This window comes from Akebia trifoliata, chromosome 12 (genome assembly GCF_017979445.1).
Source record: "Akebia trifoliata isolate Shusen 1 chromosome 12, ASM1797944v1, whole genome shotgun sequence".
In the NCBI taxonomy this organism is placed as follows: domain Eukaryota; kingdom Viridiplantae; phylum Streptophyta; class Magnoliopsida; order Ranunculales; family Lardizabalaceae; genus Akebia; species Akebia trifoliata.
The window spans coordinates 2,425,430-2,490,359 of NC_141386.1; the positions used below are offsets into that span (position 1 = coordinate 2,425,430).

At 35.6% G+C, this 64,930-nt stretch overlaps 3 protein-coding genes across 19 annotated transcripts; 1 reads left to right on the top strand and 2 right to left on the bottom strand.

Moving 5' to 3' along the window:
* Nucleotides 1-1,990: 1,990 nt before the first annotated feature.
* On the top strand, nucleotides 1,991-18,400 carry LOC147388578 (uncharacterized). Its single transcript, XM_086418311.1, has 15 exons — nucleotides 1,991-2,566; nucleotides 5,427-5,766; nucleotides 5,859-5,949; nucleotides 6,090-6,840; nucleotides 6,929-7,018; nucleotides 8,959-9,087; nucleotides 9,172-9,354; nucleotides 9,451-9,543; nucleotides 9,635-9,736; nucleotides 10,163-10,270; nucleotides 10,397-10,768; nucleotides 10,858-11,151; nucleotides 14,781-15,173; nucleotides 15,930-16,173; nucleotides 17,070-18,400. The coding sequence occupies exons 1-15, from the start codon at nucleotides 2,491-2,493 to the stop codon at nucleotides 17,716-17,718; spliced, it is 3,915 nt and encodes a 1,304-aa protein (XP_086274437.1). The 5' UTR covers nucleotides 1,991-2,490; the 3' UTR covers nucleotides 17,719-18,400.
* A 281-nt stretch (nucleotides 18,401-18,681) lies between these two features.
* LOC147388579 (protein ROOT HAIR DEFECTIVE 3 homolog 1-like) lies at nucleotides 18,682-43,474 on the bottom strand. Of its 17 annotated transcripts, none has more exons than XR_015170461.1 (22): nucleotides 43,185-43,468; nucleotides 40,528-40,677; nucleotides 39,357-39,423; nucleotides 39,149-39,251; nucleotides 38,567-38,637; nucleotides 38,376-38,439; nucleotides 37,825-37,890; nucleotides 37,677-37,724; nucleotides 37,536-37,598; nucleotides 37,378-37,434; nucleotides 36,580-36,738; nucleotides 36,417-36,485; nucleotides 36,239-36,330; nucleotides 34,965-35,043; nucleotides 33,843-34,008; nucleotides 32,220-32,344; nucleotides 30,771-31,130; nucleotides 20,346-20,492; nucleotides 19,290-19,394; nucleotides 18,997-19,119; nucleotides 18,812-18,908; nucleotides 18,682-18,715 (listed from the first exon to the last, which is right to left on the bottom strand). XR_015170461.1 is itself a non-coding variant. In XM_086417769.1 (21 exons), exons 1-20 carry the CDS (start codon nucleotides 43,186-43,188, stop codon nucleotides 19,012-19,014), a joined length of 2,103 nt encoding a protein of 700 aa, XP_086273895.1. In that variant the 5' UTR covers nucleotides 43,189-43,468; the 3' UTR covers nucleotides 18,738-18,908; nucleotides 18,997-19,011. The 17 variants fall into 17 exon arrangements, 9 of the variants coding, with proteins under 9 accessions (XP_086273895.1, XP_086273897.1, XP_086273896.1 ...); XR_015170462.1 differs by having other exon boundaries at nucleotides 18,683-18,715; nucleotides 18,817-18,908; XR_015170460.1 differs by lacking the exons at nucleotides 18,682-18,715; nucleotides 18,812-18,908; nucleotides 18,997-19,119; nucleotides 19,290-19,394; nucleotides 20,346-20,492 and adding exons at nucleotides 27,365-28,569; nucleotides 28,672-28,722; nucleotides 28,842-28,974; nucleotides 29,146-29,250; nucleotides 30,195-30,341 and having other exon boundaries at nucleotides 43,185-43,466.
* Nucleotides 43,475-45,339: 1,865 nt separating this feature from the next.
* On the bottom strand, nucleotides 45,340-58,107 carry LOC147388580 (protein ROOT HAIR DEFECTIVE 3-like). Its single transcript, XM_086417871.1, has 23 exons — nucleotides 57,901-58,107; nucleotides 56,453-56,602; nucleotides 55,948-56,014; nucleotides 55,754-55,856; nucleotides 54,997-55,067; nucleotides 54,820-54,883; nucleotides 54,668-54,733; nucleotides 54,508-54,555; nucleotides 54,367-54,429; nucleotides 54,204-54,260; nucleotides 53,488-53,646; nucleotides 53,332-53,400; nucleotides 53,123-53,214; nucleotides 52,186-52,264; nucleotides 51,259-51,424; nucleotides 49,174-49,298; nucleotides 48,752-49,014; nucleotides 48,094-48,190; nucleotides 47,847-48,008; nucleotides 46,688-46,792; nucleotides 46,351-46,445; nucleotides 46,145-46,241; nucleotides 45,340-45,912 (listed from the first exon to the last, which is right to left on the bottom strand). Exons 1-23 carry the CDS (start codon nucleotides 57,902-57,904, stop codon nucleotides 45,691-45,693), a joined length of 2,424 nt encoding a protein of 807 aa, XP_086273997.1. The 5' UTR covers nucleotides 57,905-58,107; the 3' UTR covers nucleotides 45,340-45,690.
* Nucleotides 58,108-64,930: the final 6,823 nt, after the last annotated feature.

Here is a 64,930-nt window from a genome sequence, read left to right on the forward strand (position 1 = left end):
ACCATACAGACATTAATTGAAAAATAAACCCACTTTTAGGTTTAATAAGTGGGCTCCAATCTTGCCTTACCCTCCTTTACAAACCCATTTATGAAATATTTTTGAATATGTGCTTCCCTCCAATCACTTGCCGACATTTCATTTCAGTTTGTATTTATGAGGCTTAGTTGTTTGTTGAGGAATAATAATGTCTTTCTACCATCAAATGGTACAAAATGCACTCTATCACATACCATTGTTTGGGTTTAATGATAAAATCCCACGATGTGGATAATTTCAAGGTTCTCCACTCAGGTTAATTTCTCGAATAGTGTATGAGTAGATAAGACTAAGAGAGTTGACGATTGGGGCATGGCTCTGGGATGTGATGAAAGGGAACTTTAGTTTAAAAAAAATGGAATTTTCTTTGAACTTGGATTTATACTTAACTAAACAATAAATTGATTTGGACATTGAAATGAAATTTGCAAATATCCTGTCAAAATTCATTAGAAATATTGGAAAAGACAAGTAAAAGGTTCTCATCATTCATATTTCATACTATATACTTCAAGGTGTATTGCATCCCCATTCTAAGTAATCAAATTAAATAAGGAAAATTATTTAATAAATCCCGATGGAATTTTTTTTCCTAATTAATTCCTAAGTTTTAGGACTTCTCTTAATAGTCCATTTAGTAAAACCTTTATTTCTACTTAGTCCCTGAAGGCCACTCCACACGTCTCTTATTATTCAAATGTCGAAATTGCTCCTACCATTTGAACTCACAATTTTCATCTAAAAAAATTGATTTTTTGTCATCCTAGTCAAGTTTCGGAGACTCCATTCCTATGGAAAGGATTTGAGAAGGAAGAATAAATCATTTTCAAGGGTTTTTAAAGTATTTTGAAGATGTATGTAAAAAGTTAGGATTTTTTTTAATTCGTTATTAGATGAAAATCGATCAAGGATGGTTCTTTTGGATTGAAATCATCTACACAAGTCGTTATGTCAAGTTTTTAGTCCATGTTTACATATATTTTAGGCAAAAAAACCTAGAAAAACCAAAATGGGTGGATTTTACCAGTGTCGAGCTCACCACTTTTATTTTTTGATTCAACATTTTTTTTAATTGCTAAACTCAACAATAAAACGTGGTGAGCTCAATAATAAATAAAATTGGTGAGTTCAACAATAAATAAAAATTGGTGAGTTCGACAGTAAAAATATTGGACTTAATAATAAATAAAAAAGTGGTGAACTCGAAACTATAATTTTAGTTTTTATTTTTTATTTTTTTAAATCATTGAAATAGATAATAAAAAAATTACTTAAATATTCAAAATTAGAAGTATATCATTTTCATTTGTCATTCATGATATAAAAAAATTGTCGAAAATGATTAGAATTACATTTGGAAAACCTATGTATGTGAAGAAGATGAAAAAGGGGTAGTTTAATTATTCAAAAATATTATAACTTAAGATGAGGTTGAGGGACCATTAAGAAATTTTTTTTTTACTAAATGGACTATCAAGTAACCCATCCAAAATCAAGGATTAATTAGAAAGAAATCACCCTGTCACGGTGTTTTAAGTAATTTTTTCCATTAAATAAATTGATAGATCACATGGATACTTGACAAATCAAATAAGTAATTAATCACACTATTGACAAGTGGTCCATGAAAATATTTAGATAATGGAAGAACTACCAATTGAAAGTGAAGCTTTTTTTTAGGGTAGACCCAACAAAAATTAGGCCCCACTCCCTTGAATGCATGTCATAGTGCTATTGGAGGGAGGGCAGGGACCTATGGGCCCTCCAACCAAGTATCTTAGATTTTCTAAATCTAAATGTTTAAAAAAATTATAACCTTTAATTTTGTAAGGAAAAGTATACATTGTTTTCAAGGCCATTTGACCCTTGTCACACCTCTTAATATTTTAATGACATTAAAGAGATCAAGAAGAACATAAGTCAAGCAATCCCATTATACAAATCCAAAAAAATTCAACTTTTTTAACATTTAATCCTATCTCCCCACTGTAAATAATACACTTGGAGAATCTTCTCCTTCTCTCTTCCTCTCAAAAACTGAGAGAATATTCTCTCTTTCTCTCTCTACAGCAGTGTGAGTGTTTTCTCTTTAACATTTCTTCAGTTTCAATCGTATTCAATAACTCGTGACAACACACAGGAGAAACGTTTTCTCGTATCTTCTTCATGGCAATCTCAAACTCAAGCAAATTCCAGAGCTTTATCTCAAAAACCCAAACTTTAGATTCTTCTCTCACAACCCTTTTCTGGGTTTTAATTAAACCACCTTCTCATTGCTTTTCACTCACTATATGTGGGTCTCTCTAGTTTAACCTCCCTTTTGTTCTTCCTTGAAGATTACCCATCTTTGTTTCAGTTTGGTCGATCCATTTTAATTATTTTTCTCATCCTTTGAAGTGAGTGGGTGGGTGATTTGGAGATTGGATCTCCTCTTTTTACTTCAGGAGAAAGATGGGGATGCAATTATTTCTTCTGGTGCTTAAACTATGTATCCTTGTAGTTTCTTCGGTTGTTCATGGATCTACAGGTATGAGGTTTTAGTTTTTGATGTTTTTAGTTGGTTATAGATTGAATTCGAGTTTATGCCTTTGATAATTTGATATATTCCTTATTGGATTTGATGATCTTTGTGTTTGTAAACTAATTCGAGCATATGGATTGGTTTGATAATCATTTATAAGTTTGAATTAGTAACGGATGTTAATTTATTTGGGGTTTAGTATTTGGTGTTTTTGTTTGGTTATAGATTGAATTCAAGTTGATCTATTTGATAATTTGATATATTCCTTATTGGATTTGATGATCCTTGTGTTTTTAGACTAATTCAAAGATATGGTTTGGTTCGATAATCATTTATAAGTTTGAACTAGTAATGGGTGTTAATTTATTTGGATTTAGTTTTTGATGTTTTTATTTGATAATAGATAGAACTCAAGTTAACCCATTTGATAATTTGATATATTCCTTATTGGAGTTGATGATCTTTGTGTTTTTAGACTAATTCGAGAATATGGGTCGGTTCGATAATCATTTATAAGTTTGAATAAGTAATGGGTCCTAATTTATTTGGGGTTTAGTGTTTTTTTTTTTTGGTTATTGATTGAATTCGAGTTGATCGATTTGATAATTTGATATATTTCTTATTGGATTTGATGATCTTTGTGTTTTTAGACTGATTCGAGGATATGGGTCGGTTCGATAATCATTTATAAGTTTGAATTAGTAATGGGTGTTAGTTATTTGGGGTTTAGTTTTTTATATTTTTATTTGGTAATAGATTGAATAAGAGTTGAACCATTTGATGATTTGACATATTCCTTTTAGGATTTGGTGATCTTTGAATTTGTAAATTAATTCAAGGATATGGGTCAGTTTGATAATCACCTATAAGTTTGAATTAGTAGTGGGTGTTAATTTATTTGGGGTTTAGTCTTTGATGTTTTTATTTGGTAATAGATTGAATAAGAGTTGATCCATCTGATAATTTGATATATGCCTTGTAGGATTTGATGATCTTTGTGTTTTAGACAAATTCGAGGTTATGGGTGATTTGATAAGCATTTATAAGTTTATCAAGTTTGAATTAGTAATGGGTTTTACTTGATTTTTTCCAATCTATTGAAAACAATTCAGTGATTCAATTGATATGAGCTTGGCTGGAAACTCAGTTGGTTTGAAAAGGCTGATCTGAACTTAACCACAAAAGAGAGAAAAATCAAGAAGAGCGATCCCTTGCTTTAGAGGTTGGAAATAGGATTCCTGATTCAGGGTGTATAGATACTCTAGTAGCTCATTTCCTTGTAATCTTCGTCTGTTTGTTGGGGCTATTCTAAGGGGAGATATTTTTATTTTTTTAAGACCGTTGTTGGTTCAGAATAATTTATTAGCTTTATCCAAGTAACAAGAAGAATAGGTGGAGCCCCTGCAATCATTTCTATTTAGCATGATCGATGGGTAGGTCGGTAGTGGTAGTAGTGTTCTCAGAAGTAGTAATTCACTTTCATTGGTACAAGATATCTTCTGTTTCTTTCAACGAAGAGCATTTGTTGCAGGTATGTTATATCCTGGGGAGACAAGTTTGATATCCTGATTGTAATTTCCTAGATTTCCACATCACTTCCATTGGTGATTGCAATCTTCCCAATAATCACTGTTTTATCTGATCAGTGATAAATATCAAATACTAGAGTTTGCATCATCCTCTTTGGGGTTAAGGGGGTAATAGAGGAAAGAGAATAAAGTTATAGGGGTATTATTGGTAAAGGGGTAGAAGAGGTAAGAGAATAAAGTTTGAGGGGTATTATTGGAAAGGGGGTAGAAGAGAAAAGGAAATAAAATTAAAAGTTGCAATCCGGACTGGTGTCATGTTCCTATAGCAACATATAGTGTCTATGTGGCACGTTTTGGTTGGAGATTAAACACATCGGGCCACGTGCTTTATATAAAACGGTTTTATTGGAAGCCCAACGCATTTTAAACTCCTATCAAAACATGCCACGTAGACAGTGTTCTTATTCTATCGGAACAGAACACCATTCTGGATCTTGATTCTAAAGTTGAAGGGGTATTCTTGGAAAGGGATGAGAGAAAAGGAATAAAATTGAAATTTTTCCTCGAGATTTGTGGGGAGATTAAATCCCAACCCCTACTTTTGTGGGGGATAAACATTGGGAAGAGAACAGTTGTGTTTTATCATATAGATTTGTGCCTTAGAGGTTGGGTATGATATTTCTATGTTAGAGATTAGCCAATTATTTATAAGTTATTTGCACGCCTACTAGTCTAAAGTTCTCCAAAACTAAGTCCTTGATAACTTACAACCGTCATTTTTTGTTTAAAATAAATATAATCGTTGACCCACTTAACTTTATAAAAGGTAGTTGGAAATTCATAAATTCCAATAGTACTCTGGTAGGCCGATTGTGTTCAACGTCTCATTTTCATTAGATTTCCTTGTTAGTACTGCAATTTGTTCAATTTTTCGCATTTGTGGTATACTTTCCAAAAAGAATCTCATGGCTGTGAGGATGAGGTAAGTGTAATAACTGATTAGAGAAACAAACAATCTCTTGGATCCTCTCCTTTTTGTTTTTTCTAGAAACCATTTGTAGGATTGATCTCATCAAGTAAGCTCAACTCCTCAAATTTAGTTGAGAAATTAAAGCATGAAGAACTATTAGAATCTATGCTTGATAAGTGAAGGAAAAAAAATTAGGGGAGAGAAATCCCTGTATACTAAGAGACCATATGTACACCGTACATGCCAGAACATCATGCCACTCATTGATTTTGAAGAATATGTGTGTACTGTATACAAAAGTTTGAACATGTAATTTCTCGCACAGTTAGTGCTAAACTGAGAACCTCATACTTGTAGTCTCATGCAGGGTACAGTATATCACCATCGCAAGCTATTTTTTCCTCACTCCCTCCCGTTGAAGACCTTGGCCATCATGAAAAGTCGCTGAGAACCAACACACCGAGTGCATCACTTGTGCCCAATGCACGATCTTTTTTACATTCTCCGATGGTATCACCACCCTATAAGCCTACACCTGTGCCCCAAACCATCAAAGGGTCACCTAGTCCTCCGATAGTAGAGCCATCACATAAGTCAGCACCTGTGCTGCAAACCATGCCAGGACTTGTGCCATCTATGCCACCAAGTCCTCTAATAGTAGTCCCATCACATAAGCTTGCACCTGGCCCCAAACCATCCCAGGGTTAGTACCATCCGTGCCACCAAGTCCTCCACTAGTAGAGCCATCACATAAGTCGGCACCCGTGCCGCAAACCATGCCAGGATTCATGCCGCCAAGTCCTTTAATAGTAGTCCCATCACATAAGCCTGCATCTGTGCCCCAAACCATCCAAGGTTTAGTACCATCCATTCAATCAAGTCCTCCAAAGGTAGAGCCATCACATAAGTCAACACCTCTGCCCCACACCATTCCAAGGATTGTGCCATCCGTGTCACCAAGTCCTCCGATAGTAGATCCGTCACAGTCATCACCATTTTCCCAAACCATGCCAGGGTTTGCTCCGTCTAGGCCACCAAGTTCTCCAATAGTATCTGTGAACCAAACCATTCGGAGATAGTACCATCCATGCCACCAAGGTCTTCAATAGTAGAACCATCCAATAAATCAACACCTCTTCCCCCAACCATGGAAGGACTTGTACCACCAATGCCACCAAGTGTTCCTTTATTAGCGCCATCATTTAGCTCAGCACCAATACCATCTATACCACCAAGTCCTCCAATAATAGTGCCATCACGTAAGTTGGCACCACTGCCCCAAACCATGCCACCAAGTTCTCCAATACCAGTGCCATTGCAAAAGCCGGCACCTCCGCCTCAAACTATGCCAGGGCTTGTACCATCCATGCCACCTAGTCCTTCAATTGTAATTCCATCACATAAATCAGCACCACGGCCCCAAACCATGCCACCAAGTTCTCCAATAACAGTGCCATTGCATAAGCTTGCACCTCTGTCCCAAACCATGCCAGGTCTTGTGCCATCTATGCCACCAAGTCCTCCAATAGTTTTTCCATCACATAAGTCAGCGCCACTGCCCCAAACTATGCCACCAAGCCCTCCAATAGTTGTGCCATCACATAAGATGGCACCAGTGCCCCAAACCATGCCACCGACTTCTCCAATAGCAATGCCATTGCATAAGCTGGGACCTCTACCCCAAACCATGCCAAGGCTTGTACCATCAATGCCACCAAGAGCTTCTTTGCATAGAAGAGCACCAGGCATTAAGCTCCCAATCACTGCGCCACATGCCCCAGGTACTTAATTTATTCAATTTTCTGCGTCACCACTTAACTGCTAGTTGCAATAGGTCCTTAAGTAGATTTGGTTGTTTTAACAACACAGTACCAGTTGCAGCAGCACCAAGGCAATCCCCACTGAAGCCATCAGCTATGCACCCAACCATGCCAGGAGTAGCACCATCTTTGTTGTCAGGTACTTCTTATGAGACTTTCCATCGATTCGAGGAGCAATCATGTTACTTTATAAATTACTTGCTCCTAGGATTAATTGACACATACTGACTACTTGATACCTATATATATATATATATATAGGGCAAGGATCAGGGGACAACTATTTGTTACAACTTTTTTTACACCACCACCCGGATGCTGTCCATTTTTTCAATGTTTTCTACAACACCTCCAGCTGCCGTTGAATCTTGTAAAATGGATGGCATCCGAGCAATGTACAAAAAATTGTAACAAATAGTTGTCCCCTGATCCCGAATATATATATATATATATATATATATATAGGATTAGGATCCGTGCACACACATATCTACTCATAAATCTACAACGTGTTTTGTCCTATGTGGGTTAAAAGTTTCTGATTGAGCTGATTTTTGGTGAGGATGATCTCTATGACATTCTAAAAGTTCTAACCTCATATTTATGAGTTGAAGAATAGTGGACCGTCCATTTTTTGTAAATCACTTTTGACAAGGTTAAAATTTTCAGTTTGAGCTGATTTTTGGTGAGGATGATCTCCTCATCATAGAGATCATCCTCACCAAAAATCAGTTCAATCCAAAACTTTTAGCCACTAGGATAAAACACGTTGTAGATATATGAGTAGATATGTGTGTACACGGAACCCGACCCATATATATATATGTATGTATAGAACAATGTTTGGCAGCCAACTATTTGGCCAACGTGTAGAGATCATCCTCACCAACCCATTCCAAAACTTCTAAACTATACAGGACAAAACATGTTGGCCAAATAGTTGGCTGCCGAACGGGACCCATATATATATATGGGTCAGGTTCCGTAGAAAACATGTTTTGTCCTATATGGGCAAAAAGTTTCGGAATGGGCTGATTTTTTGTGAGGATGATCTGATTTTGTGAGGATGATCTCTATGGTGAGGGGATCATCCTCACAAAAAATCAGTCCATTCTGACATTGCTAGAACCAATTTACAAGTTGAAGAATCGTGGACCGTTCATTTTTAACGTTAGTTTGTAACCATTTTTCATGGGGTTAGAAGTTTTAGAATCGACTAATTTTTGTGAGGATGATCTCCTCACCATAGAGACCATCCTTACAAAAAATCAGCTCATTCCGAAACTGTTTTGCCATATAAGACAAAACATTGTCTAGAACGTTGTCTAGAATGTTGTCCATGGAACGTTGTCCTATATATATATATAGATGGGTAGTGTTCAATAGCCAAAGTGTTTTTTCTTATATGGGTTAGCAGTTTCAGAATGGGCTGATTTTATGTGAGGATGATCTCTATGGTGAGAAGATCATCCTCCAAAAATCAGCCCATTCCAAAACTTCTAACCCCACGTTTACAAGTTGAAGAATCGTAGACCGTCTATTTTTCGTAAATCACTTTTGATTGGGTTAGAAGTTTCGGATTGGGATGATTTTTGGTGAGGATGATCTCCTCGCCACAGAAAATCAGCCTATTCCCAAACTTTTAGCCCATATAAGACAAAAACTTTGGCCTTGAACCCAACCCTATATATATTAATAAAGAAAAAGATTCAGTGGCCAAGGTAAATACCACACACGAGAAGCCACAAAACAAACAAAACCCACAAACTCAGTCTACAAGCACAAGATCCTAATATTGATCCTCTAAATCCCTCCGGGATACCAATATTGAGACAACGGAACATGGATATTGTATGAGCTGGGATCTGTAAGGACATGCTTGATCCTTACCAAATATTTTATAATAAAAAAACTTTAAAGTTGGTAAAAATAATTAAATTATAACTCAATTAAGTATACTAATCCTGCACCCTGGATTAGAAGTTTGACCAACTCCATCACATGTATACTTTTGTATCACATGTATACTTTTGTAGTTAATGATTGGATTTGTCCTAAACTCCCAATAAAATGTTACAGACCCTGCTATTCCTCCAACATCCAGTCCTCTCACCAGCATCAGTAGGAAGAGATATGGAATGCCTGTTGCTGCACCCCCAAAGGAAACGTTCTCCCATTTGTCGCCCATGAAACATTCCCCCAGTAAAGGTAATTTAGCACATTGAGTTGAGCTTCTATCGACAATGTTATGGATTAGAGTGAGAAGCCGATAGCTATCAATATTGTCCGCAGGTTCTTTTCCCGTTGTAGCTCCGACACCGCATGAAGCCACAAGGCCCTTGAAGTGGGTTCACAGTCCTGCATCTTCACCCTTAGTATCACCTTATAAGTATCATCATGCCAGGAAAAGAGCCCCCAGCAGCTCTGCTCCTGCACCATCACATTTGTTTCCTCCTCCGACTTCCCACGACCAAGGTTCGATATTTTTAACTGAAAATAGTTTCAACCTATTAAATATTGATAGAAAATGATATGTTCTCATTTTCTTCCTCTCTTTTTTCTCGGTTGCAGGTTCCATCATCCCACCTACTCCTTCACATCCTCCAACAGCACTCCCAAAGAAAAGTAGGCAATGGCACCATCATCTTCCACCCCTGAATCGTGGTACTAGAATAGTTCAAAAGTTCACTTATACCCAAGTATCTCTGATGTAAATGGATCTGATTGATTTATTTCTAATATTTTTGCATGGCAGACCCTTCTGTCTCCCCAGTCCAACCTCCCTATTCTTCAACTGTCAGCCGGGGTTCACTTGCACCTTTGCCATCATCAACAGTTCCATCTGGCCAAACCAAAGGTATGGGAAAACTGCAGTTTATGTTTTATTATTAATAATAATATTAGAGAGCTTCTTCTATTGCCACAACAACTTTTACTAACGACTCGTCAAGTGTGTGCTAATTCTTTGGTGATTTAATATGAATTGAGGCGGCATTAGCAAAAGTTGGTGTAGCAATAGAGTCGTCCTAGGGTGACTGCGCAAGACACTGCGTTTGACACTGAGCTGACGTTGAGGTGTGCACACATCCGTAGATGCTTTTCACTCGTATCTCAGGGAAAAGCATCAATGGTTCTGTGCACACTTCCATGTCAGCTTAATGTCAAATGTAGTGTCCTGCACAATCACTTTAGCATTTTCCTTATTATTATTGTTGTGGACTTGGTTTTCATTTAGGTAAGGATTAATGAATTATGTTCCATAATTGTGTTTTTTGTCTGCAAGCGCCTGTTCTTTCTCCAACTATTTCTCCTTCGGGGTCTTTGCCAAGGAAGCCAAAGACATTGCTACCATCACCAATTCATGCACTACCACCTCCACCACCTAATCAAGGTACTTAAAAAACTTGACCACGATTACTATAATCTATCTATTATTTCTATTGTATATGGGTTTCCTACTTCATTCTTCATCCATTACGAGATTGGAAAGTGAAAATTAGCTTTATCGTACTTGTAGATTGTATATCATTGACGTGCAATGAGCCGTTAACAAATAGCCCTCCTGGCTCACCGTGTGCATGTGTGAGTCCAATGCAAGTTGGACTAAGTCTTAGTGTTGCGCTATACACATTCTTCCCTTTAGTGTCAGAGTTGGCGGGAGAAATAGCTTCCGGGGTTTTCATGAAACAAAGTCAAGTTCGCATTATGGGAGCAAATGCAGCGAGCCAGCAACTTGATAAGACCATTGTCCTCATTGATTTGGTACCACTTGGAGAAAGTTTTGATTACACTACAGCGTTCTTGACTTATGAAAAGTTTTGGAAGAAACAGGTTGCCATAAATACATCCTTCTTTGGTGACTATGAAGTATTATATGTTCACTATCCAGGTGTATATACAACCCTCGGCTTCTCCACTATTTTCTTAGCTTTGTATCTTTGATATTGTTGCGTACTTACAACTCTTGCATCTCTTCAGGTCTTCCTCCCTCACCACCTTTGCCACCCTCAAGTACTAGCATGATAGATGAAGTACCCTACACTAGCCATGGAAATAATGCAAGAACAATACATCCTCTTGGGGTTGATGTGAGGAGAAAGCAAAAAGGAGGACTTGGAGGTAGCACGATTGCTATCTTAGTTCTCTCATCTTTTGTAGCCATGGTTTTATGTATTGGAGCTACTTGGTTTTTGGTGTTGAATTGTGAGCATCGTACTCGTCTACCTACAACAACTCCACGGGCCCTCATGCCCTCTTTTGCAAAGCAAACAGGTACAACTCTGGCAATATTATTATCACGGTTCATTTCCGGTGCTTTTCTTTACATATTTTTTTTTCCTTTTATGGATCATCTTCTACACCTTATCCCAAATATTAAGCTCGGCAACTCAGGGATGGAACTACACAGGGACAAGGGGGCCATGCCCACCCCCCCCCCAAAAAAAAATATATATATATATATATATATATATATATATCACAAACAAAAGCTGAAGCAGCTCAACTAGGTGTAGGTGGTGTGTGGCCCCCAAAAAATATTTTATACACAAAATAGTGAGATAAAAAACTCTTCCACACTTGCAGGCTGAGCTAAAGGTGGACGTCTGTGATCCCCACAAAACACTTTTAGAGAGATTACCAGATAGACCTATCTTTTACAATTTATCAAGTTTGTTACTTAACCAACCTTAACTTATAAACCCTACTAACCTGACTAAGTTAGTCAAATTTCCAGTCTTACTAAGGGTTGTTGGCCCACGTGGATTATCATATTGGCAATCAAGCACCACATACTTCTAAATTTCAGCAAAAACTCAGATTCAGAAAAGTAGAATTTAAAAATAATAATAAAAAAAAGATCTCTTTCAAGCTTGATCAGCGATGTTGGAAATAGACGACAACCAAAGTCTTAAAATTCAACGGTGAAGATTAATGTTATTTGAAATAAAAATCTGAAAGTTATTAGAATTTTTTCATCTACAACCCTGTGACATCGGATCATGTTTTTGGAGTACCAATTTAAGAGCAACTCCAAGGGGGTACTCCATTTTGACATTCCATAATGGAATATGTGAGTATTTTGGACCATCATTTTAGATATTCAAGGTGTTTGAACTCCAACCATGTCTTCCAAAATGGTGATCCCTAAATGTTTTAATTTTTTTTATTCAATCCAAAATGAATATGAAATTCACAACGTTTGAAAAAAATTGGAGCCAAAAAAGTGGAGTTGTACATGTCTTCCATTTTGGAGTTTGAAAACTTGAAATTTCAAAATGAAAGAGGCTTTGGAAGATTGCGTTGGAGACCCCTCTAGTGGATTCTGTACTCCAAAACAACAATCGAAGGAAATGGAAGAGGTTTTGGAAGACACGTGGGAGTTGCTCTAACTTGTAAGGAAACTTTCCTTACTAAGTAATGAAAGTGTTTTTCTAAAAAAATCTTGGAGTGGGACCCACATCTCTTTAAAAAGATTAAATACCTATAATACCCTCAATTTTTTCAATTAAATACTTATTATATCATGGTTATGTTTTCCTAGAGAATACGTTCAACTGAGGGTAATATAGGTACTTAAACATTTACCATGACGTGGTCCTACTAAGATTTGATGAGTAACAAATTTAATTAAGTAGGAATTTTTTTAATAAAAATACAACCAATAGTTCTGTCTTGTAAATCTTTTTTTTTTTTAACAGAGAAACACTTTCCTTACTATCTTAGTAAGAAAGGCTGATTCAACACAAATGGATTACCAAATTGGCATTCCAATATCACATCTCTCTAGATTTCACAAAAAAACTCTATCCCAAAACAATTAAATTCAAGAGAATATTTATTTCAGGGCTTTATCCAAAGGTTTTAAAAATGGACTACTATACTTAACTCCCAAATTTAAAATTAAAATTTAATAGTGAAAAATAACCTTTTTTTTTTTTAAAGCTCATAAAATTTTGTCCTCTACATCCTGTGGCATCGGATCATATTTTAAGATGCCACAAGTTGAAATGTGACTAAATTAATTAGTAGGGCTAGACTTAATCTCTTATATAGAAAATATTGGGAAAGAAAAATTCTTTCGCAGTTTCACTATTCTGCTATAAGCTTCAACAAATCTTAATTTTAAAACTTATCGAATCAAGACGGCTTTACTCAAAAAATTTGAGGGTTTTTTCAGAGTAAATGTTCCTTTTGTCAAAATGGCACAAGACTAATTGTTAGAGTTTGTATTTAGTTTGTCTTTCCCACTTCTTCACTCCGAGAGTATGAGTTGCAAGGAGCCAATAAATCATTCTTTCTCCAATTTTTATTTTTAAGATTTTTCTTCTAAATCTTCTTACTTTCTATAGAAATTGATTTTCTACAATCTACTTATTATTTATAACTTTCTAATTTCATCCTCATACAATTAGTTCAGCCCCTCCAAGTGAAATTCTCTGGGTCCATCCTGTCAGCAAACAAGAATCCAATCTCATCATTCCATGCAATTTTGAGTCATCAGTCAAAGCAAGTATCTATGCATCTTTTCTTACTACCTCCATTCACGTCGTTTTTGGCCTTCCTTTTGTCCTTTCAGAGCCTCTGACTTGCACTAAAGCGTCCATTCTCATTGATATTGTAATTGGTCTTCTTTGTATATGCTCAAATCAGCTAGAAAAGTTTCATTTATTTCATGACCTTTTTTAAATTTTCTTGAATATACTCATTTCTAATTTTTTCTTTCATGGTCTTACCACTCATCTCAATATTCAACTCCGTAAGGTATAGATGGTCTAATTGTTGTCTGGTAATTTTTTTTTCCCTTTAGTGTGATTGGTACAAGTTGATCATCACCACCCACTATTCAAACATTAGTAATGACTAACAATACCAACGTCATATCCTCAGTAACATTGGTGGACTTGTTCTGAACTCTATTTTTTCATCCAAGTATTAGTCACAAGCACGCATTTTTTAATTGGATAAATAATTACATACAATAAATAATTAAATAAATAAAACTTTCAATAATTGAAACCAAGCAAAATCTCTACAAAAAAGTTATCAGAATTCAGAATTTCACTTGCCAAAGTTTATATATAAGCTCATCAAATCCAAACTAAAATTGTAACGCATCCATAGCTTCATCCTTCCAATGTTCCAAATTTTAATCCCTAACAAAGGCAATATTTATAGCATAACAACCACTCTAACTAAAAAAATTATAACACCACTTTAAGGCTTGAAGAACTGGAGTAAGTTCCCACAGAGAGAGATAAGCATAGAAAAGAAACAAAAAAACATCGGAAGAAGAATAACCTGAGATTGTTTGAGTTGTAAATTCAGTAAGGCTTGTAGAGGAGAGGGGCAAAAGAAAATATGTTATAGCATGAACGACTTTCTAATTAAGGACTATTATGTAGTGATACTGCAGAACAATAAGGGAAACAGGGTGTTCAATAGTAAGAGGAGAAGCTCTCATGGCGGTTTCTTGGAGATCTTGGGCCTTCTGTACCTTTGGTCAAAGCAAAATATAGAGTTTGCGGGGATTACCTTTGATGACTTTCTTTTTAGATGGAATTCTTTATGTAACCACTAATGTTCTAGTTTCTTTTATTTAGCTGCTGTTTGAGAGGCTCTCTCGGCCTCCTTGTACTTTGTTTCCCCTCTCTCCTTCAATATATTATACTTATCAAAAAAAAACAATGAGGGAAAAAGCAATACAATACATCCCCTCAAGGCATTTTCCTTGGTCAAAAGAGATAAATAGGGCAAGCATTTCTTCTAAAGTGTGACATTTTTCAACCTCTCTTTGACAAGGCCTAAGCCTTTGATGGAAAAGAGCTTTAGATATTGTTAAACCCTTAACATGGATCCAAACTCTTCTATTTTTGGATAACTAACGAAAATTCTAAATTTAGTAGGTGCTGCAGGTTCTCTGGCTTTGGGAAGTGGGCTCAGTTCTGCATCGCTGTCCTTCGGCTCTAGCATCACCTATGCAGGATCTGCTAGGACTTTTAGTGCAGATGAGGTCGAAAGAGCCACCAATAACTTTGATGATTTGAGAATACTTGGTGAAGGTGGCTTTGGGCGTGTGTACGAAGGTATCTTGGACGATGGAACAAAGATGGCTGTAAAGGTTCTTAAGAGAGATGATCAGCAAGGTGGGCGGGAATTCTTGGCTGAGGTTGAGATGCTTAGCCGTCTACATCACAGAAACTTGGTCAAGTTGATTGGCATATGCATAGAAGACCATACCCGGTGCCTGATCTATGAATTGATTCCGAACGGCAGTGTGGAGTCCCATTTACATGGTAGTATTGAGTACAAGCGACCTTACTTTCTTGGCTATTTGCATGGTCCCTGCTAACGTGCTATATGTTTACAGTAGGGGTGCAACTTGGTCTGGTTCAAACCGAGAACCAAACCAAACCGATAGCTTTGGGGTGGTTTGGTTCGGGTTGGAACAAGTTACGGTCAGTTCTGGGTTAAGAAAATGGAGAAGCAGTCAATTTGGTTTGGTTCTCGGGGCTTGTGAAGAACCAAACTGAGAACCGAACCCTTACATAATATACATATATGTATATATTTATGGGTCGGGTTCACCTGCCAAATCGCCAGCCACAATCCTGGACATATATATCTATATATATTTATATATAGATAAATTTTATGAATTATTTTAAGAGTTGGGACATAAATTAATCATTTTTTATGGAAAATTAATGACTTTATGGATAGATTAATGATTTATTGTATGAAATTTTATGTTTATTATATATTTGTTTTTTTATTGAAAAATTTTACTTCCAAATTATAGATTATTGGCAACCCATAGAGCCGAACCAAACCAACCTTGGTTTTTTTTGATAGATTAAGCCGACCTTAGTTTGGTTTGGTTCTATTGGCATTTTTGGTTCAGTTCTGGTTCTTATTTAGTGGAGCCGAGTTATGTCTCTTCGGTTCCAATTTGGCCCCAAACCGAACCAAGTTGCACCCCTAGTTTACAGGTCTTTTGTCTATTATATAGAGTAATGGTTTTGATTGTGTTCTTTCTTTTATGCTCTTAGGAGTGGACAAGGTAACTGCTCCACTTGATTGGGGAGCTCGAATGAAGATAGCACTCGGTTCAGCTCGAGGTCTCGCTTATCTGCATGAAGACTCGAGCCCCCATGTTATTCACCGGGATTTCAAGTCAAGCAACATCTTGTTGGAACACGATTTTACTCCCAAAGTGTCTGATTTCGGCTTGGCTAGAACTGCTTTAGATGAGGGAAACAAACACATCTCGACACGCGTTATGGGAACTTTTGGGTATGAACCTTATCTTTTCTCATTATACTTGAATCCTAAAGCAATCTTGGGTGCATGCATTGATGATCCTCCATAATACAGATATGGGTACGGAATTCATGTTGAATATGGCTCCCTCATACTTGAATTTTGACATCTAACTAATTCAAAAGGACAAAAACTGCTTTAAGAAAAGATATTAAGTAATTTACACTAAATATAGTTATACGATTTTTACCAAAAGTGTGCATGATTGAGTCAGGTCAGTGATTCCTAGCCGCTTGAGTAGTGTTCTTTATCAAGGTTTATGAAAGGCTGACTAGTGAAAAGCATTGGGTCCAGGCCCATGATTAAAGAAAAAAGGTTCAAATCTAATGGCGCTAGCAATCACCGATCAGGCTGATTTTGGGGTGTTGGTTGGGTGAGTCAAAAAATGAGGGTCTCAGCGGACCCAGATAGTGTGCCATGTGACAAGCTTTGGCATCACAAATCTTCCTTACATGTATTCTCATGACCAACACCTCAGGTTTGGTCATATTAGTTTGTGTTCCTTATCTAAGTTTTGCAGGGTTAAACAAGTAAATTCGTTGCCCAGGTCAATACCCATATCGGCATCCAGGTGACATTGGCTCATTATGTGCTGTATGGGCAATTTTAAAAGCCTTTAAATAATTGTTGATATTTGAGATACCTCCTATGTTTCATGATTTAAAACGACACATTAATGACACAATAACTAAACGGGTTAGGTCAGTTGATATCCCTGACCTGTTTAATAATCGTGTCGCTTTCGAGTCGTGTCCGTGGGTTGTGTTAAGATTGCCACCCCTACCACCCAGATCGGCATCCAGGTGACATAGGATTGTTATGTGTTATATGAGTGCTTTTATATTGTTCTAATAATTCTTGTTTCTCAGATACGTAGCGCCAGAATACGCAATGACGGGGCATCTTCTCGTAAAGAGTGACGTTTACAGCTATGGTGTAGTCCTTCTCGAGCTACTAACAGGAAGAAAACCCATCGACATGTCACAGCCACCAGGGCAAGAGAACTTGGTTGCTTGGGCTCGTCCACTACTCACAAATAAGGATGGGTTAGAGATGATCATCGACCCATCTCTAGGATCTAATTTTCCCTTTGATAGTGTGGCCAAGGTGGCAGCTATAGCTTCAATGTGTGTGCAACCAGAAGTCTCACACCGACCCTTTATGGGTGAGGTTGTACAAGCCTTAAAGCTTGTTTGTAGCGAGTGTGACGATACAAAAGAAGCAGGTTTGGAAAGTTGTGTTCAAGAGGACTCGTCTATTGTCGATATTGATGTTAGGAGTAGTACGTGTTCAGGTCAGCTTGATGAACCTTCGAGTGCCCATTACCCAAACTATGATTCTAGTCTCGAAACTGGTAGGGCATTTTCTGCATCGGAAATATTTAGTTCATCGTCGAGATTTGGGCAACAGAGTTCAGGGTCTCTTAGGAGGAACTTAAGTCTGGGACCGACAAGAACAGAGAGGAGTAGACGGTTCTGGCAGAGAGTAAGAGGTCTGTCTCGAGGCATCGACAGCTAGCATGGAAGAACTGCATTCGGGTTTGAAGTTCACATTTGAGCAACTTAAGACGAACATGGATCAATATGAAATAAGGATATGTTCAAGGTCCGGAAGGGTTGGGTCATTATGGCATGTAGAGTTCTTCAATAATGGTTCTTGGGATCACTCGAAACTATTAAAGAAGCAAAGTTTGTCATAGTTGTCAAGCGGGTTCCAGTGAACTTCAATAAACGTTCCACGTGAGGTGATCTAGTTCTAAGACAACAACGTCCATCGTCTTGTTTGAAATCAATCCGTGGGTCAACTGTATCAACATTCTGACTTGTAGTTGCTTTTGATTGGGAGAGCAGATTTTGTGTGGGTTACCGTTGCATTGTAGTTCATTTGAGATAAGGGAGGGCTGACCCATAAAAGCTCGTTGCCTGGGTCGATAAGGGTTTAACAAATGAATCGAACTGTAATTTCAGAAGATGTTGTACTATTGATTAAATTAAAATATTTATCCCAATTGTATTTTAGAATCATGCCAATCAGAAGTAATTTTCAACTGATACTATTCCAAATAAATGATATGCTGTCCACTCTACAATGAAAAGTGGAAACTGGTACAAATGTCTACTTCCATCAACACTAAGGGGTGTCAAAAGGTCCCATACCAAGAATCTAAACCTACTATATACAATGGTTCTAGTTTCCTACACTCCAATTTTGAAACGGAAAAAGGTTCTAAAGGAAATATGACAAAAAAACCCTCTTGTAATAGTACATTATTTGGTTTAGATTCAAATCATTTCAATTTTAACGTGGGTTTGTCGTCAAGTTCTCAACCCATTTTCCAAATATATTATATCAGAAGATGCACTTGATGTCAAATGACTATGAGTGTGTAGACCATTCCCTGCACTTGGCGGGCCAGCTGCCACGGGCTTTTGGCCTTCCTCTCGCTAGTCTTTTGAGAAGGTTCATCACAGTTGGAACAAACTTGATAGACATGGAAAGAATCCCTGGCTGGAAGCTGCAAGTGGGCACAGATCAAGAATAAGGCCAGCATAAATTCTTGAAGAAAAAAAAATATATTTTAGCTTAATAAATGGTGATGATTTACACTCACGGCACCATTGCATAATTTGCGCGAGATGTCTAAGTGGATCCACGGAGCTTTGACCAGTAGAAACGCAACAAATATGACACCAAGATATTAAAGATTCCTATCAAGTAAAATCGCCAAAGTAGACAAACAATGGGTATGAGGAAGGCAGATCTTCAAAGCTGATGAACCAACCTACACTCAATTACATTGCTAATCGGTGATCAATCAAAGCAATCACGTAAACAATTGAGTGCCAAGACAATCAAGGCAACAATTGCCCATGGAGGTGGTAACTGGTTTTTCTGACGCTTATTACGCTTGTTGGCTTCCTGAAATGTCAAAAAAAGAGAAATGAAATTCAATCAGACATCATTCAAAACAATAGTTTTTGTACTTTTTCATATTGATGATCACCTAAACCATTACTCCATTTATTATGAATGTAGTTTATATCTTTCAAAATAATAATGTTCAAATCATAGTATGTTCGAGAGCGTGCCTGAGCAGCAATGGCTTGAATAATAGTGTACTCCGTCTTCACCATGAATTGCTTCCACAAAGATTTGCATTGGACAGGTGTAATCAAAGTTTTAGTTGAGGGAACCTGGATGATAACATAAGTTATAAACCTAAATGAATGCACGCCACCATATCTCAAGCATATTATATGATTTCCTCTGTTATAGACCACGAACACATGCTGACATAATAAACATGTTTGAGGCTAAAACAAATACATAGTAGTTGCTATAGACTTAAGTTGATTTATCTACTCATATACTACAAGATTACGGATGTATAGAAAGTATGGTTCAAGTAATGACTCGGGAAACCAAAGAAGCTAATAACAAACTTGATGCGATTGGAGATCAGAGAACAAAACAAAAGACAAATTAAAATAACTATAATATCAAATCTTCATCCAAAGAGGATGGTACAATGGACCATAGGTCTGATAATACAACCTGTTCAAAACAAAATTCAGAAATTTTCTAATGGATTGGACTCTCCCCCACACCCTAAGCTCCTCATATAGATTTTTCGCAAATTCCCACCATTAACACCAAACCCAAGATAATGGATTTTTCCTACACTTTCTTGAAAAGGGAACAGACACCTAAGACTTTGACTAAAACACTAGATAATTAAATGCTTGGTCCAAGCCCAAATTGTTCTCGGCTCTTAAGCCCAAATAATTTTGGCCCTTCCGCTCTACATCATAACTGAGGTAATCAAGGACAAGATGACCCATAAAGATTTCTAGAATTTTATAAAACTTCCTTTCGCTCCAAGGAATGGAGTATCCCTTTCCCAACTTCAATATTGCACTTAGGAAAAACTTCCTAGGCATCGAGTTAGAACCAGGTGCAAATGATGCTTCTTTAGCTGTTTTGGATCATAAGAGAAGTTTCTAGCCCCCACCCCAAAATATATATATATATAAGGTCCCATCCATTATTTGTTAATAAAATTTATACAACTAAAGAGCAGCAGGATTCAACCATACTATCAAAGTGCAGCAAGAACGAATTTCAACAGAAACAGATGGTCACACCTCTTCCCAGGTAGTTGAGGCCAGTGGATCGGATGTAGTAACACCATTATTAGCAGAACCCAATAGAGCAAGTGAGAGAGTATTCTCTATATTGTCAGCATTGTCGTCCAACCGGATAGCAGCCATAACAGAGAGCAACTTCAAGGACTGAAACACAAGAATTAGTAGGATCTTCAGTACTCCATGGGTCAATAGAGAAAAATGTAGAGAGCATCTATTGACACCCCAACTTTTACTTATTACACCCCAACTTTTACTTATTACACCCCAATTAAAAATAAAGAAAGTAACTGAATGGTTGAGAAAAAGTAAACTGGGGAGCCAATAGAAGCTCTCTCTTTTTTCTTGTTCTTTTTTGCGAGATTTCTATTTTGGGTCTACTAAAATTATTTGTACAAGCGTTATAATGTTTTGTAATGTTGATAATATAATTTGAGCCAAACCTTTGTAATGTTTGAAGAGTGTGTTTTAATCTTAATCTTTAATTGCGGTGTGATAAATAATTTAAGAATTTGGGGTGTAATAAGAAAAAGTTGGGTTCCAATAACAGCTCTCAAACTTTAAGATTCAACAACTGAAATGATAAGTTGTGACATACTGCAGACCGAGCAGCTTTTGTGATTTTCTGGATATTTTCCTTTCCCGTCCAAACCCTTGGCATTAAGTCAGAATCATGGGTAAACAATGTTGAAAACCTGCCCTTCATACGGATCAGGACCAAACTAGCTTCTTTTCTTGCCTTCACTTCTACCACACTTCTTCCATGGCCCTCTAGTCTTCCTACCATTTCATCCTTGTTAATGTCAAAATCAACGAGTGCACAAGAGAGGCCAGTGATGGCGGAATCTGTTTCACGTCGAAGAAGGTTTCTTATGAATGGCCAGGTGTCACTGTCAGCTTTATCTAGAAGAGATCCCACCGGTTCTGATAGTGCCTCGTCCAGCTTTCCCTGCACACATAACAAAGATAATCTCCATTGATTCAGCGTTCATTGGGGGTGCAACTTGGTCCTGTTCAAACCGAGAAACAAACCAAACCGACAGCTTTGGGGTGGTTTGGTTTGGTTTCAAACAATTTGTGGTTCGGTTCCAAATTAAGAAAATGGAGAACCAATCAATTTGGTTCGGTTATCGGATCAAGCTTGTATAGAACTGAACCAAACCAAGAACCCTCATGTAATAAATGTATATATATAATTATGAATTATTTTAGGAGTTAGGATGGGACATAGATTAATGATTTTTTATGGATTAATTAATTACTTTTTATCAATAAATTAATGATTTATCGTATGAAATATTTTATGTTTATTACAAGTTTGTTTTTTCATTAAAAAAAAAAAAAATTTAACTTTCAATATATAGAATTTAGCAACCCATAGAACCGAACCAAACCGACCTTTAGTTTAGTTTGGCTCCAATGGCATATTGGTTAGGTTTTGGTTCTTATTTAGTGAAACCAACTTATGTCGGTTCAGTTCCAATTTAGCCTCAAACCAAACCAAGTTAAAACTCTAGTGTTCATAATGAAAATTTAAGAAAGCTCCTATTGGCACTCCAACTTTTGCTTAACACTCCCCTATTTTTAAAATTATTTATCACTCACCAATTAAAGATTGATCACACTCTTCAAACCTTACCAAGGTTTGGCTCTAATTATAATCTCAACATTATAACATTCATTCAAACAATTTCTTTAGTTGTTTACGATTATGACTAGGCTCATATAAAATCCTAAACCCAAAAAATAGAAATCTAGCACACACGGAAAAAAAAAAAAAAAGCAACAGAGCTTCTAGTGGCACCCCAACTTTTTCTTATTCTCAACCATTCACTTGATTTTTTTTTTTTTAATTTTTAATTGGGGTGTGATAAGTAAAAGTTGGAGAGCTAATAGCAGTTCTCAGATTTAATATGCAAGTAACAAATACAATCTGCACGTAAATATTACTTCAACCCAGTACAAATAAATATCTACAACTCGAAAACTCGTGAAAAAATGTTACCAGCTAGAGGAGACTGGATTCCATTTTCCCATACCTCATATAAGGAGAGAAATTCGGACAGTTTGGCGGTACGGACTGAATCAATATGTGCAAGTATATCACGCTGAAGCTTATCCCGAACTTTGGATGGGCCCCAGTTTGCTTGTTCGATTTGCGCATCTGTAACCTCAATAAGATCAGTACACTACAGAATTGTAAGGTAAAAAATTGCAGTCCAAGGGGTCAGAGGGGAATTCACTTATAAATTCTATAAGAACAAAATGCTCTTAAGGCAATTACTTGCAGCAATTTCGCTTCTAACTGATTGCGATTTGCAGTCCTGACACCTTCATCAAAGTAAATAACTGCCGTATCATACCTGCAAGAGAAGAACAAACTCAGTAATTCAAAAATTCGCAATGGATATATCAATATCGTTCAGAAGAGATACTCTTATGAACTTGCAAAACATGTTTCGATAATTAAAATATTAGTTACAAATTTAAAAAAAAAATTATAAAAATTCCAAAGTTGTACTACAATGACTCAGTTACATGAGCTCACAACATGGCATGCTGTGAAGAAAGGTCCATTTTCTCTGCACTAGAATCAATAAGCAAAGAACAAACTAGAAGCCTTCAACAATGAGATCATCAATTTAATTAAGTCTCACATACCAGGTTACTGAGAAAATACATAATTACATAAATAGTTTATTTATATATATAACACAACGGTGGGTCCCATTCGAGTTACAATTTTGTGGGTTATTAATGCCCCCCTACAACTACAATGGAGTGGGGTCTACACTACCCCACTTTATTGCCTTTCCTCTTCACCCCCTTCAACTTTATTGTCTTTCCTCCCCTCCCCCTTCCCTCTTCCCTCTTTCAATAATATCCCTCCAATTTTACTATCTTTCCTCTTTTATCCCATTTTTCAATAACACCCCACCCCTCTAACTTTACTCTCTCTTTTACCCTTTAACCCCAAAAGATGATGCTTGCGCCATAGGCATGGGGCCAACTCTAGTTTATATACAACTAATAGAAGGTAATGCTAACTAATAAATACGACAACTATTTGGTGAACGAACACAGCACCAGATCACCGGAACTCGGCACCCAAAAGAAACAAGAAGCCTTAGTTGTCAATTAGCTCTTACATAAATAAATGAACAAAAGTATGACGAATTAATTGTAACAATTTAACTCGAGTAAACTAAGTTGGAGAATCATTTACATATATGTCATAAACAGTTTTTCTAGATGCTTAAAGGAAGCAACCAGACCGCTAGACATGAACCTTGTTCCAATATGCCCAACAATTCTATAAGGCATTCAACATATATTTTCATTGTTGCCTAGGTGGGATCCGGTACTTTTTGAGTCCTTAAGCAAGGAATTATAAAAGTAAATACAGCTAAATTATTATAAGGTGCAGTAAAGATCAGCATTATGGATATTGTGCAAATAAATCTATTTCCGATGCTAAATCACAAAATTAAAATAAATAAATAAATAATCACCCTGATAGACATGTCTCGAGGATAAAGCTCAGTTTCTTCCCAAACCCCGAAACTGGAGCAGACTGCACAGCCTCTTCCAGCAGACACCAGTCCTGTAACAGTTTCAAGGAAAATATGAAGACCAATAATCTATTTTTCACAAATATATTGAAAATATTGGACAATGGACACTAAATACCTCACTCTTCGTTAAACAAGCAAACTTTTCATTGGCTATTTCTTCAAAGTAGATCTTATGAAAGCATACGACACTGTGGACTGGGGAGCTGTCCATGCTTGCCTCTCGGCTTTCAAGTTCCCACAGAGATACATCGATTGGGTCCTCAAGTGTGTGACTACTGTTTCTTACACAATCTCTTTCATTGGCTCATTTGTTGGGTGGTTCGAAGGGAAAAGAGGACTTAGGCAAGGGGATCCGCTATCACCGTACCTCTTTGTACTCATCATGGAAACTCTCAACCCCTTGTTCCAAAAGAAAGTTCAGGCAGGGCTGTTGGATTACCACCCGAGATGTAATAAGCACAACATAACCCATTTGTGTTTTGCGGATGATCTTCTCATATTCTCCAAAGCCAACCGTAAAAGTGCTAGAGCCATTCTTGATGTGCTAAATCAGTTCAAGGACCTCACTGGTTTGGAAGTGAACCACAACAAGAGCTCAATCTTTCTGGCCGGAAGAGATAGAGGATTGGAAGATGAGATTGCCACCATTTTAGGAGTTCGGAAAGGTAAGCTTCCAGTTAAATACTTGGGACTCCCCTTGCTTTCAACTAGGCTCTCGCCTAGGCACTGTCAACCCCTTGTAGAACAAATGACCAAGAGGATCTCTTCTTGGAAGGGGAGATTTCTCTCATATGCTGGCAGGTTAGAGCTTGTCAAATCGGTGCTCCTTAGCATCAAAGTCTACTGGTGCAACTGCTTTATTCTTCCATCCAAGGCTGTGAAGGAGTTGGAAAGGATTTGTGCTCGGTTCCTATGGTCTGGGCCTGACAAGCAGAAATCAAATAGCGCAGTCAGTTGGAAAGAGATCTGCAAGCCGTATCTCGAGGGTGGGTTAGGTATCATTAGCATAACGGATTGGAACCATGCTGCCATAACCAAGTATGCCTGGATGATAGCAGCCAACAAAGACTCCTTATGGCTCAGATGGGTAAGAACACACCTTCTAAAGGGCAAGAACTTTTGGACCTTCAATATGCCAAGAGAGGCTTCTTGGAGTTGGAGGAAAATTCTCAAAGCGAGGGAGAAAGCTGGCCCTCTAATCTCTCACCTCATAGGCAATGGCCATGATACTAAGCTATGGGAGGACCCTTGGCACCCCTTAGGCATTCTAAAAGTCGAGTACTTGGCTGATTTTGAAAACGACTCCAGAGTTGGTCCTCATGCGAAAGTCTCTGCCATCATTAGGAATGGCAATTGGAGAATTCCAGCAGGTAGAGAAGCTTCATTCCAAGAGATCGCCCATTATCTTAATGAAGTTCCCATCCATCATGGCATAGAAGATATTGTAGTTTGGAAAGGAAAGTCCAATGGCACTTTCTCGATTAATTCAGCTGTTAAAAACTACATGACTCACTCTATCTCGCCCATTTGGGCCCATCTTGTTTGGAGCAAAGTTAGAATTCCAAGACATAGCTTCATAGCATGGCTTGCGCTTAAAGGAAGGCTAAAAACATTGAGAAAACTTAAAGATTGGGGGTTAAGAGTTGAGGCTTCTTGCAAACTCTGTGGCAACCATGAAGAAGACACGAACCACTTATTTTATGACTGCTCCTATTCTAGGCAACTATGGAATGAAATCCTTAAGAGATGTATGCACAATCGTACCTCGGGCAATTGGGAAGAAGAGGTGATGTGGGCCGCATCTAAATTCAAGGGCAACTCAACCATTCAAGATATCAAAAGAGTTATCTTCTGTGCCTTCATCTATCATTTGTGGAGAGAGAGGTGCAACAGGATATTTCATAACAAATTCAATAGTCACAACACTATTGTCTCTATGATCCAAGAAGAAATTCGGTTAAAGTTTGAAGACTCCTTGATAGAGATTGAGGATACAGACTACAATAGGCACTTCCTTCAAGCCTGGGAATTTAATGCGACCTTCTCTCAGCCGAGGAGAGTTTATTGCTCATGGCCAAAACCAGACATTGGCACGTGGGCACTCAACACTGATGGCTCATACTCAGAATCTCGAGGTGGTCTTAGAGCTATCATTCAAGACCATGAAGGTATGATAATTGCTACTATTGCTCGCCGAGTGAACCCAGTCTCAATCATTTATCACGAAATACAAGCTATTCTTGAAGGGCTCAAGTTGTGTATCGCAAAAGGTTGCCTCAACATTCGGGTTCAAGCAGACTCATTATTGGCTGTCAATATTCTTAACAACCGATGGAGTATTCCATGGAGTGTTATACACTTGGTCATTGCCATTAGAAGGCTCCTTCCTAGTTTCCACAGGTACTCCTTCTTCCATGTTTTCAGGGAAGCTAACCAAGCAGCGGATTATCTTGCTTCCTCCCAAGACTCTATGGATTGTTCTGAAATAGATAGTGGAGTTCTCCCTTGTAACCTCGGTTCTATCATTGATAAGGATCGTAGGGGTTTTCCGTTCTTAAGGTTGTAGTTGGTCTGGGTCTGCCTTAACCCTGTTGACCTTTCAAAAAAAAAAAAAAAAAAAAAAACTATAAATAAGAATGACAAGTTATGGGTTAAGCAAGTAAATTCGTTGCCCAGGTCAATACCCAGATCGGCATCCAGGTGACATTGGCTCGTTATGTGCTGTATGGGCAATTTTAAAAGCCCTTAAATAATTGTTGATATTTGAGATACCTCCTATGTTTCATGATTTAAAACGACACATTAATGACACAATAACTAAACGGGTTAAGTCAGTTGATATCCCTGACCTGTTTAATAATCGTGTCGCTTTCGAGTTGTGTTAAGATTGCCACCCCTACGACCCATATCGGCGTCCAGGTGACATAGGATTGTTATGTGTTATATGGGTGCTTTTATATTGTTCTAATAATTCTTGTTTCTCAGTTACGTAGCGCCAGAATACGCAATGACAGGGCATCTTCTCATAAAGAGTGACGTTTACAGCTATGGGGTAGTCCTTCTCGAGCTACTAACAGGAAGAAAACCCATCGACATGTCACAGCCACCAGGGCAAGAGAACTTGGTTGCTTGGGCTCGTCCACAACTCACAAGTAAGGATGGGTTAGAGATGATCATCGACCCATCTCTAGGATCTAATTTTCCCTTTGATAGTGTGGCCAAGGTGGCAGCTATAGCTTCAATGTGTGTGCAGCCAGAAGTCTCACACCGACCCTTTATGGGTGAGGTTGTACAAGCCTTAAAGCTTGTTTGTAGCGAGTGTGACGATACAAAAGAAGCAGGTTTGGAAAGTTGTGGTCAAGAGGACTCGTCTATCATCGATATTGATGTTAGGAGTAGTACGTGTTCGGGTCAGCTTGATGAACCTTCGAGTGCCCATTACCCAAACTATGATTCTGGTCTCGAAACTGGTAGGGCATTTTCTGCGTCGGAAATATTTAGTTCATCGTTAAGATTTGGGCAACAGAGTTCAGGGTCTCTTAGGAGGAACTTAAGTCTGGGACCGACGAGAACAGAGAGGAGTAGACGGTTCTGGCAGAGAGTAAGAGGTCTGTCTCGAGGCACCAACAGCTAGCATGGAAGAACTGCATGCGGGTTTGAAGTTCACATTTGAGCAACTTAAGACCAACATGGATCAATATGAAATAAGGATATATTCAAGGTCCGGAAGGGTTGGGTCATTATGGCATGTATAGTTCTTCAATAATGGCTCTTGGGATCACTCGAATCTATTAAAGAAGCAAAGTTTGTCATAGTTGTCAAGCAGGTTCCAGTGAACTTCAATAAACGTTCCACGTGAGGTGATCTAGTTCTAAGACAACAACATCCATCGTCTTGTTTGAAATCAATCCGTGGGTCGACTGTATCAACATTTCGACTTGTAGCTGCTTTTGATTGGGAGAGCAGATTTTGTGTGGATTACCGTTGCATTGTAGTTCGTTTGAGATAAGGGAGGGCTGACCCATAAAAGCTCGTTGTCTGGGTCGATAAGGGTTTAACAAATGAATCAAACTGTAATTTCAGAAGATGTTGTACTATTGATTAAATTAAAATATTTATCCAAATTGTATTTTAGAATCATGCCAATCAGAAATAATTTTTTAACTGATACTATTCCAAATAAATGACATGCTGTCCACTCTACAATGAAAAGTTGGAAACTGGTACAAATGTCTACTTCCATCAACACTAAGGGGTGTCAAAAGGTCCCATACCAAGAATCAAAACCTACTATATACAATAGTTCTAGTTTCCTATAATAAAAATCGAAATCATATATGAGGTGACTCCAATTTCGAAACGTAAAAAGGTTCTAAAGGAAATACGATAAAAAACCCTCTTGCACTAGTACATTATTTGGTTTAGATTCATATCATTTCAATTTTAACTTGGGTTTGTTGTCAAGTTCGCAACCCATTTTCCAAATATATTATATCAGAAGATGCACTTGATGTCAAATGACTGTGAATGTGTAGACCATTCCCTGCACTTGGCGGGCCAGCTGCCACGGGCTTTTGGCCTTCCTCTCGCTAGTGTTCATCACAGATGGAATGAACTCGGTAGACATGGAGAGAATCCCTGGCTGGAAGCTGCATGTGGACACAGATCAAGAATGAGGCCAGCATAAATTCTTGAAGAAAAAAAAAATATTTTAGCTTAATAAATGGTGATGATTTACACTCACGGCACACCATTGCATAATTTGCGCGAGATGTCTAAGTGGATCCACAGAGCTTTGACCACTAGAAACGCAACAAATATGACACCAAGATATTAAAGATTCTTGTCAAGTAAAATCGCCAAAGTAGACGAACAATGGGTATGAGGAAGGCAGATCTTGAAAGCTTATGAACCAACCTACACTCAATTACATTGCTAAACGGTGATCAATCAAAGCAATCACGTAAACAATTGAGTGCCAAGACAATCAAGGCAACAATTGCCCATGGAGGTGGTAACTGGTTTTTCTGACGCTTATTACGCTTATTGGCTTCCTGAAATGTCAAAAAAGGAGAAATGAAATTCAATCAGACATCATTCACAACAATAATTTTTGTACTTTTTTCATATTGATGATCACCCAAACCATTACTCTATTTATTATGAATGTAGTTTATATCTTTCAAAATAATAATGTTCAAATCATAGTATGTTCGAGAGCGTGCCTGAGCAGCGATGGCTTGAGTAATAGTGTACTCCGTCTCCACCATGAATTGCTTCCACAAAGATTTGCATTGGACAGGTGTAATCAAAGTTTTAGTTGAGGGAACCTGGAAGATAACATTAGTTATAAACCTAAATGAATGCATGCCACCATATCTCAAGCATATTATATGATTTCCTCTGTTATAGATCACGAACACATGCTGACACAATAAACATGTTTGAAGCTAAAACGAATACATAGTAGTTACTACAGATTTAAGTTGATTTATCTACTCATACACTACAAGATTAAGGATGTATAAAAAGTATGCTTCAAGTAATGACTCGGGAAATCAAAGAAGCTAATAACAAACTTGATGCGATTGGAGATCGGAGAACAAAACTAAAGACAAATTAAAAAAACTATAAGATCAAATCTTCATCCAAAGAGGATGGTACAAAGGACCATAAGTCTGATAATACAAGCTACAATCTTGAGTTCAAAACAAAATTCAGAAAATTTCTAATGGATCGGACTCTCCCCCACACCCTAAGCTCCTCCTTATATAGATTTTTCACAAATTCCAACCAGTAACACCAAACCCAAGATAATGAAATTTTCCTACACTTTCTTGAGAAGGGAACAGACACCTAAGACTGACTAAAACACTAGATAATTAAATGCTTGGTCCAAGCCCAAATTGTCCTCGGCTCTTAATCCCAAATAATTTTGGTCCCGTCCGTGCTACATCATAACTGAGGTAATCAAGGACAAGAAGACCCATAAAGATTTCCAGAATTTTATAAAATTTCTTTTTGCTCCAAGGAATGGAGTATCCCTTTCCCAACTTCAATATTGCACTTCGGAAAAACTTCCTAGGCATCGAGTTAGAACCAGGTGCAAATGATGCTTCTTTAGCTGTTTTGGATCATAAGAGAAGTTTCTAGCGGGCCCCCCCCCCCCAAAAAAAAAAATATATATATATATATACAACTAAAGAGTGCCAGGATTCAATCATACTATCAAAGCGCAGCAAGAACGAATTTCAACAGCAACAGATGGTCACACCTCTTCCCAGGTAGTTGAGGCCAGTGGGTCGGATGTAGTAACACCATTATTAGCAGAACCTAATAGAGCAAGTGACAGAGTATTCTCTATATTGTCAGCATTGTCGTCCAACCGGATAGCGGCCATAACAGAGAGCAACTCCAAGGACTGAAACGCAAGAATTAGTAGGATCTTCAGTACTCCATGTGTCAATAGAGAAAAATGTAGAGAGCATCCATTGACACCCCAACTTTTACTTATTACACCCCAATTAAAAATAAAGAAAGTAACTGAATGGTTGAGAAAAAGTAAAAGTTGGGGAGCCAATAGAAGCTCTCTTTTTTCTTGTTTTTTGCAAGATTTCTATTTTTGGGTCTACTAAAATTGTTTGTACGAGCGTTATAATGTTTTGTAATGTTGAGAATATAATTTGAAACAAACCTTTGTAATGTTTGAAGAGTGTGCCTTAATCTTAATCTTTAATTGCGGTGTGATAAGTAATTTAAGAAATTGGGGTGTAATAAGTAAAAGTTGGGGTGCCAATAGCAGCTCTCAAAATTTAAGATTCAACAACTGAAATGATAAGTTGTGACATACTGCAGACCGAGCAGCTTTTGTGATTTTCCGGATATTTTCCTTTCCGGTCCAAACCCTTGGCATTAAGTCAGAATCATGGTTAAACAATGTTGAAAACCTGCCCTTCATACGGATCAGGACCAAACTAGCTTCTTTTCTTGCCTTCACTTCTACCACACTTCTTCCATGGCCCTCTAGTCTTCCAACCATTTCATCCATGGTTTTTTCGTTAATTTCAAAACCAACGAGTGCACAAGAGAGGTCAGTTTTGGCGGATTCTGTTTCACGTTGAAGAAGGCTTCTTATGAATGGCCAGGTGTCACTGCCAGCTTCATCTAGAAGAGATCCCACAGGTTCTGATAGTGCCTCACCCAGCTTTCCCTGCACACATATCAAAGATAATCTCCATTGATTCAGCGTTCATTGGGGGTGCAACTTAGTCCGGTTCAAGCCGAGAAACAAACCAAACTGACAACTTTGGGGTGGTTTGGTTCGGTTTCAAACAATTTGTGGTTCGGTTCCAAATTGAGAAAATGGAGAACCGATCAATTTGGTTCGGTTCTCGGATCAAGCTTGTATAGGACTGAACCAAACCGAGAACCGAACCCTCATGTAATAAATGTATATATATATAATTAGGAAATATTTTAGGAGTTAGGATAGGACATAGATTAATGATTTTTTATGGATTAATTAATTACTTTTTATCAATAAATTAATAATTTATCATATGAAATATTTTATGTTTATTACACGTTTGTTTTTTCATTAAAAAAAAAAATTTAACTTTCAATTTATAGAATTTAGCAACCCATAGAACCGAACCAAACCGACCTTAATTCAGTTTGGCTCCAATGGCATATTGGTTAGGTTTTGGTTCTTATTTAGTGAAACCGACTTATGTCAGTTCAGTTCTAATTTAGCCTCAAACCAAACCAAGTTAAAACTCTAGTGTTCATAATGAAAATTTAAGAAAGCTCCTATTGGCACTTCAACTTTTACTTAACACACCCCTATTTTTAAAACTATTTATCACTCACCAATTAAAGATTGATCACACTCTTCAAACCTTACCAAGGTTTGGCTCCAATTATAATCTCAACATTATAACATTCATTCAAACAATTTCAGTAGTTGTTTACGATTATGACTAGGCTCATATAAAATCCTAAACCCAAAAAATAGAAATCTAGCACACACGGAAAAAAAAAAAAACAAGAGAGCTTCTAGTGGCACCCCAACTTTTACTTATTCTCAACCATTCACTTGATTTTTTTTTTTTAATTTTTAATTGGGGTGTGATAAGTAAAAGTTGGGGAGCCAATAGCAGTTCTCAGATTTAATATGCAAGTAACAAATACAATCTGCACGTAAATATTACTTCAACCCAGTACAAATAAATATCTACAACTCGAAAACTCGTGAAAAAATGTTACCAGCTAGAGGAGACTGGATTCCATTTTCCCATACCTCATATAAGGAGAGAAGTTCGGACAGTTTGGCGGTACGGACTGAATCAATATGTGCAAGTATATCACGCTGAAGCTTATCCCGAACTTTGGATGTGCCCCAGTTTGCTTGTTCGATTTGCGCATCTGTAACCTCAATAAGATCAGTACACTACAGAATTGTAAGGTAAAAAATTGCAGCCCAAGGGGTCAGAGGGGAATTCACTTTCTTATCCCCCCCAAAAATAAATAAATAAAAATAATTATATATATATATATATATATATATATATAAGTGACTTTTAGGGGCCATTTGAAACTATGGATATTTTCGTTCACTTTTCCAGCCCCATTAATCAATTTTACATTGTGGACAAAGAAATAGAAATGTATCAAAATCAGACTTCCATGTTACCCTACTTTCTTTTTTGTTATAATCTCCATCTCTGTATGTCCCATCTCCATCATAATTTGATCAAATGGATAGAAAATCATTCAGGGATGAAATCCAGGTTCGTGATTCATGCATAAAAAAATGAAGTAATCATTAATCTATGTTCTCTCATTAGAGAGCTTCATGTAAGCATTGTAATGTTTAATCGCAGTTGTTTTATTTGGTTAATGAAAAATTCAACCTTCACATTTTATTCGCAAATAATAATAAAAAAAACTAATAATAAGCTTTATTAGAGAAACAGATACTTTTGGCCACACAAATTACACTAGGGTCACTTTTGACATTTTGATGTCAATAATTATTCAACCACAACATCATCATGACTCCCAACTCTCCAACCTAGATCCATCCTCTTCCAAACCCCTTACGAAAGAAATCTGTCAAGAAAAAAAGAATGTCCAGACTCTTATATTTTGTATGTTTGAAACAAAATTAACATCTAAGAAACAATTTTTAGATCATCCCAACATTAGAAATTTCTTACCAAGATCATCCCAACATTAACTGTAGATGTCTAGCAATAAAATCTATTTACAAATCCTATGCAATTTGATTTATTATGAAGAACAATGAGAAGTGAAATAAATTAGATTTATGATTTTTATTTTTTTTTATAATGTAGGATATTCCCTTTCGGGATATGGACTAATCCCTTAGACCTTGACCCCACGGAAGCTTCCCGACATGCAAAAAGGTAAATCAAGAGGCTACCAGTTTTATAATTTCCTAAAAGGGAAATTCTAGTACTTGAGTATCAGGATCGTCGCATGTGCCCCGTCAATATTGGTGGTGGAAATAGTAATAGTAACCACCTCACCTCACCATGATGAGGTGGTAAAGGTTATGTGGTAATACCACAAACATGGAATCAAAACCGTGTCTTCACAATTAAACCTAACAATAAAAATAGTTATAACTATGTGGGTAACAATCTGGATCTCAAGAGATCAACAATCAAGTGACTTTCCCTCCCTTGGATTCTCCAGTGGCCTCCCGTGAAAATACTCCAACGATCAAGTCAGTAGGAATTTAGACAAAATTTAAGCTTGAGAAACGAAGATCTTGTTTGAAGTAAGAGAGGAGCTTGAAAAGCAAGAAGAAGAAAACATGAACCTTGTGACAAAACCATGATATTATGTGTATACATAAATACCAAATAGAATGGAAGTATGGTGTTTTGTGTTATACCGGCACATCCTTCATCAAATACTGACATAAAACATAGCCTGCAATCATTAGTAGCCATAGAGAATCCCTCCCCTCCATTTAGAGCCTTATCAAATGCTTCCTTGAAATTATCCAGAGTTCGAGACCGCAGTTGTGACAAAATGGACTGATAAGCTGGTTGGACTAACTTTAAAAAAACATCAAAACACATGCAATCAGAAGAGAAAAAAGAGTGTAAGACTTATTATTAATCAACCTTTGCAATTATATTACTCAAAGTTTATAAACTCATACTCAAACTTGGAACAGATATTTGGTTACAAATCAAATCAGCCCAGTTAGGAAGAAAACTCACCATTACATATCTTTATATAGATCAGTGTGTTGGATTATTACCCAAAATCTGGCCAAACTGATTTAATTCAACCAGATTCTAAGTCAAACAGCAAGTTTTGGAAAATGTTATTTAGTAGATACATACATTTAACCAATTAAAAAGAAAGCCTCTATTGCCACACCAATTTTTGCTAATGCCACCCCAAGATGTGCTAATTCTTTGGTGATTTACATATGAATTGGGGTGGCATTAGAAAAGGTTGGTGTGGAAATAGAATCTCTCAAAAAATTGCTAGGAAACAACATGATTTTAGCATCCTACGACAGACTAACATTATCATCATAATTGGACAATAAAAAAGGCCTCATGCCAGGTTATGAACCTACATTACTAGCTAATACAATAATGACAAATTCTCTGATTTTTTTTAAAAGTTACGATTAATTCACTATTCTTTCAATCGGCCATTTTATCCTGACTTATTCACAAAGCTTTGAAAATTACAAATTTATATTATATTTTAATATGAAATTTTGTAATTTTATTCAATATTCTGTTAAGTAATAATATATTTTAATTTTTTTCCCAATTTTTTATATATGGGTGATCACTCGATGCACTGCTGGGTCAAGAAATTTTCTATAGCTCTTTCAATTGAATATGTGAGAGAATTTCTGTTATGAGTTTACGTCCAAAGTCGTCAGATTATGTGAACCGGCGAAAATAATGTTTATGTTATGCATAAAGTAAAACATGGAACAAAACTTATAAATTCTATAAGAACAGAATGCTCTTAAGGTAATTACTTGCAGCAATTTCGCTTCCAACTGATTGCGCTTTGCAGTCCTGACACCTTCATCAAAGTAAATAACTTCTGTATCATACCTACAAGAGAAGAACAAACTCAGTAATTCAAAAATTCGCAATGGATATATCAATATCGTTCAGAAGAGATACTCTTATGAACTTGCAAAACATTGCAACCAACAAGGAGATTCTTTCGATAATTAAAATATTAGTTACAAGTTAAAAAAAAAAATTAGAAAAATTCCAAAGTTGTACTACAATGACAGTTACATGAGCTCACAACATGGCATGCTGTGAAGAAAGGTCCATTTTCTCTGCACTAGAATCAAGAAGCAAAGAACAAACTAGAAGCCTTCAACAATGAGATCATCAATTTAATTCAGTCTCACATACTAGGCTACTGAGAAAATACATAATTACATAAATAGTTTATTTATATATATAACACAACGGTGGGTCCCACTCCAGCTACAATTTTGTGGGTTATATACGTCCCCCTACAACTACAATGGAGTGGGGTCCACACTACCCCACTTTATTGCCTTTCCTCTTCACCCCCTTCAACTTTATTGTCTTTCCTCCCCTTCCCCTTCCCTTTTTCAATAATATCCCTCCAATTTTACTATCTTTCCTCTTTTATCCCATTTTTCAATTATACCCCACCCGTATAACTTTACTCTCTCTTTTACCCCTTTAACCCCAAAAGAGGATGCTTGCACCATAGGCATGGGGCCAACTCTAGTTTATATACAACTAATACAAGGTAATACTAACTAATAAATACGATAACTATTTGGTGAACGAACACAGCACCACTATTAAGTTTTTAACCATATTGGAAGGGAAACCAGATCACCGGAACTCGGCACCCAAAAGAAACAAGAAGCCTTAGTTGTCAATTAGCTCTTACATAAATAAATGAACAAAAGTATGACGAATTAATTGTAACAATTTAACTCAAGTAAACTAAGTTGGAGAATCATTTACATATATGTCATAAACAATTTTTCTAGATGCTTAAAGGAAGCAACCAGACCGCTAGACATGAACCTTGTTCCAATATGCCCAACAATTCTATCAGGCATTCAACATATATTTTCATTGTTGCCTAGGTGGGATCCGGTACTTTTTGAGTCCTTAAGCAAGGAATTATAAAAGTAAATACAGCTAAATTATTATAAGGTGCAGTAAAGATCAGCATTATGGATATTGTGCAAATAAATCTATTTCCGATGCTAAATCACAAAATTAAAATAAATAAATAAATAATCACCCTGATAGACATGTCTCGAGGATAAAGCTCAGTTTCTTCCCAAACCCCGAAACTGGAGCAGACTGCACAGCCTCTTCCAGCAGACACCAGTCCTGTAACAGTTTCAAAGAAAATATGAAGACCAATAATCTATTTTTCACAAATATATTGAAAATATTGGACAATGGACACTAAATACCTCACTCTTCGTTAAACAAGTAAACTTTTCATTGGCTATTTCTTCACAACGTACAGTGGCAACCATAACCTATAAATAAGAATGACAAGTTATGGATAAATGAAGTCTACATCTTTGATTATTGGTTTCCAATTGAGAGATTAATCACAATTCACAACATTACCTGGTGGGCAGGAAGATCAAGGTCCTTGTTCTCCTTAATAATTTTCCAAATATGTTGTGCACTAAATGAAAACTCTGAAGCAGGAACTACACCTTGTCGGTCACCAGCAAGTCCACCAGGAGCAATAGAATGTAAGAATCTTTGCCTTAGACTAGCAACCTTCATTTTCATTAATGATGTAAAAAAATTAGCAATGCAGAATCCCATTTCTAATAGCGTGATTTAACAAACAGATCATCGGTGTCTTCCATGAAGAGACAAATAGATGTGGCATCTCACATATGCAGAATCTCGCGAGACAAACAAGTTGACTCGGACTATATTTTGAAAATCTCAGCCGAGCCAGTAAAACTCATCCGAATCAACCGGGATTTTGTATATTTTAATGAAAATAATTAACTTTTTTAGATTTAAACATTTATTATCTAAATAAAATATGATTTTATAATAAACCATCTTCTAAGCTACCTTATTTTATTAAAAAAATTATTATTATTTTCATATATATATATATATATATATATATATATATATATATATATATATATATATATATATATATGAATAAATAATTATAAACCGAGTTAAATGGTTTATCTTGTCCAATGCAAGTTGACTCGTCCGAGACAACTCGTTCGTCCACAGACAAGACAAGCATCAAACCAAGATTTGAAACCATGTTTGCACATGAAAATCCAAGGTACATATACAAATGAATAAAATAATATTACTAATAATAACAAATACAATAATGCCATTATTAGTTTTATTAGATGACTTTTCATATATCTTGTGTACCTGTTCTTTAAATTGCTCTTCCTTTTCTTCATAACTTGAAAGAGCAGTGACTTCAACCTGACCATTTAAACAGCAGTCACACATAATATAAACATTTCATAGTAGCAAAACGGAAAGACACGGCAAAGCTTATATTGGGTGAGCCCGTGATATCTTACATTAAAAAATTCCCTCAATGGGGTTCCTTTGTGGGCTTCTGGTTTAGGAACGGTATCCCATATCTGCACACAAAATAGTGCGTAAAGAGACAACATCATTATGATAGATGCATTGCAGAAGGAAGCACCAGCCCACTATACCTTCTCAATATCTTCCCTTAGAATAGGTTCCAAAATTTCCAATGGCGTCTATAGAGAATGCACAAAGTAAGCAGCAATATAAAAAAAAAAGAGAGAGATTTTCTTAAGCTACAACTCCCAAAATTGGATAGGATCTGGGGAAACACACCATTGTTTTATCACGTATGACAAACAGCAAAGTTGTTCTACAACGACTAAACAAACGCATCATGACCTGTTTACAGAAATTAAGAAATATCATCAAAAGCATGAACAATTAAAGCTTTTCAGATTTATAATTTCTTACAAAAGGTATATCCAAAGATAAATGGGCTTATAGACCCATAACTCATTTAGTTTGACACATTGCAAAGCAACTTTGAGGTCATTGGTTCAAGTCCAGCAAACCCCTCAAAAAAAAAAAAAAAAACAAATATATATATATATGGGTCCCATTCAGCTACGAACATTAGGGAGCCAAAATTTGTCCTATATGGGTTAAACATTTCAGATTGGGCTGATTTTTTGTGAGGATGATCTCTATGGTGAGGAGGTCATCCTCACAAAAAATCAGCCCAGTCCGGAACTTTTAACCCATATAGGACAAATTTTGGCTCCCAATGTTGGCTGCCGAACCTGACCATATATATATATATATATATATATATATATATATATATATATATATAGAGAAAGAGAGAGAGAAAGAAAGAAAGAGACCTGGAACAAAGTCTTTAAAAGAGGCCTATTTGCAGCCTTCTCACGGCCAATATCATGACACCACCTAAATGGCAAATAATTACAGAGATTCTACTCATGGATACTATAACATGAAACCTAGCCTGAAATCGAAGAATAGCAATTTAGACAATTGAACAAGAAGCCTGCTTAAGGTAAACCAGTGAGCTTACATGTTTATGAGGACTATATCTGATATCGCGAGAGCAAAAAGGGCACTTTGTTTCTCAAATGCAGTGTCATCCTGAAAAATCATACAAGAATTTAATATAAATAGAAAAAAGTATAGGTGCATTTATTCAAATTTTAGTTCAATACTGCAAAATGGATCCCAACAGAATGTTGAAAACATCATTATATGATTTGGTCAAAATTTCCAACACGTACTATATGAATCCAATTGATGACTAAATCCTTAGTAACCATCCAAAGTCGATACAGTCCTTACAATTCCAAATATTATATAGATTTTGCTCACCCGAAAAAATAAATCGAGTATCGTGCTTTGTTTAGCAAGCCAAATCTTTGGGATAAGGCTTCAATGATAATGTGGATCATAAAAATCTCAGATGGCCAAATGGACACAAACAAGATAAGTTTTAAAAGATTTCTAGTGTATACACTGAGCCAGTTATAAAGATATAAGTACCAAGAAGATACAATAATAAAAAATAAAAATAAAAATGGTGAAGAAACTAATGCACAATAACATCAAAGACGAGAGAATGAAAATGCATGAAGACTAGGAAACACACGTCTCCTCGTTCTCTTCCGTCGGTACCCTCCAAATCCATGACAAGTGTGCAAGGTTCAATACCAGCACATTTTGCCAACCAAATGCCCTTAGTAGTTTGACACCTGAAAAAAAAAAAAAAAAAACATGTCTAATTTTTATAATGCTAGAGCATAACCAAATATCATGAAGGATGACAAAATTGTAAAAGTGACAATATGAGAACTTGCCTTCCCCTAAAAGCATCCATCTCTCTAAAGTTGGTCCTGAATAGATGGTTTAAGAGTGTGCTCTTTCCTGTGCAAATCATAGAAAATGTGAACCCAATCTTTTATGATACATTTAACTTCGAATAATATGCAGGAACTAAATGTTAATAAAGGAATATTTTGGTATAAATAGAAACCACAAATATGGTGCACCGAAAGCACTTCAAAGTAACGTGAATAGGGATTCCAAAACATACAGAAGCATTTAATTAATACTGGATTTATTAAACACTAAACTGCCAAGGTATTTCAAAATCATTGACTGGTAGTGACCACCACGGTTTAAGATCTCATTTTAATTCATTTTTTTTTCAAACACCGAAACGATACTGAAACAATACCAAAACATTAAGAAACATTCGATACATTGATTAACCTTTTTTAAAACAAAATCTTTTACAGAAGACTGTGGTCAAGGGGCATGTCATCAGTTTGAAAACACCGGGTATCTCAAATATTTACCATAATATGGCATTTTTTGTCTAAATAACCCAGTTTTCCAGAGAAGAGCAAGGTCAAGGCCGTATCATTCCACGAAAACAGCAATCCAGCATTCGTTTTCTTTTTCAGGAAAAGAAAAAAAAACTGAAGAAGATTACCTCGAAGTCAAACAATCTGATTTCCCAGAGAAATTATAGAAACTTTGAAAATTTCCGGTTTCACACCTGTTTCATATCGGAATATGAAAAAACCGAAACTTTTCGTGCAAAACAAAATTTTGAACCATGGTGGCCACGTGAAGGTGTTGTTTGAAAAGATGGAACAAATAATAGTATACAAAAAGAAAAAACAAGAGACAACATTTGGCAATAGAAACATGTTAAGGGATAACAGCATAAAGGAAACACCCTAATTCTTTTTCTTTTCTTTTTTTATAAGCAAGCAAGTTAGTGGTTATAAATAGTAGGTGAAGGCGGGTATTGAATACAGTTCATGGTATCAACACTCACAGACTTTAACCAACTTAGCAAGTTGGCACCTTCACACCCAACTAATAACCAGACAAAAGGCATTCAACAAAGTTAACAGAAATTTTTTTTTTGATCGATAGAAGTTAACAGAAAATTTTAGTAGCTGATTACTAAAATACTCTCAAATTTGAGAAGTTCAAAGAAGTAGTAGCAATGCATACCACTACTTTGTGGGCCCATGATGGATACCACCGTGTAGGAGATTCCATACTCACCCAGCTTCACCTCCTTTGAAAACTTGTCAAGTCCAGTGACATTAAATGTACCATTTTCATCAATGAGTTGGGTAGAGCAACAGCCATCACTCTCTTCTGCAAAGAGAAATAATTATATCCAATATTACAGATAGATTTAACAATTTTTGAAGTACATAAGGACTTCATACAAACAAATAAATATTTTAAAAAAATAGAAAAAGCTTTCATGTTAATCCTCCTAGTGTACCATGTCTTCCACATTAAAAATGCTATCAACCTTTCAATGTTGTTTCTAGAAGCCAAATAGCCAATTCATCTCAAGTGAATCATTACTAACAACAGGGGCAGAGCCAGGAATTTGCCCATGTGGGGCCAACCAAGAGTAGAAAAAATTTTGTGGGACCAACTAAGGGTGAAAAACAATATTTGTGGGGGCAGCTAAGAGTGGAAATATTTTTTGTGGGGGCAATAGTAGCAGATTTTTTTATCCGCCCCTAAAATCTGTCGCAATAACTCACTAGTCCATAGACTTTCAAATTTTTTGTGGGGGCAAGTGCCACCACTGTGAATCCGCCCCTGACTAACAAGCCCCATTTTTAAAAGTATATTTCACAAGAATCAACCCTAATTGTTAATTCTTTGATGGGTAATCTGGGCTCAAACCCACGACCTCAAAGTTGCATTTCAATTGGTCAACCAACTAAGCCATGAGTCCAATCTATAATTCATTATTTTCACCTTGTCAAACAATATTTGCCAAATATTGATGCTCTCTCTACCACCTTATGGAGCCCATCAGCGGTCTTATTCAGATAGCCTGCAATCTCAAAATATTTGAGGAATCCATTTCTTTGAAGAGAAGTCTACATGTTGTTTTGTTTTGTTTTGTTTTGTTTTGTTTTTATTTTTTATGAAACATACAAGATTTATTAATTGGAAAATGATAAATTTTGGGGTCCAACTCAAACCCAATTGGCTATGAGTGGAGAGGCCCAAGAACTTATAAGGAGAGAGACAAGGCAATGTGGGTCCGATGTGGGACTAAACTCAACAAATAAAACAATGGTTGAGATGGCGAAATTATGATACAAATTACAAAACACACTGAATCCCACTTAAATAACAAATCCTCAAAGATCAAACCCTTGAACTCCTCAAATTGCTTGCACCAAAAAAATGCAAAGCCCAAAATAGAAACAACAAGTTCCGGCGGGTGAGGTTCCCTTCTATCCTCCCATTGTTTGGTCCGTTCCTGTTCCTTCAAAGGTGTCCTTCTTTCTTTGGCTTGCCTCGTTGGGAAGAATCCTCACCTTGGATAATTTGATCTATCGAGGGTGGATTACTCCAAATTTTTGCTTTCTTTGCTCTAGGGATGGGGAGTCTATTAATCACATACTTATTCATTGTCCTTTTACTCGAGGTATTTGGATGTTCTTCTTATCCCGTTTTCAGGTGGATTGGGTTTTTCCTTCATCTTTTTGGGCGCTTCTAGAGGGTTGGAGTTTAAATATCTTCGATTCTAGAAAGAGGCTTCTTTGGACTATCCTACCATTCGCAATTGCTTGGGGTCTTTGGAGAGAACGCAACAACAGGGTATTTCATAGCAAGGAGAGCTCGTCTCACACGGTGATATTAGAGATCTTGGGTTTGCTTTTCCTATGGTCAAAGCTGAGTAAAAATTTTGAGGGAGCGTGTTTCCAAGACTTTGTTTTTAATTGGGATAATATTTGCGATGTATAGTCCCTAGCGGGCTTGTTTCTTTATTTCTTTCTCCTTCTTGTGTAGTTTTGCTTTTCTTGGTGTTTGGGGGCTACCTCAGCCTCCTTTTATCTTTTAATTTATAAAATTTATATTTATCAAAAAAAAAAAAAGTTCCTATACCGAATGGCCTTTTTCCTTCAAACACTCAACTATTTCCTCTCCTTCCACAGATCCTAACAAACCGCAAATGGAACTAAGTGCCAGAGAATCCGCTCTCTCCCCCAAAGAGCTAGATTTTTCCAGCTTTCAGAAAGCAACTGAACTGAACTCGGGAAACAATAATAGAAAGAAGAAGAAAAGAAATGTTGCTTAGTTTCTCTCACTACCTAAATGTTTCCTGTACACTATGCAGCTACTCAAGATTTGAACTCTGCAATAGAGTTTGCTTAATTGATTGATCACTTTGTCTCCAAATACTACAATGAATTGAGGGCACCCCACCCCACCTCAATACACAACCACTATAATCCAAAGGAAACAAATCAATCTTATACACAAGCCCCTCTAATCACCCTTGGAAAATTCTCCTCTGGGTATTACTCCAACAATAAAAATTGCCCTTTTTTACATCTTCTTTCAAAAAAAAAAAAAAAAAAACTAAAACTAAAACTTACACTAACTCTCTAGGCTTAAATTCCAATAGCTCTATCACTAACCACCCAAGTAAAAAATTACAGACTTCCCATTAGAACACTAAGAAAAACTAAACAAACCCAGATTGTAAAATCACCTAAAAACATCGTATTACACAAAAAAAGGCATCTTGAAGTAGAAAAACATCAAAAATCAAAGAAAAATATGTGCAGAGATTAGAGAACAGACTTCAAAGAAGATCAAAGACGATGAAGTCGAAAACATACCCATTGAACAAGATGATTTCTATGTGGCAATGTGGAGGAGAACAGATTAAGAGCTCAGCAGATGAACCACCAAAATCTTTCGAATTGACGGTCAACTTGCAGGAAAGACCAGGAGAGACAAAAATAGACGCCATCAGCTCTTTATTCACGAGTGAGGGCGAACGTATCAAGGACAAAATGGTCTCCGTAGTTGACCGTATAAATATACGACTACTGTAGTGGAGATGACGAGAGAGTTAGAGAACGACTGGCTTCCATTGCACCAAAACATGTGGGATCCACCAACCGTCGAACTTTCTTCTTCTTCTCGACGTGTAAAAAAGACCAATAACTTCTGCTCTGTTATGGGTCCTACTTCAAACCTGGTCCGTTGTTTGGTCCTCTTGGGCCAGGATATTTACACCTACCATTTATGCTCACAGCACCCATTTGAAGAACATTTTGGGGTGGGATGGTATGGAAGAAAGTGGGTGCACTAAACATAAATGTGAGTGCAAATCGAACGATCCTTGAAGCATACAAGTGACAAATCACCATTTTCATAATTATCGATTAAATCACGAATTTTTCAAAAAATCATCAAGTTTATAAAAAGAGTCATGATAATATAACACCTCCCTCTGACACACACACCCCAATCACAAAACTGTAGATCATTTGCCTCACGATACACAATAAAAAGATTTATGATTATACGTATCCTGAGGCAAAGGATCTATGTTCTTTTTAAAAAATCTCTATTTAAAAATAATAATAATAATAATGATTAATCATGTGATTTAATTGATGCATTTATAATTTTTTTTAAAAATCACAAATTGTTTTTATTTTTAGTCTTTTTTTAAGTGTTATTTTATCATTTAATATATGAAATGTACATTTTTTATTCTTTAAAAATAATTTTTATTTTTTAACTTATCTAATGTTTTTCTCGATCCAACTTTTTCAGAAGGTTTCTCTTACGGAATTATTTCCAAACCCCGACTTTGTCACCATATTTACAAATACAATTACAAGTTTGAAATTTTTATTAGAATTAAGACTCCTCTTTTGTATGTGTGAAAAATAAGGAAGATTAAGAGGTACAATCGAATTTTTCATATTTTTTTTTTTTAAATGTTGCAACTCAGTATATGGTTCCTTGGAACGAATGTCAAAATTCAGTGAATCAGAATGGTTGGATTTCATTAATTGGTTAGTATACGTTTGCTGTATTCTACAAACCCAGTACAAATCATTCCATTCAAAATCAATTTAATAAGAATAAATTTGGTAACATAAATTATGATGATAGTTTTAAAACTCAACTCAAGACTTCCACTGCAATGTCCATGACTCGTGAGTCAGATAAATATGTACTCGTCATCGAAGTCTTAATCTTAAGAAGTTATGATGGATTAAATGATTCATGTTCCTCCATTCCACTCTGTTCAAAGTTACATTACTTTTGTTATTAAAAGTGCCGATATGTACTTTCACCATATCAATTCTTGTTCTTTTTTATCTTCATCTCACTCTTTTAAAATCTTCATCATCAACTTCGATCTTAGTTTGCTTTGTTAAATGAGTTCAAACGAATTTCTCCTAATTTACCGGCCATTGAGAGATAATCTTGCATTTATTGAATGATTTCATTTATAAATTTATTTTTTCCTAATTTTTCACTATTTATCTCTCCATCATCATTTTTTTTTTATGTTGTTTTATAAAATTTCCCTTTTAATTTGATTGGTATCTGACGACAACATAACAATCTATGATTATACCTATATTTTAATTATCCCGTTTTAATTCATATCAATGATAACGAAAGTGATCACTTTAAGGTATTTCTAAACAATTACTCTTTATTATAAATTCATCTTCTTGTGTGTCAGTTCTAAATTCACACTTCACATACTTGGCTTTAGTTCTACTTATTCTGAAATCCTTGGTCTCAAGAAACTTTTCCACAATTCAAATAAATCTGTAGTAAGTTTATTAAATATTCAAAAAAATTGTTTGATGAAATGCACCTAGATGAACAAAAAGGAAAATGACACTATTTTCTTTTATTTTATGATTAGAGCCCCGAAACACTAATCACATAACATGGGCATCCTACATCATAAGCACCAAGGCACACATAAATCTTGTTATTTTCACAAGCAACGTATAGCATGTCAAATAGAAATCCAAAAATATGATTAAGAAGAGCCATATACCTTAACTGTCATACTCATGCACATACGGCAAACCAAAAACAATCACCGGCATGAGCCCCAAAAAAGAAAAAAACAATAAAATCTATTTTTGGGGGGCTTCGCCCATCAATGCCCCCTCCCTCCCCATAAAGCTTGTAAACAAAAACCAACACCAATCACAATTATAGTTAAACATGCCAGGGCACATGCACGACCCCTTCAACGTCCTATGATAGCAAGCAAAACAATGGCATCTGACAAGATGTTCTTGCATGGCCAGTATCGACCATGATTGCCGATGATATTAGCTGGCCTAACTTTTTTTATTGTGTTTGCTGTAAAGGGCTCGAGTGTTCAACCCCATTTTCTGAAGATGTTGTTATATTAGAAGATGCACTTGATGTTGAATTACGATGAATGTGTAGACCATTCCCTGCACTTGGTGGGCCCGCTGCCGCGGGCTTTTGACCCTCCTCCGCTAGTTTTTTTAGAAGGTTCATCACGGTTGGAAGGAACTTAGTAAGCAAGGAGAGAAGACCCGGAAGCTGCATGTGAATACAGATCAAGAATAAGGCCAGCATAATAAAATAATAATAATAATAATAAGAGATTCTATTGCCACAACAACTTTTGCTAACGCCACCCCAATACATAAGTAAATCACCAAAGAATTAGCACACGCTTGGGGTGCTGTTAGAAAAAGTTGGTATGGCAATAGAAGCTCCCTAATAATAATAATTATTATAATAATAAACTCTTTTAGCTTAATATACTCACAGCGCCATTGCGGAATTCACCCGAGATGTCTAACTGGACCCATAGAGCTTTGACAAGTAGAAAAGTAACAAAGATGACAAAAAGATATAAAGGATTCCTGCCAAGCAAAGTCGCCAAAGTAGACAAACAATGGTATAAGGAAGGCAGGACATGAAAGCTTTGGCACAAACGTACTTCAATTACACAACAAAATGGTGATTAAGTACCTTAGAAGTGTCATAAATTCATTGAATCCAAGGACAACCAAGGCAGCAATCGCCCATGGAGGTGGTAACCAGTTGTTATTACGCTTATTGGCTTCCTGAAAAAATGAAATCCAATCAGACATCCTTGATGATAGTAAAAGTTTTGGAGGGTAAACTACTGAAAATGAAATTGGTATAGTTGTCATTATCATAGAGAGCTGCTACTGGCACCCCAACTTTTACTTATCACACCCAATTAAAATAAAATAAAAATCCAGTGAATGGTTGAGAATAAGTAATAGTTAGGGTGCCAATAGTAAAAATAATGTTTAAAAACATAGTATGTTTGAGAGCGCGCCTGAGCAGAAATGGCCTGAGTAACACTGTACTCCGTCTCCACCTTGAATTGCCTCCACAAAGATTTGCATTGGACAGGTGTAATTAAAGTTTTAGTTGAGGGAACCTGGAAAAAAAAAACATATTATAAACCCAAATGAATGCATTACAGTAAGGAGAATAATCTCTTGAAAATAGTCTTTTTATTACCTCCAAAATGAGGATACAAGGATACCATCTAACTCGTAAACGAGCATAAAGTACAATATGTCAGTCTCTTGACATGGGCATCTAAATCCTAAAAGCTTTCCATTTGGATATCGGAGTAAATAATAATAAAAAATAACCGTAACTCATGTCAATGATGCATTTTATAGGTATGATTACGATGTGATTTCATTATGGATCCCTAACAGGTGCTGAGATGTTGAACATGTTTGAAGCCAAAAGAGATATACAGATCGTAGTTCCCTACAGATTTAAATTGATTTACCTACTCACTCCAAAGATTAAGAGTACATGAAAAATTATGCTTCAAATTATGACCCAAGAAATCAAATAAGCAACAACAAACTGAGGTAATCAAGAACAAGATAACCGTTAAGTTTTTTTTATTACCAGACCAACTTTTGCTAATGCCAGCCCAGGATGTGTGCTAATTCTTTGGTGACTGGCATATGAGTTGGGGAGGCGTCAGCAAAAGTTGGTGTGGCAATAGAATCTCTATTTAATAAATCTTCCTCCTCCTTTTCTGTCCAATGAATGGAGTATATCCTCCCCAACATTAATATTGTTCACACACGCATAGAAAAGGAACCTAGGCATCAGGTGAAACCCGAGGACGAATGGTGCAGTTCCACTCTAAGGTCCCATCTGTTCATTTTTACTAAAATATACCTCCAAATAGAAAACAACTAAAGAATAGAAGGAATCAGTCATACAACCATGGACTTAAGCATGGTTTAAAATATCGCATCGATTGATTATTTCGGATAATGAAAAGATCGATATAGTATGCTGATACATACACAATACACTGCCGAAACATTTAATGTTTCAAGTTCAATGTTTTGTATCTGTCTTGGCCAATACTGATACATATCAACCGATACATTCCGATATTTTAAACCATGGACTTAACAACACATCAAGAACGAATTTCAACAGCAACAAATGATCACCTCTTCCCAGGTACTTGAGGCCAATGGATCAAATGATGTGACGCTCTTGTTAGTAACACCACTACCAGCCGAATCCACTAGAGCAAGTGAGAGAGTATTCTCTATATTGTCAGCATTGTCATCCAACCGGACAACAGCCATAACAGAGAGCAACTTCAAGGACTGAAACACAAGTAAGATCTTTAGTACTCCACATGGCAATGGAAAACGTAAGATTCAACAACAGAAATGTGAAGTTGTGACGTACTGCAGAGCGAGCAGTTTTTGTGATTTCCCGTATGTCTTCCTTCCCAGTCCAAACCCTTGGCATTGAATCAGAATCATGGGTAAACAACGTTGAAAACCTGCAAATAATTTTAGATGGTTATACTCCCATTGGGTCAACTAGGAAGAGCTTTGTATACAAGCAAGGCATAAAATGGGTCGGATTTTATCCGAATAATACAAATTTACGGGTTTGGACCATTGGAGTAGACCTGAAAAAATGGGTCGAATATGGATTGATGACCCTTGATCCGGGTCGAATACACATCCATCCCTATATCTGCCTAGATCCAAATGATATATTGCTTTGAAAATTATATTCTTATGTTTTTCAAAATATCTTTTTTCTACTACTTTAATATAACATGAATTCTTATAAGAAATTATAATAGTAAAGTAGAATAGTATAGCAATAAGAACAGAAATATAGAAAAAAGAATGTTGAATGGTCTGAAATTATCCGAACCAAATCAAGTAATTGGTTGGGTCGGGTTAGATTTAGTGAAAGCAAAATGGTTTGGATATGGTTTTAGCCAATAGGATCCAAATAAAAAATTCGGATCTGGATATGGATATACTCAGGTTCGGTCTGAACCCAACCCATTTTAAGCCCTATATACAAGAATTTCTAGTGGTGCTACCTGTCCTTCATACGGATCAGGACTCTTCCGGCTTCTTCTCTTGCCTTCGCTTCAACAACACTTCTTGCATGACCCTCTAGGCTTGAAAGCATTTCATCGACAGTTTTTTCGTCAATGTCGAAACCAGTGAGTGCACTGGAGAACCCAGAGAGAGCCGATTCTGTTTCACGACGAAGAAGGTTTCTTATGGCTGGCCATGTATCATTGCTAGCTGCATCTAGAAGAGCGGCTGTGGGTTCTGATAGAGCCTTATCAAGTTTTCCCTGCATGCATATCAAAGGCTGTCAATTAAGTATTCATAACGACAATTTAATGTGCCGAGTAACAAATAGAATCCATGGGTATATATCACTTCAATCAAGGAAACACAAATATTTAGAACTTGAAAACTTGATGAGAAAATATTATCCATGTTCTCATACCTCATATAAGGAGATAAGTTCAGACAATTTGGAAGCACGAACTGAAGCAATGTGTGCAAGTATATCACGCTGAAGCTTATCCCGAACTTTGGATGGGTCCCAGTTTGCTTGTTCAATATGTGCATCTGTAAACCCAATAAGATCAATATACCATTCACCTAAGATAGATATGAAACAAAATGTACCATAGCATTCATTAAAATTTTTAAGTCAGTTCATGGTCGAGAGAATGTAAACCTAGACTTTGTAAAGGCATACCAGTCTCTGTTGGTTGTATTTTGTAGCGATATTTTCTTCTTAAACACTATGCAGTAAATAGTCTTTTAAGTGCCCCTTGAATGAGAATACACTTTTCATACCCCCAGCATTGAAGTCATTTCAGGAGCCATTAGACAACTATTTGAGACCTTAGATTTGGGATACTTCAATTCACTTTCTCAGCAGAATTACTCAATCTAAAATTGTGGAAGAAGAAAAAGAAACTTAGCAAAATCAGATTTTTATGTTACTCTATTTTCTCTCCTTTTACAATCTGTCGAGTGTATATTTTCCTCCACTCTCGGGTGCTCATACCCCAATCAAGTCCCGTCTTATATTCATAGTTCTCTCCCTCTCCAACAGTTCGGTCTTTTGGAGTAGTTGGTTGGTAAACATGGTATCAGAGCGCTAGGTTCGTATACGCCACAGGTTCGATTCTTTCCACCCTTATAGGTGAGGGGAAGTATCGAGTGTATATTTTCCTCCACTCTCAGTTGTCTCATACCCCAGTTAAGTCCCGTGCCTCTTATATTCATATTTCTCTCCCTCTCCAACATATCAGTCTTTTGGAGTAGTTGGTTGGTTGACACAATCCCCATCATCTCCATCAGAATTAGATCATTTTGGGATGAAATCCAGGTTTGTGATTCAAAGCACACAAAAAATAAAGAAGTGGGCAGCCAAAGGTTTTGATAGGCTTATGTTTGTAGGACTTCTATGTGACCTTTCAGTACAGTTTTTTCTTTCCTTCACTTTATTTGTGATGGTTATGTTCATTTCTTATGCGTAAAGTGGATATAAAAAATATAAAAAAAATTGATCACATGAAAAGCATAAAAAGTAATCATTAATCTATGTTCTCTCATTAAAATGATTCATGTGTATACTAACAGTAATGCTGAATTGCAGTAGTTCTAGTTTGTTGATGACAGATTCAATCATCACATTTATTCACAAATAAGAACAAAATTAATAATAATGTATTAGAAAAACACGTTCTTTTGGCCAATTTTTTTCAACATCCGTGAACTCTAAGGAAAATATAGTACACCAGTGGCACTTTAGACATTTTTATTTCAATAAATATTCAACCACAACAGCATTATGACTCCAACTCTCCAACCCTGATTCATCCTCTTACAAAACCCTCACTAAAGAAACGTGTTCAAGAGAAAAAATATGTCTAACCTCTCATATTTTGTATGTTTGAAAACGGAATTGACATCTTTCTAAGAAACCTTTTTAGATGCCATAAAAAAAAATTATTTAGACTCAATAAGAATTTTCAAAAGTTCTTACTTTTTATCTCTTGCAAAGATCTTCCCAACATTAACTAAATATATCTAACTATAAAATTTACATTAAAATTCACTTAAAACCAATACATTTTGATTTATAATGACAAACAATGAAAAGTGGAATAAAGTAGTCTTATGATTTCCGAAAAGGAAAATTCCAATACTTCAACATCAGGTGCTCAAGTATCCCCGCTAGTAGTGGTGGTGGTGATAATAAGAAAAAGAAATGAAAGAAACATAGGATATATAGGATGGGATGGGATAGGATAGGAAAGCAGTGAACACTCAATATCTTCTTTTATTTTTTGATAAGTAAAGATGAATTTATTAAAAAGGAAAGAAAATAAAAAAGGGAGGTCAAGGTGACCAGCCCGAATACAACAAGAAAGGAAGCCATCCACAGAAACAGCAAGGTGCCCGAACCCGAATACATTAGGAAGCAGAAAACATGAACGTTGTGACAAAACCATGATATTATGTGTATACATACATACCAAATAGGATGGAAGTATAGTGTTTCCTGTTATACCTGCACATCCTTCATCAAATACTGACATAAAAGATAGACTGCAATCATTAGCAGCAACGGCAAATTCTTTCCCTCCATTTAGAGCCTTATCAAATGCTTCCTTGAAATTATCTAGAGTTATAGACCGCAGATGTGACAACATGGATTGATAGGCTGGTTGGATTAGCTAAAAAATCATCAAACATGCAATCAGAAGATAATAAAATAAATAAAAAAAGGAGAAAAAGTCTTCTTATCAATCAACCTTAGGAAGACAATCACATTACTCAATGTTCATAAACTCATGCACAAACTTGGAACAGATATTTAGTTACAAATCCAAAGCAGTTAGATTATGAAGAAAACTTACCACTATATAGTTTTATATAAATCCGAGTTTGAAATAATTACCCAAAATCGGGTCAAATTGATTTAAATCAACCGGATTCCGACAAATAGCAAGTTTTAGACCATGTTATTAAGTAGATACATATATTTAAATAATAAAAAAAACTATTAAAAAGAATAGAATCATCATCATCATCATCATCATAATAATAATAATTGGAAGATACAAAAGGCATGCATGCCAAATTCTGAACCTATATCTCTGATCAATCATGGACATTTGCACATTACATATCAGAAAAGCCTCAATCTTGGATACTTCAAGGACCACCTAGATTTTGCTCAAAATTTTGTGTATGGGTGCTCACTCCATGTCCTGCTAGGTCAAGAAATACTGATCTAAAAGTTTTAATTGAAAATTTCTAAATCTTAAATTCTCTATAGTTCCTTAAATTGAATACGGGAGAGAATTTGCGTTATCATTTTACATCCAAAGTCATTAGATTATGCGCACTGGCAAAAACAATATTTCTCAATGCATACGGTAAAAATGGAACAAAGGTCGTAAATTCTAAAAGAACAGAAGGCACGGAGCATTACTTGCAGCACTTTCACTTCTAACTGCTGACGTTTTGCAGTCCTGACACTTTCTTCAAAGTAAAAAACTTCTGCATCATACCTACACGAGAAGAAAATAAATGCCTCAACTCAAAATTCGTAATGGATATATCAATATCATCCAGAACTCTAATAAAAGTGCAAAACATGTCAACCAACAACAAGGAGATTTTTTGGATGATAAAAATAGTAGTTCCAATTTAACTTTTTTTTGGTAAACAACAACAACAAACAAAGTTGTGCCACAATGACTAGGTTACGTGAGCTCACACCACAGCGTGCTGTGAAGAAAGTAATAAGAAAGGCCTATTTTCTCTAAACTAGAATATCAAGAAGCAAAAGACAAACTAGAAGCCTTCAACAATGAGATCATCAATTTAATGCACAGAGTAAGCAACTGAAAAAAAAAATTACAATGTAATGCTCACTAATAAAAAAAATAACAAATAAAATAAAAATAAAAAACTATTTGGTGAATGAACAGAACACCACTGTTAAGTTTTAACCATATCGAAAGGGAAACAAGTTCACTGGAAAATACACTCAGCAACCCAAAGAAACAAGAAGCCTTAGCTGTCCATTAGCTCTTACATAGAAGAACAATTGAACTTGAGTAAACTAAGTTGGTGAGTCATTTACATATATGTCATAAACTATTTTTTCTATACGCTCTTACAGATAGAAACTAGACTGCTAAACATGAACCTTGTTCCAATATGACCCAACCAATTTGATCAGGTATTCGCCGTAATTTTTTTCATAGTTGTGTAGGTGGGGATCTGGTATTTTACTATTTTCTGAGTCCTTATGTAAGGAATTAGAAAAGAAAATACAGATAAATTATCATAAGGTGGCACAGAGGCCCGCATTATGAATATTGTGCAAATAAACCTATTTCCATTGAAAAAAAAAAACTCACCCTGATAAACATGTCTTGAGGATTAAGCTCAGCTTCTTTCCAAAACCCGAAACTGGGCCAGACTGCACAGCCTCTTCCAGCTGACGCCAGTCCTGCAACAGTTACAAAGAAAATACAAGGGTCAGTAATCAATTCTTTACACATTACTAGTAATAAATACATTGAAATTATGTCGAAAATGAAATATTTGGACGATGAACACTGAGTACCTCATTTTCAGTTAAACAAGCAAACTTTTCATCGGCTATTTCTTCACAACGTACTGTGGCAACCATAACCTACAAATAAGAATGACAACGTACATAAAAATAAAGTCTACATATTTGATCAGTGGTTTCCAATTGAGAGATTAATCACAACATCACCTTATGGGCAGGAAGATCAAGGTCCTTGTTCTCCTTAATAATTTTCCAGATCTGTTGTGAACTAAATGAAAACCCTGAAGCAGGAACTACACCTCGTCGGTCACCAGCAAGTCCACCAGGAGCAATAGAATGGAAGAATCTTTGCCTTAGACTAGCAACCTTCATTTTTCATTGATAATGAAAAATAAAATTAGCTATGCAGAATCCCATTTCCAAAAGGATTATATGTCATTTAACAAACAATTCATAGGTTCAAGTTATCCAATTATATATGAAAATCTAAAGTACACCACATAAGATACAAGTAAATTATAATAATAATAATAATCTATATTATAAAACACAACTGTGGGTTCCACTTTCTTTGTCTCAAGATTTATACCCCATAAACAACGTATTTCAAAGACAAGTTTTACCTTTTCTCTTCTTCCCCTTTCCAAAAATACCCCTAACTTTATTCTCTTTCTTCCTTTGCCCTTTTATAACATTACCCCTCCAACTTTATTGTCTTTCCTCTTCTCTCCACTTTCTTATAGTACCTCTCCAACTTTATTATTTTTCATCTTTTACCTCTTGACCCCAGAGATTTTTAATAATAGCCCTACAACTTTATTATTTTTCCTCTTTTACCCCCTTAACCCCAAAGAGGATGCCCATGTGTGCCGTAGGCATGGCAAACTCCAATAATAATAAGAATAAGAATATATTTTGTGTACCTGTTCTTTAAATTGCTCTTCCTTTTCTTCATAACTTGAAAGAGCAGTAACTTCAACCTGGCAATTTAAATACAATAACACAAGTAATATAAGCACTTCCGAGTATATAAAAAAAAGGAAAGACATGGCAAAGCTTATATTGAGTGAGCCCATGAAATCTTACATTAAAAAATTCACTCAATGGGGTCTCCTTGTGGGCTTGTGGTTTAGGAACAGTATCCCATATCTGCAAACAAAAATATTGGTAAACACACAACGCCATTATCATTGATGCATTAAGTAAGGAAGCACTAATCCTCCGTACCTTTTGAATATCTTCCCTCAGAACAGGTTCCAAATTTTCCAATGGTGTCTATGGAGAACATACAAAATAAGCAGCAATCAATACTCAAAACAAAGAAAGAAAGAGAAAAAAAATTCTGAAGGTACAAATCTCAAAATTAGATAGGATCTGGGAAACGCACCCTTGTTTTATCACGTATGACAAACAGCAAAGTTGTTCTACGTGGACTGAACAAGCGCATCATGACCTGTTTATGGAAATAGTGATATACCATCAAAAGAATGAATAAGATTTAAAATAATTGCTTACACAAGGCATGTCTAAAGAAAATACCTGGAACACAGTCTTTAGAAGAGGCTTATTGGCAGCCTGCTCACGACCAATATCATGACACCACCTAACAAGAAAATAATTAAACAGATCTACTTATGGAAACTATAACAAGAAACCTCACCTGAAACAGAAAGAATAACAATTTACACAATTGAACGAGAAGCCATGCTTGCTTACATGTTTATAAGGACTATATCTGATACCGCAAGAGCAAAAAGGGCACTTTGTTTTTCAAATGCAGTATCATCCTGAAAATAATACAAAAAAAAAAATTATTAAAGGAGCAACAAGTATGGATGGGCTTATTCAAATTTTAGTTCAATACTGCAAAATGGATCCCAACAAAACGATGAAAACACTGAATTATGATTTAGTCAAATTTTCCAACACCTATTGTAAGAAATCCAATTGATAGCTAAATCCTTAGGAACCATGCAGGGTAAATACAGTCCTTTGAAATCCAAATATTTACTTGATTTTGCTCACATAAACAATAAATCAAGTATCGGGATTTGTTTTGCAAAACCAACATCTTTGGGATAAGGCTTCAGTGATGATGATCATAAAAAACTCAGATGGCCAAATGGACGCAAATAAGATACTGTTAGTTCTCAATAACATTATAAGGAAGAGGACATGCTAAAGTGACAAATCCAAGGATTGGAAAAGAAAGCGGCGCAGGTTACATGAAACACAGAAGGTTTACATACAGGAGTCCAGAATGAATTTGTTTTCAAAATGGCACTCAATGAACCTGAAATTCTTAAAGTGAAAAACTATGTTTTTTAAAAGATTTCGAATGTATAAAATGAAACAGTCATGAAGATAAGGCACAAACAAAATGTGTGATAATAAAAACAATGACGGAGAGACTAATGCACAATAACATCAAAGATGGATGAATGAAAATGGATGAATAGACTTGCAAACACACCTCTCCTCGTTCTCTTCCATCAGTACCCTCCAAATCCATAACAAGTGTACAAGGTTCAATACCAGTGCATTTTGCCATCCAAATGCCTTTAGTAGTTTGAGACCTGAAAAGGACCTCTCATATTTATAATGCTAAAGCATAACAAAATATGGTGAATGATGACAAATTTTGAAAGTGACGATATGAGAACTTGCCTTCCCCTAAAAGCATCCATCTCTCTAAAGTTGGTTCTGAATAGATGGTTTAAAAGTGTGCTCTTCCCTGTGCAAATCATAGAAGATATGATTTAATTCTTTTCGGATACATTTTACTTCGAATAATATACAGGTATTAAATGCTAATGAAGGGAAAAATTGGTATAAATAGAGACCACAAACATGGTGGGCCAAAAACACTTCAAAACATCATGAACAAGGACTCCAAAATGTACAGAAGTACTTAATTACTACTGGAGCTAGAAATCACTCAACTGTCAGGGTGCTTCAAAATGATTGACTAGTAGTAGCCACGAGAAGGAATTGTGAGAAAAGGTAGAAGAAATAATAAAGTAGAAAAAGAAAAAAACTAGAGAGAACATTTGGCAATAGAAATATTTTGAGAGATAGTAGCAGAAAGGAAATGATAACTGGCGATAGTAGCAGTATTTGACTACTAAAATAAACTCGAATTAGGGAAGTTTAGAGATGTAGCAATGCATACCACTACTTTGTGGACCCATGATAGAGACCACTGCATAGGAGATTCCACATTCACCCAACTTCACCTCCTTTGAAAATTTGTCAAGTCCAGTAACATTAAATGTACCATCTCCATCAATGAGTTGGGTGGAGCAAGGGTCATCACTCTTTTCTGCAATAAAAAACAATCATATTCCATGATTTCCAATATTTCAAATAGATTTAGCAATTTTCAAAGTACATAAGAACTTCATAATTCAACCATGACAATGAACTGCTTTATATTATGCTACTCAATCTGAATTTGAAGAAAAAAAAACTCTCAAAGATGTTTCAAGTGAGAGAGGAATATACTGCCGTGTTAACCCTTCGAGTGTACCCTCATCTGCCACACTTAAACACATCAACATTTTGATATTGCTTCTAGGGGCCAAATAGCTAATTCATTTCAAGTGAAGTCATTAGTTAAGAGTGAGAGGAAGAACCTATCAAGAGAGAGAGAGACCCAAAAGAATGTGGATGGAGGTAATGAAAGTAAATATGAACTCATTTTTAGCCAACCCAAATCTTCTGAATAAGGCTTTATTGTTGTTGTATCTCAAGTGAAGTCATATTCAAAAGACCTTGTTTTACAAGTATATTTCAAAATAATCATCTCTAATTCATTGTTTATTTGATAGGTAAGCTGGACTCGAACTCATGACCTCAAAGTTGCATTAAAATTTGTGAACCAACCAAGCTATGGGTCCAATCCCCTAAGTCATTATTTCCATCTCATCAACAATGATATTCTCCAAATATCGACCACCTTATGAAAAAGCCCATCATGGATCTTATCCAGATAATCTATAATACCATCTTCCACAATTGTAACAAAACATTTGAGGAATCCATTTCATCAGAGAAAAGTCTCTAACTACACTGTCTCTGAAATATCTGACTGAGTGCACCCCATTGTTTCCTCCACACTGTACAGCTACTCAATATTCAAAGACTACAATAGTGTTTGCTTAATTGATTGATGGGTTCTTTACCGAGTACCACAAAGACCGTAAAAAATCTCTGGCACCCCACCCCACCTCTTTACACAACCACTATGATCCAAAACTCAAAAGGGGATAAATCATTGATACAGACTTCTGTAATCATCCCTGGAAAATTATCTTCTGGGTATTGCTCCAACGATAAAAATTAGCTTTTTTACATTTAAAAAAGAAAAAAAAAAGTAGCCCTTTATATGCAAATCAACTCTTGGCTGCAATTCCAGGATCACTATTGTAATTGCTACCAACTCAATTAAAAACATGAACAACGAAAACGAACACAGATCGTAAATCACCTAAAAATATTAGATTACGCATAAAAGAAGAATCTTGAACAAGAAAAACATCACAAATCAGAGATAATTTTACCACAAAGATGAGAGAATAAAGTTAAAAGGGATCAAAGATGATGGAATCGAAGACGTACCCATTGAACTAGACTGATTTCTATGCAGGGAAAGTTCGAGAAAAAACGGATTGCGGGATCAGCAGATGAACCTCCAAAATCTTTCAAATGTCGATCAACTTGTGAGATCAGCTCTTCTAAAAAGTATATAAGTTGAGAGTTGTGGCTGCTACGGTGAAAGAAAAATATAAATTTTAAAAAATAAAAAGTGTAAGCGAGTGTAGAGAACGTATTTGACCGTATAAATATACGGTTGATATACTGACGGAACCGACCCATGTGGGATCCACCAACCGCCCAATTTCCTTTCCTGAAAAGCAAAAAACCGACCATTTTGTCCTCTTTTTGATGAACTTTTCTTTCTAATAAGTGTATATTTTATATAAGTCGTGGTCAATCCCCACTTTATGGTTTCGTTTTTACACTGCCTTACTTTTTCGGGAAAAGTACCAAAACGGTCATAGGGGATAAAATTACTGGTTGAATCATATTTTTAAAATATATTTATCAATGAGGGTATATAACCAGTATTTATATGTTATTTTTATCACAGTGGATACACTGCCTTACTTTTTAGGGGATAAAATTACTGGTTGAATCATATTTTTAAATATATTTATCAATGAGGGTATCTAACCAGTATTTATATGTTATTTTTATCACAATGGATACACTGCCTTACTTTTTAGGGAAAAGCACCAAAACAGTCATAGGGGATAAAATTACTGGTTCAATCATATTTTTAAAATATATTTATCAATGGGGTGTATAACCATTTTGGTATTTATATTTTATTTTTATCCAAATGGATATCTTTGTAAGGACATAAAATTGAATTTACTTCCATACGATTTTTTTATATTCATATAAATGAACTGCTTTTTTTCTAAAAAGGTATTCATTTTGCTGAATTTAAATTTATAATCCTTATTTTCAATATAAAATACACTAATTCTGGTTTGTCGTATTTTGTTGGAAAAAAATGGTGTTTTATTGGAGATTCATAAGTTGGCTAAAATGTAAATGTACCCATTCATCTAAGGGTGTCAATGGGTACATTTACCTGAAACCAAACTGAACCGAAAATCCCGATTCCAATTCCCTTTTTATTGGAATCAATTAGAGTCGGGTCTAATATGGAACTAAACCGATAGGAACCAGAACCATTAGGTTCTATCCAATGGATACCTGCGGGAACCTGGAACCGATTTATTTTTACATTATACATTATTCAAGATTATCCTATATTTTAAAATTAACATATATTATATAAAATTCTTCAAAATTTCATATAAATTAAATATTTGAGCTTAAGATGAGTCATTTCTTTTTAAATTTATTACTTATAAAGGAAATAAATTTTAATATTTGAAAATAAAAATCATTAAATCATCATTTTAGTGGAACAAATTATTATTAAGTTGATGCTTTACAAATAATATGTTAGTTTTTAGAAGGAATTTTTTTATATAATGATTTTAAAATAATTTTTCTCATTCGATTCTTGAGAATCAGAATTGACGGGTACTTGTGATTTTTTATGGTTCCAGTTCTAATTCCACTTATTTTAAAATTGGAACCGGAACTGATAAAATATAAAGGTTATGGTTCCAACATTCATAGGAACCGATCCATTGACACCCATTCAGCTATTTTGATGTAAATAAATAAATAGCAAAATTTATGTCCCTTTCAATAAATATTTCAAAAATGTTTTACTTATAAAACAACAACCTTTATGTAATTAAACATTTGTGCATATGCGGATTGATGTGTGTATAAGTAAAAGTTAACATGTTAGAGAATCACTCAAGAAAATATCGGTTTGTTCATTGAGACCCAAGTCGATGAGAACATAGAGATGACCCTAACGGTCAAATTAGAAATCAACTTAAGAATCAATAGTCGTCTCCACGATAAAAAACCAATTCTTGACCTAACCATTAGGGAACCTTTATGAAGTATGAACAAGAGATCAAGATAATCCACAAAGCACAGAATAACGATCAAACCAACCATGCCCTTGACAAAGGAATCATGATCCAAGAAGTCAACACCTTAACAAATGAGTCTGGCTTTAAAGCGGGCAAACCACTTCAAAATTTCGACAAAACCATCTTCGCAACATGTGTCTTTTTATCTTTATTTCCAACTCCTATTTTTCATTGATATTTGGCGTACTTTCTTAGAGACACCATGTGTAATCCATAGAAGAGAGTTCTACCAAAATTTTGAAGCGGAGTGATCGTTTCAAAAAGATCTCCTTAGTAAACATGTGGAATCTGAACAACTTGGCAAACGTGACCACTCACTGAGCACGAGCCATGGACACAGCATGCCACTCATTCCTAACTTCCAAAAGAATCATAAAAAATTATTTTAAAAAAGCTAAAAATAAACAGTCGTGCTGGAGAGACCTCGAGATTGTACCTCATATTATACCTCCTGATGTGAAAGTGTGTAGGAACCATAGATTCTTTTTTATTCATATCTCAATGAAACCATCTATGATTCCTATACACTTACACGTCAAGATGAGCGATATGAGGTACAATCTCGAGGTCACTTCAGCATTATTGAAAAGTCAAAGAAAAAAACTTGACCTTATTATTAAGCATTATGAATCTCAATAAATGGGGTAACGGTACCACCCATGATAGTGGGGCACCCAAGTTTGCACCCTAATAATTCTTATATTATGGTACATTATTCGTTTGCGGGCACAATGATACTTTAGGTGCACGGTTTGTGGATCTACTGTAAAAGAATTTCTAGATAAAAAAATATGTATTTTGTTTTTTTAACGGACACCATAAGATCTAGGTTTACATGATCGTTTCTAAGTATGGACCATATAATCATGTGTTATGAATGTTATTATTTGAATTATCTAACCCTTGTTCAAATCCTACTTCCTGAAGTAAGAAATTCCAAAACCGAGGTCCTTCATAGTAATTTACTAAATTTTGGATACAAGCTGTACTTCGTTGATTTATTGACTAGTCTTACATTTTGCCCCCTATTTCAATGGTGTCCTCTAATAAAATAGTCACCAACATTATACCTCGGTTGCCGAAAGTTAGGGAGGCCCTTTTTCTTTAATCTCTCTAGTATTTTTTTAATGTGGTGGGAATTACTTAATAGGATTTCTTTCTAAATAATCCCAGTCTTTTGGACGGTATCTTCATAATCCATTTAGTAAACTTTTTATACATACTAATGGTCCCTCACTCGCACTTCTTATAATATTTTTTGAAAGAGTTGGGCACCTAACATCCAGGGTGGGAGCCAGGATTTTCTTGTAGTGGGGGCAAACTATGGTAAATTGTATAGTTGAAGAACTTGGAGATGAATGATTTTAACGGGAAATTCAGAGATTTTTTATTAGAAGTTGAAGAAAATGATTTTTAGGTCATTTTCAATTAATATATGAGAAGGCTCGGTCAAGAGGCAATGTCGTCAACAAAAAATTGAAGGGGAGGGGGCGGGTGGGGGTAAAAATTGAAGAGAGTAGAGAGGTGAGGGTATGGGGGCAAATGGGGCATGTAATCAATTGAAAATATAAGGGTGTCCCAAAGTTCTCTAGGGGAATTGCCCCCACCAGTTCCTTACTAATTGCGCCCCTGCTAACATCTTTCATGCTCTTTGATCGAATCTCCTTACTCAAAACTCTTGGTTTGACTAAGACTATGTTTGATAACAATTTTGAAGTTTGATGTTTGGGTATATTTGAGCAGAGCTTAACTCGCTCCTAAAGAGACAGATTAAGTTGGCTAAGCCCAAGTTTGAAACTAATAGGCATGTCGGTTTAGGTTGATTTTGGATTTTATAAATAAAAAAAGTATTCAATTCCTACGCATTTCAAAATCGTTTGATTAAAACAACTGGTACAATCTCTATTGTAAATGAAAAAAAAAAAACCTGTTAGATATGAAGTTAATTTTGTTATTTTATAGTATTCTTTACTGATGTCTTGTTATAAAGTCATGAATTAATCCTAAAATATAGTAGCAAAGCGGATTTGATCACATTGTTAAGTCCTAGTGTGGCCCGATTTTAATGGGTTGGAAAATTTCAAACATGACCTTACCTTTATGAGCTTCAGATTGATAAAGGTTTAAACCCTTGTTAGCAATCTCCCGATTAATTCTTGAAAATTCGTGAATTTTTCATTTTTTTCAATAAAATTATTATTCTCTGGACTATTGAACTATTTGAATAATTCATGAATTTTAAGTTATTAAAAAAAAAAAAGACAAAACGTTTCTTTTTTTTTTAACGAATTTTACAACTTTCACAAAATTTTAAAAACTTGGTAAAAAAAAATGTTATTGTAACTTGTTGTATGTTGCAAAGTATAAACTTGACGTGTAACACAAGTCGACTTTGAAGCAATCAAATTTTGGATAAATTCACCTTTTTAGGTTACAAATGTCTCTTTTATCTTAAAAAAATATATATAATAATAATGACATAGCCATCTACATTTATTTGAGATTACACCCTTAATTTTTCAAATTATTGATTTGTCCCTTGACTTTGATCTTATTTTATAAATCAATGGAACAATAACCTCAATGCCCTCATTATCACCATCATTATTATTACCATCATCACCATATCATCGCCTTCAACATTAACATCACCATCACTATCATATTACCAAATTTTTTGTTTTTGAATTTTTGAAATGAGATTGATAATACATGTATAAAGCATATGCCATGTATTATTCATTTATCGAATTTTAGACATGATTTTTATGATCCAAAATCGAATAGAACTCAAAATTTTCACATATCGAATTTTTTCCACATTCCGAATTGCTAACATGGGTCTAAACCCTTGGTTAGACGTCAAAAGCTAATAAAAAATCCAAATCTAATTCAAATTCATATTCAAAATTTTGGATATCGAATACGAATTCAGATATTTAAAAAAAAAAAAAAAAAAAAAAGAATTTTGAATACACATTCAAATGTCAGTATATTCATTTTGGTAAAATCTGACTTGATTTGAATGTAGATATATCTGATCCGGTAAAAGATTCGTCTCTTCTCTTTACACACTTTGTTGTCATCCTCTCCAATGATCGAGTTCAAGTAAATCTCTACATTTCTCTATATCTTTCACATTAATTTACACCTTGAACAAATAATTCTCAATTTTATTTCCTCATAATCCATCATGTTCAAGATCTTAACTTTATGTGAATCGATTGAACCTTATCTTCAATCTATACTTTTCAATCTTGCATTTAAACTTTGTCAAAAGACATTGATTCTTCAACCCAATATTCCGTCATTTTTTTAGTTATTTATGACCTTGACTTTTGCAAGTTGAAGTAGATGGAATATTAACCTTGAAAACTGATTTTGAAGATGAAAAATCAAAGGTTGAGTCCTTGAAGATGATTGGGTTCGAGAGTAAAAGAAGTAGGATTTTTTTTATACCGTTCGAAAATGAGGACATTGAGATGGGAAGATGTTTCTAGGGATTCCTATAAGATCAAAACAATTATTTTGGGCTTTTTTCTACAGATGTACCAATGATTAGTTTTTATGGTTTTAGGAATAAATCTCCTAGAGATTGCTACGATCGTCTCTTCTATTTGCTAAAAGGTTTTCGGGCCCAATTTAGCTAAGGAGAAGGCGTCTATATGGAAGTCCATCTTAAGCTAGTTTCTTCGTGGAATGGGTCGGAGACTTCGTAACTCAAATGACTATGAAAATGGGAGCTATTGTTTAATAAGTTACCCCCTCAGGTTAGCTTTGATTGATATAAATTTACCAAACCGGTGAGAAAAACTTGATTACATGTCCGAAAAGGAAGAGATATTAAGTTACTCAACCGAAGTCAAGGAAGATAAATTGGCTAGCCAAAAAACACTAGCGTGCGGAGATTATAAACTAATTAAGTTGGACAATCCAACGTTTTAATGTGTTAAAATACATTGATTTACCAAAAATGCCTTCTGAATGATTAAAACGTTGTAATATCCAACATTTTAATAGCTTGCTTTAACCCCCAACAATTTAGCTTTCACTAAAAATGCTAGACAACCCATCGACTTAATTCGTTTTGGTAATTTTGGAAAGAAAAATTATTTTTTGTATATATTAAAATATTTTACCTTATTTTAGTCATTTCCGATTTTTGGGGATACGAATTTGAATGTGTATTCTATTCGAATAACATCCTTTGATAGGCCTACAGTACCTTTGTTTTTTCGGATAGGCTGATCTAGCAAGATTATGACTGCAACTTGGGTCGACAAAACTCGAATCCGCTAGGTTGAACCCAACCTTGGGTCATGTTTGGGCATAGTTTGCTTGGGTTCAAGTAAAAAATAAATAAAAAATGTTCAACTCAAATTGGGTTGGGCACAAGCATAAGTATCAGCCACCCTAATTTGCCCGAACCCGAATTTAATATGATTATAATTTAAAAATATTTCTTATCTTGATTTCTTCCACAGTCATAATTTATATTTCAATATGTATGCTTTTGTTATCTATATATCAAAACTAATGTGAGATTCTTTTCATTAGATAAATGATCAATATTTGTTATTAATGCTTTGTTTTAAGTACGAGGCCTTAAAGTATCCGAAATAAGCTAAGGTTGTAAATGACATAGCGTTCCTGGTAGAAAATGGTGACTCCTTTAGAAAACCTAAGTTATTCACGTTTTATTTTATATTATCATACAATGATTTTAATACAATTTTAAATGTTTTTCTTTTCTTGAAAATTATTATTATAAATCAAAATAATTATTTTAGTTAATCTTATTATTATTTTTTTCTCTCTTTAAATCTGCTTATAATTTGATGTACATAAATTTTTGAAACACATTTAAAAAAAAAAAAATTGTAAATTTAAGTTATTTTACACGTCACTTATCTTTTATATAAACTCCTACCAATACTATACTATTTAGTGTTAATGAGGAATGTGTTAACCCGCCCAACCCGACTTGGGTAGGGTTCGGATCGAGCATTTCATGCCTGAGGTCGGGTTGGGCAAAGGCAAGGGTTTATCCACAATCC

Excerpts from the sequence above, each read along its gene's own strand:
- LOC147388578 (XM_086418311.1), top strand. The coding sequence starts at position 2,491 with ATGGGGATGCAATTATTTCTTCTGGTGCTTAAACTATGTATCCTTGTA. Across the intron at positions 2,567-5,426 it reads GGTTGTTCATGGATCTACAG|GGTACAGTATATCACCATCG; the intron begins GTATGAGGTTTT and ends AGTCTCATGCAG. Across the intron at positions 16,174-17,069 it reads CGCGTTATGGGAACTTTTGG|ATACGTAGCGCCAGAATACG; the intron begins GTATGAACCTTA and ends CTTGTTTCTCAG.
- LOC147388579 (XM_086417769.1), bottom strand. Across the intron at positions 37,725-37,824 it reads TCATACGTGATAAAACAATG|ACGCCATTGGAAATTTTGGA; the intron begins GTGTGTTTCCCC and ends CATTCTCTATAG. Across the intron at positions 37,435-37,535 it reads CATTGAGGGAATTTTTTAAT|GTTGAAGTCACTGCTCTTTC; the intron begins GTAAGATATCAC and ends TTAAATGGTCAG.
- LOC147388580 (XM_086417871.1), bottom strand. Across the intron at positions 49,299-51,258 it reads ATTTGATGAAGGATGTGCAG|ATGCACATATTGAACAAGCA; the intron begins GTATAACAGGAA and ends TTGGGTTTACAG. Across the intron at positions 45,913-46,144 it reads GTGAATTCCGCAATGGCGCT|CTTCCGGGTCTTCTCTCCTT; the intron begins GTGAGTATATTA and ends ATTCACATGCAG.